The 72,089-nt window shown below is 37.4% G+C and overlaps 1 protein-coding gene across 1 annotated transcript; it reads left to right on the top strand.

Moving 5' to 3' along the window:
* The first annotated feature begins 19,558 nt into the window (after window positions 1-19,558).
* On the top strand, window positions 19,559-50,439 carry HDAC2 (histone deacetylase 2). Its single transcript, XM_008007281.3, has 14 exons — window positions 19,559-19,893; window positions 31,009-31,121; window positions 32,443-32,560; window positions 34,540-34,614; window positions 35,082-35,220; window positions 37,831-37,972; window positions 41,669-41,761; window positions 41,839-41,947; window positions 45,017-45,157; window positions 45,699-45,807; window positions 46,758-46,888; window positions 47,655-47,810; window positions 49,398-49,455; window positions 50,068-50,439. Exons 1-14 carry the CDS (start codon window positions 19,842-19,844, stop codon window positions 50,096-50,098), a joined length of 1,467 nt encoding a protein of 488 aa, XP_008005472.2. The 5' UTR covers window positions 19,559-19,841; the 3' UTR covers window positions 50,099-50,439.
* Window positions 50,440-72,089: the final 21,650 nt, after the last annotated feature.

The raw sequence follows: 72,089 nt of genomic DNA, 5'->3' as shown, positions 1-72,089 counted from the left end.
ATAGTTTCTTCTGCTGTGCAGAAGTTCTTTAGTTTAATTAGATCCCATTTGTCAATTTTGGCTTTTGTTGCCATTGCTTTTGGTGTTTTAGTCATGAAGTATTTGCCCATGCCTATGTCCTGAATGGTATTGCCTAGATTTTTTTCTTGGGTTTTTATGGTTTTAAGTTTTATGTTTAAGTCTTTAATCCATCTTGAGTTAATTTTTGTGTAAGGTGTAAGGAAGGGGTCCAGTTTGTTCTCTGCATATGGCTAGCCAGTTTTCTCAGCACCATTTATTAAATAGGGAATCCTTTCCCCATTGCTTGTTTTTGTCAGGTTTGTCAAAGATCAGATGGTTGTAGGTGTGTGGTGTTATTTCTGAGGCCTTTGTTCTGTTCCATTGGTCTACACATCTCTTTGGGTACCAATACCATGCTGTTTTGGTTACTATAACCTTGCAGTATAGTTTGAAGTCAGGTAGTGTGATGCCTCCAGCTTTATTCTTTTTGCTTAGGATTGTGTTGGCTATATGGCTCTTTTTTGGTTTCATATGAAATTTAAAGTAGTTTTTTCTAATTCTGTGAAGAAAGTCAATGGTAGCTTGATGGGAATAGCATTGAATCTATAAATTACTTTGGGCAGTATGGCCATTTTCACAATATTGATTCTTATCCGTTAGCATGGAATTTTTGTCCATTTGTTTGTACTATTCTTGTAATAGGGAAAAAGTCTCATGAGATCTGATGGTTTTATAAAGGGCAGTTCTCCTGCACATACTCTCTTGCCTGCCACCATATAAGACATGGCTTTGCTCCTCCGTCGCCTTCCACCATGATTGTGAGACCTTTCCAGCCATGTGGAACTGTAAGTCCATTAAAACTCTTTTTCTTTATAAATTATCCAGTCTTGGGTATATCTTTATTAGCAACATGAGAACAAACTAATACACTACTGAATCATAAATACTGATCCAACAATCAATTTTCAGCACCTATGATATGTGATCACTCTGCTGCAGCTGACACCAGCTACATCTCCAGCCCCTCTTGGCTTCTGTGCCTCCGTTGACACCATGCTTCCCCGTGGCCTCCTCCTACTCCAATGCTCCCACAGTTTCCTCTCCAACAGGCACTTCTTCACCTCCTCTTATAAACACTGCTGTTCCTTGCAGTTCTGTTCTGGGCCTCTTATCTTCCCACTTCACACATTCTTCCCCAGTGGTCTCATCTACGTACTTTTGATTGGTTTTCTACTATTTGCTACTGACTTCCAGATCTTATATCCAGTTAATTACTCACAACTCAAAACCCTTCAAAGTTCTCTTGGAACCTTGAGAGTAATTTGCTTTGGAACCCAGTTATGCTTTTAATCTTCAGCCTGCCACCTCCATGTTTTTCCTGAACTAGACCTCTGGCTCAAAAATGACCATTGCTATGGTTTGAAGTTTCTCCCCTAACCCTCCTTATTCATATGTTGAAATCCTAACCCCTAAGGTATCAGGAGGTGGGGCCATTGGGAGGTGATGAGGTTATGAGAATAAAGCCCCCATTAATGGGATCAGTGCTCTTATAAAGGGTGTTCCAGTGAACCCCCTCTCCATTTTGACCATGTGAGGACACAGAGAGAAGATGGCTGTCTATGAACCAGAAACAGGCCCTCACCAGACACTGAATCTGCTAGTGCCTTCATCTTGGACTGCTCAGCCTTCAAAACTGTGAGAAAAACTTTCTGTTATTTATAAGCTATTCAGTTTATGGCATTTTGTTATAGCAGCCCAAACAGACTAAAACAACCATTGAGCATCTAAGTCATCACCACAATCGCTGTAATCAATCCTATTATATTGCCAGGGTTTTTAAAATTGTTTATCATGACCCATTACTAGTTCTAGAATTAATTTCGTGGGTCACAATTGACTTTTTAAAGAATAGAACAAAGAATAGAATGGAATGGAACAGAAATAGCAGAATGCTTGCCTCCCTAGTAAGTATCGTTTTAAGATTTTTTAGTGTGTGTGCATTATGTTATAATAAACATTTTATTTTTTTATTGTGGCTCATAGACAAAAGTTTAGTACCCACTGGATTAGACCACTGTGTCTTCCAAAGCATCCTGAATCAAATTATAAGAAACACAATTTGGAAACTAAATTTTCTGGGTTCAGTCACAGGTTCTGGTGCTTACTAGCTGTGTTTTCTTGGGAAAATTACTTAACCTCTCTATTTCTCAATTTTCTCATCTGCAAAATGGATTTAAAAATTGTATATCCTCATGGACCTATAGTGAAGATTAAATGAATTAATATAGTTCTTGCCTGACATGGATGAATGCTTTCTAAGTATTGTCTACTCTTAAACAATAAAATATCTAAATACTCTATTAAGTTATCAAAATCATGAAAGTACATGAGAGATACTGAAACATAAGCATATTGTGTATAATACGAAAATGGAAAAATTCATTAGATTGCTTTACCTAAAACAATCACACTTTGAAAGACTTTACATTTATTCAGTGCCCTTTCTTGGTTTGGCACTCTTCTTCACCATTTTAAGGATTTTTCAATCAATTCTTTTGAGGACATTTTGACTTAATTTTTATAAGTCTAATAAATGATTATCAGATTTGGATTTTATTTATATCATGTGGGCATGGAAGTTTTCTATGCATTATCCATGCTTCCTTCTTCCTTCTTACCCTGATATCAGTAAGAGATATACTTCTGTTCTACACATCCCCATACTTCTGGAAAGGGACTGTATCCATCACCTAAGCCAATGCTTCCAGCTTTTCTTTTGTGTATGTGTGATGTGACAAAAAAAATAGTGCTTGTATAGCACTGTAGGATAAAAGGAAGAGGCCGCTCTGCTTGGAGATGACTGGTCAGATGTGACAGTGGCTTTGGGGCAAGAACAAATGGCAGCCCTAAGGCCTGAAGGGATCCATATCTCTACATGTGTAACTCATTCTCAGCATAAGATGGAAACCTCTGGACTCTAAACCAAGAAGTGCATGTCTTTCCCATTGCCACAATTACCAGTTCAGCATGGGCCGGTGATCAAGTCTGGCCAAGGAAACTGACAAGAAGAACTTAGACCCCATCATATCTTCCTCTGTCTTACTAGATGAGAAGAAGGACGACCACTGCCCTAATTGATGCCAACTTTAGGATGACACTAACTCTGTGGATGGTAGAAAATGTCATCTAAGGAACCTGGCTCTGACAAAACTGCAGAGCTGCTGCATCATCCAACCCTGAAGTCTACCCTATTCTAGATTCCCTGTTAAGAAGATAATAAATGTCTTTATTGTTTAAGCCATTTTGAATTACGATTTCAGTTACATTCAGCCCAAAGCATCTTAGCTGATTCAATGGCTTGTTCTGTTTTATAGACTTTTCAAAACTGCAATTCACAGAATTATATTGTACTATGAAATATAAAGTATTACATACAACTTTGATAATTGGTGTTATGGACCATAGACCACAAATAATCATAAGTGTTTAAATTTGGGGTTTTAGTCTCTTCTCAGACCCCCATTAACCCTTCCTTGGCAAAGCTTACTGCTAACTAGAGGTTTTTTGCCCCATCTATACCTCATTTAGATTCTTTAGCTTTTTGGTGGAATCAAAAAGCACTTCCCTAAGTCTGGGTAATTTCAACATGTAAGCTGCTGGAAGCCAAAATGACACCTACCTGCGTAACTGCTTTTTTTGGTAGTCCATAGGGAACTCTGGCACAGGAATTTTATATTTACTATAAAAAGATTTAAATTCATAAAACAAGTAACTGTGGACATGTGTATTAATCCATTTTCATACTGCTATAAAGAACTGCTCGAGACTGGGTAATGTATAAATGAGAGAGGTTTAGTTGACCCCACAGTTCAGCATGACTGGGGAGGTCTCAGGAAACTTACGACCATGGTAGAAGACAGAGGGGAAGCAAGGCACCTTCTTCACAAGGCAGCAGGAAGGAAAAGTGCTGAGCAAAGTGGGGAAGAGCCCCTTATAAAACCATCAGATCTCGTGAGAACTCACTCTATCACGAGAACAGCATGGGGGAACCACCCCCATGATTCAATTACCTCCACCTGGCCTCTCCCTTGACAAGTGGGGACTATGGGGATTATAATTCAAGATGAGGTTTGGGTGGGTACACAAAGCTTAATCATATCAACATGTGAGCCCCAGTGCCCTCAAAATGGCCCACAATTGATTGTGCTAGCTTTCATAGTATGGCCATCTTGAATGTGTCAAAACTCTACAACTGCCACAACTAGGAAAAGGCCAGGGCAAGCACCATAGGAGTTTTTTTGTATGTTGGCCATTGTTCTCCCAGCTCTTCTTCAGGCTGCTACCTGGCATCATCCTCCAAATGTATTGGCATCCATGGAGCAGAAGGCCTGGAAACTCACAAAAACCCCTGTGTGGCCAGCATTTCAAAGCCCCTCCTAACTGACAGAGGATGGACAATGGGTTCCAGCTCCTGCTTGTGTCTCAGCAGGCGAGTGTATGCCAAAGGAGAGGAGTGGACTTAGTTTACACAGCCCTAAACAGTGGTTGGGACAGTAACAAAGCAGTTCTGAAGATCCCAACCACATAGCTGCCCCTACATTTTTAGGCAGCTTTGAATGACAAATGGTAGCAAACTCACATCTTTGGCCTTGCAATCACTGTAGAAGAACTCCCTCCTCCTTCTCTGCCACTGGAATTCATCTAGAAGCAGCACATCTAGCTATGAGTAGGGGTCATCAGATTGGCTAGCCTATTCTTACAAACTCCCAGACTGCTTTTTGTTTGTGTGTCTAATATTAGAAATATCAAGGAGCTGAAGAACCTTGGCTGCTCTGACCCCTGGACTTCCCTTATGCATTAAGAACTTCCACTCCTAACTCAGCTGTTTGAATTTAGCATCTACAGAGCAACTTCCCTTGGGGAAGGATGACTGAGATGGCACAGGTTCTGGGGGTCCCTTCATGAGAACCTCTGCATTTCCATCATTTGAAGATACAGGGAGGCCAATCCTCTACCTATCCCAAGGCCAGTTCCAAGTTCTTGTCCCCAGGGTGTCTGACGCTTCTTTGAGGAAAACTTAACATACGTATTTGTTTCAACCAGGGTATGCCCTGCCCTTTTGCACAGTTAATGGCAGTTTCACTCCCTAGAGAGGAAGACAGCATTTGGACTTGACGCCCTTCATTTGTAAAAAATGTTATGAAATTATTTATAAAAATAAAGCAAGTAACCATCCATTGTTCTCAGAGATTAGTCTGAGGTCACTGAAATCTATGACAGATGCTAAAGCCTAGGATTTTAAGGATTATGGAGAACAATAAACATTGACTAAATGTAGATTTAGATCCTTCCCTGAAAAAAAGAGAGAGAGAGAAACAGAAAAGATTTTCAATAGAAGAAAACTTAGGTGGTGGACCTCTTATGAAATTATTTATTATTGAAGATCTAGATTTTGAGAATTATACTATGACTTACAGCACTGCTTTTCTAGGCCATAATGTCCTTGGTTATTTATATGGAGCACATAATCTGTGTGCAGTTAAAAGAAATAGACTATGTATATTCTTGGATGTAAATTGAGAAGACAGCACTTGTTCTGGGCAGAGCATGTGGCTGATGCCAGGGCCTCTCCTTACCTGGCACCTTGAAGACTCCTTGATGGGAATAGCAATAGCAGCAGCAAATGGGCTGCTTCAGCAGACCATTAGATTTCCTCATAATGTAACTATGGCCCTTTTAGACAAATCACCTCAGTATTCTTAAATGTATCACAATGGAGATCCTGAAGAGATCAAAGAATAGATGGAATGGGAGTCTCTTAAAAAGAAATATGACTTGGCCGGGTGCGGTGGCTCACACCTGTAATCCCAGCACTTTGGGAGGCTGAGGCAGGTGGATCACGAGGTCAGGAGTTCAAGACCAGCCTGGCCAAGATAGTGAAACCCCATCCCTACCAAAAATACAAAAATTAGCCGGGCGTGGTTGCAGGTGCCTGTAATCCCAGCTACTCGAGAGGCTGAAGCAGGAGAATCGCTTGAACCTGGGAGGCAGAGGTTGCAGTGATGGCGCCTCTGTACTCCAGCCTGGGCGACAGAGCGAGACTCTGTCTCAAAATAAATAAATAAATAAGTAAATAAACAAATAAATAAATAAAATAAAATAAAGAAATATGACTTTACTTTTATCCTCCAGCCTGTGAATTGAAATATTCATATTATAAGCATGTGCAATGGATATATACTTAGTACTCTTTTTGTTTAATTGATGTATAATTTCTGTACAACATGCTGCACTGCACATATTTTAAAAATACAATTTGATGTTTTGACCTGCATATACACTTATGAAATCATCCACACAATCACAATAATGAATATATCCATAAATTCCAAAAGTTTCCCCTTGCCTCTTTGTAATCCTTCCCTTTCTGCTCCTCCCACTGATCCTCCCATCTCCAAGCAACCACTGAAGTGCTATCACTAAGTGCATTTTCTAGAATTTAATATAAATGAAATTATACAGTATGTATTTATTTTTGTCTAACTTCTTTTACTCAGCACAACTGAGACTCATCTATGTTGCTTCATATATCAATAGTTCGTTTTTTAATGCAGAATGGTATCACACTGCATGGCTATATCACAATTTGTTTAGCCATTCACCTGTTAATGGACAGATTGTTGGGTTTTTCAAGTCTTTTGCTATTATAAATTAAGCCCTTGTGAACATTCATGTACAAATCTTTGTATGTTTATATCCTCTTATTTCTCTTAAATAAATACTTACATGTGGAATAGCTGGATCACAAGATAGACCTATGTTTAACTTAAAAAAAAAAAATTAGAGACAGGGACTTGCTAAATTGCCCTGGCTGGCCTCAAACTCCTTGGCTCAAGCGATCCTCCCACCTAAGGCTCCCGAAAAGCTGAGACTATAGGCACATGACACTGTGCTTTTTTTTTTTTTTTTTTTTTTGAGGAAGAGTTTAGCTTTTGTCGCCCAGGTTGAAGTGCAGTGGTACCATCCGATCTCACTACAACCTCTGTCTCCTGGGTTCAAGCGATTCTCCTTCCTCAGCCTCCCAAGTAATTGGGATTACAGGTGCCCACCACCATGCCTGGCTAATTTTTTTGTATTTTTAGTAGAGATGGGGTTTCACCATGTTGGCCAGGCTGGTCTTGAACTCCTGACCTCTGGTGATCCACCCACCTCGGCCTCCCAAAGTGCTGGGATTACAGGTGTGAGCCACTGCGCCCCGTCGAATGTTTAACTTTTATAAGAAACTGTCAAATTGTTTTCCATATTGGTTGTGCCATTTTACATTCTCAACAATGATGTATAAGAGCTCAAATTGCCCCACATCTTTGTTAACACTTGAGGTGATCAGTCTTTCTAACTCTGGTCATTTTAACAGGTGTATAGTGGCATCTCATTGTGGTTTTGATGTGCATTTCCCTAGTGACTGAGGTTGAGCACCTTTTAAAAAACCTGACATCTGCCAATCTTCTTTGAAGTGTCTTTTCAAAATCTTTTGAAAAGTTCAAAAGAATTCAAGTTCTCTTGCCAATTTGTAGTGTACATATATATATAATATTCTTTCATAAAAACATATATTTTTGGCTACCTCATTCTAGATCAATATGATGAGGCAGATTACTACCTAAGAGGTCACCAACCTCTTATCCCCACAGCTACTAAACACACTTTACAAGTAGAAAATTTGTAAAGCTTCAGCCCATTCAAGGAGTAGAACATAGAGTTCTATTCTATGTTTGGAACATGGAGTTCCAAAAGTTTCCACTGTCTCAGGAATCATATAAATAGTTTGGAATTTAGATGGCCTTGGGGCAGAGTGTGGGAAAAGTCAACTATGAGTTATGCATAGATCCTAGGACTAGTGTGTACAAGTGGCATCCAAAGATAACTGAAAATAAAGGAGGTTAGAAAGTCAACTGCTGGGCCGGGTGTGGTGGCTCACGCCTGTAATCTCAGCACTTTGGGAGGCCAAGGCGGGTGAATCACGAGGTCAGGAGTTCGAGACCAGCCTGGCCAACATGGTGAAACCTCATCTCTACTAAAAATACAAAAAATTAGCTGAGCATGGTGGTGGATGCCTGTGATCCCAGTTGCTCGGGAGGCTGAAGCTGGAGAATCACTTGAACCCAGGAAGCGGAGCTTGCAATGAGCCGAGATCGCACCACTTGCACTCCAGCTGGGGTAACAGTACGAGACTCCATCTCGAAAAAAAAGAAGAAAAAAAAAGTCAACTGTTGTTTCTAAGTGGCTCTGGGATAAACGGCAACATTAGGGTCTTTTTTATTTGCCTTTATTCTCTTTGCTAACATGACTCACAGGAGGGTGCCACCCCTCATTATCTGCTGCACTGCACGGTGGCAGCAAGAGGCACATGAGACAACTGGGCCCCAACAAATTCACTGGATGTTAATCCCCGGGCTCTCTTGTGAATGCCAATCTTAAGAAGGTTCACAGAGGCCTAAAATTAACCAGACTGGACCCAGAGTGGGAGGGGTGTTATTGCTGGGAGTAAGTGGCTATGATTCAGTAGGCATGGTACTGCCCAGTGTGGCCAACAGAGCATTTCAAAGATGGCTCCAATAATCCTTTCAATCTGTAATGTTTTTCTGAAATGTTGCCTTGACATTGGAGTAGTGGGCTCTATGTCCCCCCACCTTAAATTTGGGTGCACCTTTGTGACTGCTTCATCCAAGAAGGGCTGTAGAGGTAAAGTTATGCGACTTCTGAGGCAAGATCATAAAAATGCCATCTTCTTCAACTCTGTTGGTACATCCGTTCTTAGAAGCCATCTAACCATTCTTTGAGGAACACTAAGGTACCACATGGGGAGTCTTAAAGTCTATTACCACAAATAATTTATTTACAAAGCGGTAAATGAAAACTACGCAGTGGAGAAACCTGGTAGACACCACCTTGACCTAGCTATCTAAGTTAACAAGACCGATAGACAAGGAAAATAGATTAATGCATCTCCTGTCATGGTCACTGAGGACACAACATCACTCCTGTGGTATTTCTGCAGACATCACAGCTAAGTGTAATATATGATCCTGGATTGGATCTAAAATTAGCAGAAAAATTAGCTGTAAAAAAATACTGGGATAGTTTGCAGGAATTTTAATACAAACCCTGAATTAGATAAGTTTTATATAGATTTCCTAATTTTGATGACTTTATCTGATTATGTAAGGGAATGTCTTAGTTCTTAGGAAATACACACTGAAATGTTTCCAACCTACATTTAGGAAAAACAAAAACAAAACGTGTGTATGAATAATTGGCGAATATGGGGAAATGGTATACAGAAGTTTCTCATACTATTGTTGCAATTATTCTGAAAGTTAAAAATTATATAAAAATTGAAAGCTCTCCCCAACCCTCTAAAAGAAGGTAAGGACTTAAGCATTCATGGGATAGGGCTGGTTTGGACATTGGCAATACTTACTCCTACATGTTTCCCTGGATCTAGCAACGTTCACAGGCTGGCTGTGTTTTAGAAAATAACAGATGATCCTCAGGGAATGGGTATGAACTACAGAGGGATGTTACTGATACTTAGACAGGGGTTTGGACCAGCAAGGGTCTCCCTACAGCAGAGGGTGGCCAGTCTGTGCAAGCTCTTCCTTCTGTGACACCTTGTGGCAATGAAGAGCTACTGCGGACCTCAGTGCCATCTGTTCACCAGGACTGACCTGCTTTTAATTCTGTCATCTCCTAGAGTTCTTCGACAATTTGAGAGGAAAGATGTTTAGGAAGGGATACGATACAATCCTTCCAGTTAATATGGCATGTGAAACTTCAAACTAGAAATCAGAAAAATAAGAGACGTAACAGTGCTTGTGCCCTTAGTTTATAAAGTAATGCCAATCATATTTCTGTAGCTTTATTGTACAACAATTGTGTCAAAAACTATGCAAGTACTAAGATATAACGACAAAAGTATGATTGAACAGTTCTCTCCAATGGGAAAAGTGTAACTGCAAAGCAAAGTTGTGTAATAGTGTCTTTGCACATTAATGTGTTCTTGAAAAGCTGAGTAAACTGAACGTTCATAACTGCAACCATATTTTCACTGCACCTTGAGAATTTAGAATAATATTATAGGACGAAATTTTGAAATGTGAAGTCATAGAAACTTTTTATTTATCTAAATATTCAGTCTCTGAAAAAAATTATGTTTTGCTAAAGTACAGTATTCCTACAAAGTTAGATGTTTACATAGTTAGAAGCGAGTGATAAATTATGTAAGCTTAAGAGCTTACAGGTTTAAAATTGTGGACCACATAATAGGCAATTAGTTTGTATAACTGTTAATTTACTGATAAGCGTGAATTTTTGTATTTTATTTTGAATTTGCATTATGTAATAATAAAAGCTGTTTGGGTTATAAATAAGAGAGATCCATATCAACTAGTTCAAGCAAAAAATGAGAATTTATTGGCCCATATAACTGGGGAGTTTAGAGGCAGTGCTAGCTTTCAGGCATGGCTTAATCCAGGGGCTCAAATGTTTTCTTTCTAGCTAGCTAACTAGCTAGCTCTCCCTCTGTCTATCATCTATATCTCTTTACTTCCCTCTATATTTTTCTCAGTTCCTCTTTGTACGAACAGGCTTCTCCTTAAGGTCAAGGAAGACAGCCAAAAGCAAATAGAATAAGTTTCTCCAGTTTGCTCTGTCAGCAATGTCTGGGGGAAATATTCTGGCCCAATTTGGATTACAAGCACATGCCTGGAATGGGAGGATGGAGGCTATGTGCTTTACAACCCTACCAGGATCCTGGCCCAGGATGGGTGGTCAAACAGGATGTTAGGAGTTATAGTTCACCCAAAGAATCAGAAGATGAAAAAAAAAAAAGAAAAAAAGGTAGTAAACAGACAAAAACTATAGTTACCACTGTCCCCTATGCTTCAATAATGTACACTTTTATAATTCTAATGGACGTAGAGATAACTATGCATCAAAAGCTTTTTAAGCTAAATACTGGATTAATGCATGAAGACGTATTTTAATAGATTTAAAGAAAGCACTATTTGTAACAGCCAAAAGTTTTTTAATCTAACAGCGTTTAGTTAAATCTTAATTTATTCACGAAATGTTTTTGCATGTATTTATACAGAAATGTATTATTGAGAGGGGAAAGGCAAATTTAATACATTATGTATTTATAAGACAGCATATAAACAGTAAGTCCCAATTTTTGTTTTACAACATATATCGTCACCTGCTTACATAGACTTACGTGTATTTCTTTTTTATTGTTTTTTTTTGAGATGGAGTTTCACTCTTGTTACCCAGGCTGTAGTGCAATGGTGCGATCTCGGCTCACTGCAACCTCCGTCTCCCGGGTTCAAGTGATTGTCCTGCCCCAGTCTCCCAAGTAGCTGGGATTACAGGCAGGCGCCACCATGCCTGGCTAATTTTTGTATTTTTAGCACAGATGGGGTTTCACTATGTTGGTGAGGCTTGTCTTGAACTCCTGACCTCAGGTGATCTGCCCGCCTCAGCCTCTCAAAGTGCTGGGATTACAGGCGTGAGCCACTGCGCCTGGCCAACTTATATGTATTTCATAAGTAAGGAAGCATGTGCAACAAAATGATATTAAGGGCTGGGAAGAGAGATGCATGATAAAATTTATTTCCTTTCTGTCTGTATTTTCTTATTTTCTATTAAATGACATATAAACAATACTCAAATTCCATACAACTCAAAGTTTTATGCATTCTACCCTAGCTACAAATATAATCCGTTCCTGGCCAAGTGTGGTGGCTCGCGCCTGTAATCCCAGCACTCTGGGAGGCCGAGGTGGGCAGATCACCTGAGGTCAAGAGTTCAGGACCAGCCTGGGCAACATGGTAAAACCCTGACTCTACTAAAAATCCAAAAATTATCTGGGCATGGTGGTGAATGCCTGTAGTCCCAGCTACTCAGGAGGCTGAGGCAAGAGAATTGTTTGAACCCGGGAGGCAGACGTTGCAGTGAGCTGAGACCATGCCACTGCACTCCAACCTGGGTAACAGAGCAAGACTCCATCTCAAAAAGTAATTAAAAAAAATAATAAAAATAAACAAATACTAATCCATTCCAAACTATCATGGTGCCTAGTGGCAAAAGGCAGAAGTCAGGTCCCACTAACTTACCCAGTTAACATGAGCTAAATGATTCAATTTATATGAAAATTTAAGCTAAAAATCTAAGTGGGCTACACTGATGTGCAGAAAATGTTTGGATACCAAGCATTAGATACCATGCATTAGTCAATGAGTGGATCTCAGCTCATCTATATCAGAATTACTTTGAGAAGTTTGCTAAAATGCAGACTCCCCACATCTCAGTCCCGAACTTCCAATTCAGAAATATAGAAGGTAGGCCAAGGAACTGGCATAATAAATCAATTCCCAGGGGGTTTTTATATACACCGAAGCATGAAAACTCCTGTTTCAGAAATGATAAGGTAGAAACAGTATAAAAGGGAAGTGATCAGTCTGCCAAGAGAGACTTCCCTACATCATTTATGTTACGATCATTATTAATAGCACAGTTGCTTTGTATAATATTTTGACTATGAACATTAATCAGAAAATTATAAAGTTGTCATTAAACATTTGAAAAATAGAGTAATTTTATTACATGTAGGGCTCAACATTTTTTTTCCCAGTAAAATACGCTCCAAATTTTTAGGGATTAAAATTCATAAAATTCACAAAATTCTTACTACAGAAACCATCCTAGGATCTCATCTATGTTGTTAACAAAACAGTCTTGAAAATATGATTGTTCTTGAAAAAAAAAAAAAAAAGAAACGGCATGTAAGGAGGGAGGGAGGAAAGAAAGAAAGAAAAACTCATCAGAACTTTGCTGGACACCGAAAGAGAACTTAGGGAAAGCACTTTTAAAGTCATAAAATTCCATCAAGGGTAGTCTCTAAATGATTTAAAATATAATTTTAATAAACCAAATTTCAATTTACAAATTAACTTATGGGGAATCTACAATTTTAGGGAATACCTATTATCCTAAAATTTTAAGATAATAAAATGAAGAAATAAAATGATCCAATTAAACTTGCTTCAACCCTCTACCTAGCTAATGTGCATTTGCAAGTATATTGTAATGGAAAGCAGTGAGTAATAAAGGAAACAATTAAACGGAAAATTTTTGTTTAGTAGAGTAAAATGTGTTAAGCTAAATTCTGGTAAATCTTTATTATAAAGACACTGAATAATTTTCTATTGGGAAGAGCAAAAGTCTTCATTGCTTGCTATAAGTATTTTTAAAGTACTTGGAAATATATTGTAAAGGAAAACAGCAAAATACAAAAATTAAGTGACCTTTTCAGTTATTTCCTTTAGTGTCTATAGTGTCACAAGAGTTGAAAGAAAATTTTTAAGATGGGAGAGCTGCAGTGTACCAGACTGCAGTTATGTAGCTCTCAGTTTATTCTTAAGTGACATAGTATTGATCCTTTTACTACGGTTGCATTAGAAAGGGTTCTCCAGAGAAACAGGACCACTATCAATCCGATGGAGTTTTCTAGTTAAACCTATCCAAAACTTATGTAAAATTTCCTAAGAATTTTCGGTTTTCTACCTATGATCAGAAAGAATCTAGGAGTCATCCTAATTTTGATATTTTATTCATTCAAATTAGGATGACAGCTAGATTCTGTGAGTTTATAGTATAAAAAAATTCTCATTGCTTACAATGCTTTGGCATTACAGTTGACCCTTGAACAAAACAGTTTTGAACCATGTGGGATTGCATTTCAACCAAATGCAGCATTCCCTGGATGTAAAACCCATGCATATGGAGAGCCAGCTTTTTTTATACTGTGGTTCCGTATGATCAACAGTGGGACTTGAGTATGCATGGATTTTGACATATGCAGCAGGTTCGAAAACCAATCCTTCACGTTTACTGAGGGAGGGATGACTACATTTTGTCATGAACTGTAAAGCATTTAAGATTTTACCCTTCTTGCAAGCTAATAAATTAATCTGCTGGTTTCATGGATGCTGGCAGAAGTCACAAAAATTCTAGTTAGGAGACAAAGTACTTTATTGCTTACAGCACAGAAAGCAGCATGAGCATCAGCATATTTGTCAGTTCCTCTTGCCCCCAACTCCCACAGGGAATATATAATGGACCCAAATGCCCCCTGTACACTTAGTGGGTTGCACTGCAAAAGAGAAACTCAGATCCAAGGGTCCAAACTTCTTGAACAAGCAGCAAACAGGCCAATCTCCCTTACCCTGATACTGAGCAGTTACACAAGAGTCATTGTACAGTTACCCTGACCCACTTAATTGTCTATGTGTCTAGCTGCAAAAATGCTCAGTCTCAGGAGACAGGTAAGACTTGCAATCTGGCATACTTAGCAAGATTATGCAGGGACACTCAGGACCAAGACAGATCTTCCTCTTCTAACCATCCACCCTTACACGTTCTTGGCAGAACTCAAAATTTCATATGAATATGTGACTCTATTGACCACTGTGATTAACCTGATGTATAGAGGCTTAATTCCACTTGTCTCATATAGCACTTAAATAAGGGACTATCAACAATACCCAAGCAGCAGGACAAACTATTGACCTTAATCATGACACCCAGAGTTCTGAATACCATAAACCAACAGGGTCTACCTTGGAAAGTCAGTCGCTTTCTCCTTAAGACTCTCATTTGACCCTTCTACTTGGTTTGTGGCATTAATCCAGGCATAGCTGGATATTTTAGGGATGGTTCAGAATCTGACATCTGTTGCAATTCTATCATCTATAACAATTCTGCTCAGTGAGTTGAGTTGGAGCTGACTGCCTTCTAACGTACAGGTGATATCATTAATCACTTCAGCTGAACTCAGTGACAAACTCACTCTGTCGCCAGGCTGGAGTGCAGTGCTGTGATCATGGCTCACTGCAACCTCCGCCTCCCAGGTTCAAGCAATCCCCCACCTCAGCCTCCTGAGTAGCTGGGACTACAGGCGTGCGGGACTACACCTGGCTAATTTTTTGTATTTTAGTAGCGACGGGGTTTCGCTATGTTGGCCAGGATGGTCTCAATTTCCTGACCTCATGATCCGTCCACCTTAGCCTCCCAAAGTGCTGGGATTACAGGCGTGAGCCACCCGCGCCCAGCCTCAGGGACAAATTTCTTACCACTTTTCTAATTATCTGACTCCCATTGTTGGGACAACCAACCACAAAGTGCACACAAATGAGTCTGCTTTCCCGCTGGAAAGTTCCTCCAAGTAACTAGGGTGGCCCTATTTCAGAGAGCTGCCCACAGTCATCTGAGGTCTATGCAGTCTATTCCAGGTTCCTTAAACAATCTGAAATTTTACCCTATTTGCAAGCTAACAAGCTAGCCAGCCAGTTTCATCATGCTAGTATTAGACTCAAGACTCCTGTGATAAGGGATAATTTATTACTCATGGCAATAGTAATGACCAGAGCAACAGTATTAATTTTTGTGCTGCTGTTCTGAACCCCAATTCCCATATGCCAACATGAAGATGCCACATAATGCTTGTACTGGCAATGGACTGCAGTATAGTATAGTACAGTATAGTATAGTATAGTATAGTATAGTATAGTATAGTATAGTATAGTATAGTAATTAGTATGGTCCAGTCCAGTCCAGTCCAGTCTAGTACTTAGAGAACCTGATTCTTTTATAATGGATAGTAATCATGCTTGTTCTTCTCTCCAGAGGGAGTCATTTTCTCTGTCTTGGAATGCTGTTCACTACACAAATATCACTGAAAAGATAGTTTCAGACAAAGCCAGCACCTCTGTTCTCAAGATATTCAGAAACTCAGAAAATTGTCTCCCAAGGGAAGCCTGTAGTTGGGAGAAATTACGAGAAATCACTAACTTCTAATTCAGATTTTGCATGAGTTAGGATTATATTCAGCTACATATAACAAAATCTCAACTACAGTGGTTTACCTAAATGTGTTTTTTCATTTGTTTCATTTTTTTTTTTTTTCCTGCATGTCACCACAGTCCAGGAAGTACACAGTCCAGGTCTGGAACGGCTACATATGAGGTCATCAAGGACCCAGGTCCCTATCCTTCTGCTCCACTATTCTTGTCATGTGGCTTTCCACCCCATGGTCACAACATGCATACGCCACCTCCATCTGTACAGTTCTGGTGGTAGGTGGAGAAGAATAATGACTAGATTTTAAGGAAGGTTAAAAACATTAGGATAGGAGGCCAGGTGCGGAGGCTCCTGTAATTCCAGCACTTTGGGAGGCTGAGGCAGGTGATCACCAGGTCAGTAGTTAGAGACTAGCCTGGTCAACATGATGAAACCCCATCTCTACTAAAAATACAAAAATTAGCCTGGGGTGGTGGAGGGCGCCTGTAATCCTAGCTACTCCGAAGGCTAAGGCAGGAGAATCTCTTGAACCCGGGAGGAGGAGGTTGCAGTGAGCCGAGATCATGCCATTGGGCTCCACCCTGGGCAACAAGAGTGAAACTCCGTCTTAAAGAAAAAAAAAACAAAAACAAAAAACCAAAACACTAAGATAGGAAAGAGGAAGAATTAAGAAAATTAAGATACACATGTAGGGTGATCAGGAGACACTAACAAGTTAATTTTCTCAGATGCAGTGTGAGTATAAAAATTAGAAAATTTGAGCAAGTGGGTGGATTAGATCAAAGTGATAGTTTCGAAGGTCATCTGCAAAGCATTAGTTAACAGTGTAACATGAATGCCTTGAAAGGTTTAATGTAATAGTAATTTAGTAGATAAGTTATAGTTCAAAAATATATTTTTAATGTAAATGGGTAATTTGAAATTTTGTTACACAAATGCACAGTTCAAAAGTACTATAATCTCTCGCTGTTAGATGTTGCTATTCAGGTTTATGAATTACAGGTTGTAGTACTGTGTAAAGATAGGCACCACGCTTACAAGATCAGAATTCAGCTTGAGGCTGTTTGAGTTTACGACAACACTCTAGTGTGCCACTGTACTTCTCTACCTTCTGTATCACCGTATGGAATTGCTACACAAAATTAGCACTGAGAAACCTAAATTTCCTTAGAGTAGAAATAAGCTTATATGAATAATTCTCTTACAGGAATTAAAAATTAAACTATCTGCTGCAGTTGGCAGCAGGGTTTAATTTTTAGCATAAGCTGAGGCCATCAGTTTCTTAACAGTCCTATTCTTAAATAATCATTTATGTTTAAGAGATCATTTTACTGAACAATTTCAACGCACTAAATATCTTCAAGATTGAAAAAATAAGCACCTAGAGATGGAGCAGAAACTAAAGAAAAACAATTTAAGGAAAAAGACAGTCCTTAACTATGCATGCATCCTATGAATTATCCATGCTTTCAGTTGGTTTCCTTTTACTGCATGCTGTCTAAAACTCCATATTTAAAAGGGTTTGATACAGAAGAGTTAGAATGTGGTCAATGAAATTTGGAGCTTATCAATGGGTTTCAATAACTGATGCCACTTTTAGCTCTGCTAACATAGTAGAGATTATAGACAGAATTCTCTTGGCCGACTCCTATCATTGGATAAAACTCCTTCTCCCACACCAGTTTCTAAAGGTAATACAACTTGCTTCTATTGGTTTAAATTATTAAATAACAAATAAGTTTCTCAGCCAGTCAAAAGATATGTCCAGGCTCTTACAAGTTCAATGTTAGGTGCTGTGGATGCAAAGAGTAATTAGTAATTGTCACTGTTATTATAGTAATCCTAATAATCCCTTATTCATATAGTTCTTCATTTTTAAAAAGTATTCCATATTAATTTTCTTATTTGAGATTCTCAATACTACTCTCTATTACTACTCTCTAATACTACTCTCAATACTACTCCATTTTACAGATAAGGCAATTCAAAAAAAGTTTTAGTGACTTGCCCTAAGTCACAGACACTAGAGAAACTATTATATGCAAGATAAACCTAGTCCCTTCACTTATGACACTCTATTCATAGTGGGACATTCAGACAAGTTGTGGGCAACTGCAACACGGTTAAGTGTTGAGCTACAGCATACAAGGTACACGGAATGGAGAAGAGTCTTGGCTGGAGAGGGGTCAGGGAAGTCTTCCCAAAGGACACAAAGTGTCATTTCAGACTTCATTGTGTTTGCCCTGGGGAAGAACATTCACTTCTACTAAATTCACTTATTCTGTTCTCAGAATCTTCCAAGTTGATTTTGTACTTGATAGAGCACAACTTAGAAGGTCAATTAACTTACCTCTAGGCCAGTGTTTCACTCACCGTAATTTCTCTAGCAACTTCATTAGTCACCTGGGGTCTTGTTAAAAATACAGAGGAGGGGGCAGAGGGAGGGCAGGGGCCACCCTGGACTTTTTCTAAATCTCTTCGGGGTAAGGTTGGGAAAAGTTGCTGCTTTAAGCATGAACACTTTAGGGATTTTGAAGTAAAACAGCAAATTAAAAAGGGTATTTTTGGTAGTGGCTCTAAAATTCCAGCATCAATACAGCCCGTTTTTTGTTTTGTTTTGTTTTGTTTGGTTTTTTTTAACAGGGGTGTATGGGGGGGAGGGGGAATCTTAAATTATATAATCGGGATGGGTGCTATGAAACAGGCTGTTAGCCTCTAGCCCTCACATGCAAGGTGGCTGGCTTAAGGTAGGTGCTTGATAAATGTGTATTTACTGAACACAGGAACACATATATTCATAACTTCCAAGAGTTTCGAAAGTCTTTCTGCTCCAATCTTCCAGTGTCTAGGCAGCAGCATCGCTTGAGTGGAACAGCAAATGTGCGTGGAGTTTGCAGAATGAGTTCAAACCTCCAGACATACCAGTTAGCAGTAAGAACAAGTTCCTTAATCTGTCTCCATCTATAATGAAGGAGTACAATTACCACTTACTTCCTAGAGTTGTTGGGAGCCTTAAGTGAGATTATTATAAATAGATTATCAATGAAATATAAATGCAAGTGCTTAGAACTGTATCTTATAAATGAGCTCCACGAGTGCTTATTAAAACCCAAGCGGTACCCTCTCCCTTTAACAGTCCCTTTATACCTCATACCCATTACGGGCCAAAACAATAATAATAATAATAAATAAATGAACAAACGACAAACGAGAAAACTAGGCTACCAGGCACTGGGGCGATGGACCGCAGCCCGGCGCGGTCGTGGGCCGGGAAGGGGCGCAGGAGTGGGCTCTCCCCGCCGGGCTCCCGGCACGTGGTCGGCTCGGGCGGGAGCTTCGCGGCAGTGGGGGAGGGGAGCAGCGTGGGACGCCGACAAGGGGTCCAGACCGCCAAGGCTACGAGGCGCCGACTGCGCAGGCTCGGGGACAGGCGCAACCACTGCGCGCAGACCTGAGGGGGGCGAACGTTCACCCGGCTGCACGCTCCCTAGATCTACTTGCGCAGCGAAAGCTTGTCTACTTCCTCATTTTAAGACTGTGTATGGCGCCGCCTTGCGCAGGTTGTTCACCCTCAGAGGGCCTCTAATCTCGAGCCCGAAGCGGCCTCCTTCTCCAGCCGTGCCCCTTCCTCCCCCGCGGAGGCCGCAGTGGGCGCGCCCACCTCCCTGCGGCCTCCGGAGGTGGTTTGGTGGCCCCCTCCCCTCTCCAGTGTCGCTAGTTGGTGCCGCTGCCACCCCCGGTTCCGATCTTTCGGCACCTCAGCCTTCCCGGCGCCCCCTCCTCTCCTCCCACCGACCTGCCCTTCCCCGCGGGACTACCGCCCCCACGTTTCCCTTAGCCCTTTTCTGTCCCGGCCGAGCCGCGGCGGCAGCAGCAGCAGCAGCAGGAGGAGGAGCCCGGAGGCGGCGGTGGCCGGGGAGTCCATGGCGTACAGTCAAGGAGGCGGCAAAAAAAAAGTCTGCTACTACTACGACGGTGAGCTGCGGGGCCGGTGTCCGGGTGGGCGCGCGGGCCGGGCGCTGGGTTCCGCGGCCGCCGTCGCGAGTGGGCGCCGGAGCTGAGGGGTGGGAAGGAGGAGGGACCGACATTTGGCCGCATCTTAACCCGTTCCCGGCCCGGCGCGGTTAGAACGAGACCGTCTTCCTCGCGCAGCACCCGCGGCTCCTGCGGGCGGGAATCGGGGGGCCGCCCCGCTTGTCTCCTGCCTTTCCCCCTTCGTCCGTGCCGTCCGGAGCCTCGAAGGTGGCTGCTGCTGGGGACGGCGCCGGCCTACCCCGCCTTGGTGGTGGCGGGGAAGGGGGCGGCCCATTCTCTTCTCTCTCCCGCCCACCATTCGTGGCAGCGCAGGTTTGGGGTGCCCCGCGTAGGCTTTCTGTCCCCTCGACCCATCCCCCGCGAGGCAAAATTTCTACCCCGGCCTTGACTCTACACAAAGCCCCGCGGACGCGAGAGCTCCGCCCCTCCCGTCCCCTTCCCCCCTCCTCGCCTGCTCGCCTCCCCTCCCCTGCGTTGGGTCTGGCCGGAGCGTCTTTTCCTTCCTCGGCTTCCAGTCTTTCCCCGGACCCCTCCTCCCGGGTGGGCGCTGGAGAGTAGTTACTGAGGGTGGGGGCTCAAGTCCGGCGTGTGGCTTTATCACACCCATGTTTTGCGTGGGCTCCAACCCTCTCCTTTGTTCGCTGGATTCTTTGAGCGCCTCTTTCTCAGGATTCAAATGGAAGGGCTCCACTTCCTCAATAATAGTTCGGATTTTCCAGTTTCAGGCAGAAAGCCTTCCCAGGAAGTAAGAGGTGGTAGGGAGATGTGGAACTGCTACTGCTTGCGTTGTAGATCACACTCGATGGGTCCTGGCTCGCCTCTGAGAGAGGTGGTTACCACCCACTTCTTTGTTGCTCTTTGTTCGATCGGGAAATCGACCCTGCTTTGGGGATTTAGCGAGCACTGGTATCTTGCAAAGGCTGTTCCTAGGTGGTGGCATCCTGGTGTGGGAAAACTTTGAGAAGTGGGAGAAGTGCGAAGTACTAAATATTCTAATAAGGCAAATTTGGGCTCACCGTGTAGTGAATTACAAAAGTCAGATAATTTTAAGCATTCTATAATTTGGAGTATGAGCAGTAATATTAAATCTTCGAATCCTGTTTCCTTGCTGAATGGAGTAGTAACCTGTTTTACAGATTTCACAAAAGCTTGGTAAATAGTTTCTAGTAGGTTACTCTTGAGAAAAGGGATTCCAAAATTTAACAGAGAACCTATCCTAGGCTCCTTGATCTGAAAGTCCTGATTTGTATGAAGCAATACAAATTTTGGAAGCTGTTTCCTACATTTGGTGTATTATAAATCACAGTATCTTAGAGAGGTAAGACCCTAGAGCACCAGCTTAGAATAAATCTGCCTTTAACTTGTAAATGGCCGTACTATCTCTTTTTAGTTAGAAAGGATTAATCTTTTAATGACTCTTACATATAAAATAACCACCTGTGTCATTTGGAGAAAATCTGAAATCTTACAGAATAAGTCTGAATTGTCTGATCTGCGATAGCTAGGACAGAATAATAACAGCCCTACTTTTAAAAGATGATTTTTCAGAGGACCAGATATGTGTTATATAAATTGATTTGAAATTATGCCATCATGGAGGGGTGGAGATGGAAGTACATTTTAATTTCAACATGATTTACATTGCATATTTTGGGTTATTCTTACCCTGCATTCCCTGATCAAATTGGAAAGGAAGTAACCCTGTGCTTAAGTTAATTTGTAGAATTACCTTGTTTATGAAGTTTAGAGATTTATCCTTGTCAAGGGTTGGAGTAAAGAGGAAAGGTTTTGGGTAGGGAAAGTGGTACTGAGGTTCTTCTGGAAGCTGTCAGTTGCTGTTGGTAGTGATGGGCTCTGATGAAGGAAGCTGCTTGTAATTTCTTGTCACCACAGTGGAACCCTAGAACCAGGAGGGTACACTTGAGTAGCAGTTTCTGAACAGCTCTCTTGTCCTGGGTCCATTTGTGATAATCTTTGTTGTGTGAATGGGAGCAGGCACTGGTCCCCGGGGAAGGATGCAAGCTTGATAAGTAGAGTGGAAATATTTGTCTTGTGATTGTGACTTAATATAATACTTTATTGTAGCCTATCCACCTGCTTTACCTGATGGCCAGCAACCAAGTGAATAGCTGATAGTTTGGAAATCTCTGGTGGGTTATTTTGTCTTTTGTCTGTGACTCACTTTTTTTTTTTAAAGTGGAGTTCTTAGTTGCTTATATTTCACATAATCTGAATTTTTGTGGGAGGGAGTTAAAATATTTTGCAGAGATTATTAAATTTTGTAGGTATTATGCTAATTATTAATATGTGATAGTGTGCTGACCTCATCCAAAAACTTACATTTTTATTATCAGAGAACACTGTTTTGTCAGCTTATAAAAGCGGCAATACTAATTCTTTTTTTATTGTGAGAAAAGAATGCAAGGAAAGGAGCTTCTGTACCTATGTGACTTTAAGGTATATAACATGAATTGGATTGGGAATGGGTTATATCTGTAGTAGTAGGGTCTGAATTATCTGCTAGCCTAGGTTAGATGATTTTAACTTCTTGGTAAAGGAAGTAGAAGGAAGAAAGTGAGTGAAAAAGAAAAGGAGGGAAGTAGCAAATTCTATAACCATAGGAATCCTACCTTTAGGCTTCCTGGGGCTGTTAGGCACACTGAGCCTCTTGGCCACACAGAATGTCTGCCACTGAGGCTGTTTGCATCTTAATGAAAGAACTTTTAAAGATATACATATTGTTCTCTGCACACATTATGTAATCTTCAGGTAACCGTTTAGGTCGCTGAAATGTTGGTCCCAAGGGAACCTTCAGACATTGATGGATTAGGTATCCTTAAACCTTTGAAGAAAAGTAAGAGAAGTTATTACTTCTCTGACTGTAGCTATTGACCCATGCCTCCAGATTCCGAAAAACATACTTCTAAATCATGTTCATTCTTTATACACTAGATCATCATCAACAATCTGTAAAATGATACAGCTAATTAGATAGTCACTAAGATCCTTTCTGGGCCTTAAAACGATGTAATTTTTCTCTACTTAAATATAATTAGCAGCCAAGCTGTGTTAGGCTCTAGTTAAAGTACTCACATTTTTAATACTTTATCTAGACATGTTTAACTATACTTTGTTTTGAATTAATCTTGAGGCCAAATATATTTAGTGCCTGTTTTTATGGTGTATGCAGTATAATAGGGTTTATATACCTAATTTATGTAACTATACACAAATTGCTCTGTGCTTTAGTTTTTACTACTCTGAGAGGGATGCATAATCAGATTTGGAGACAAGTAGTCCAGAAAAAAACACTCAAAGACTGTATACAGATAAAACTATATAAACATAAAAGTTGTCAAGATTAGGCCAGGTCTGGTGGCTCAAGCCTATAATCTCAGCACTTTGGGAGGCCAAGGCAGGCAAATCATCCGAGGTCAGGAGTTGGAGAAGAGCATGGCCAACATGGCAAAACCCCGTCTCTACTAAAAATACAAAAATTAGCCGGGTGTGGTAGCAGGCACCAGTAATTCCAGCTACTCGGGAGGCTGAGGCAGGAGAATGGCTTGAACCCAGGAAGTAGAGGTTACAGTGAGCCGAGATAGTGCCGTTGCACTCCGGCCTGGGCAACAAGAGCGAAACTCGGTCTCAAAAAAAAAAAAAAATTACCAAGATGATACCTCCCAATGTACTCCTTCTTTAGCAAATTATAGAAATTCTACTTGGCAGTCAACGGTTGTCAGATTTTCTTAGACTTGTATTCAGGAGTGGTACCAAAGTCTTTTGCCGAATAACCTTTAATACAACTGCATAGATTCTTAGCTGTAGTATAAATCTTTATTATCCGTGAAATAGGTAATCATTTCTTTGGAGGCAAATAAGTGCTAAATTAATTACAGCAGCAGTTCATAAATACCAATAATACTAATTGCACAATAAAATGTGACTAAATAAGACTGAAATTTTCCTGTACTTGTCTTTCCCCCAGAAATCTTTTGCCTCTCTTTTCTTTCAAATTTTACCTTATCAGAGATGCTTTCTCCTATTACCTAAGTCCCTGTTACTGCCTTATTTTTCTTCCTTTCGGTTATACCATATAACTTTTGTCTCTCTCCTCACTGTAACATAAGCTTCATTAGGACAGTCTGTCTGTTTTGCTTGTATCTGTATCTTTGCCAACTACATTTAAAAACGTAGCTTTTTTTTTTTTTTGAATTAGTGATGAATAAATGATTAATTCCTTATACTTTTTTTTTTTTTTTTTTTTTTGAGATGGAATTTTGCTCTTGTTGCCCAGGCTGGAGTGCAGTGGCGTGATCCCGGCTCACTGCGACCTCCACCCCACTCCCAGGTTCAAGCAAATCTCCTGCCTCAGCCTCCCCAGTAGCTGAGATTATTACAGGCACATGCCGCCACGCCTGGCTAATTTTTGTATTTTTTAGTAAATACGAGGTTGTACCATGTTGGCCAGGCTGGTCTCGGACTCCTGACCTAGGTTGATCCACCCTCCTCAGCCTCCCGAAGTGTTGGGATTACAGGCGTGAGCCACTGCGCCCAGCCAATTCCTCATTAGAACACTTTCATATAACGTTCCCTCTAATTCTTGGAACTCCTCTGGACTACATTTAGGTAGGATGGGTGGCATTTTGGCATTTTTTGTATTGTTTAGATGAAAACAGATTCACATTTCTGTTTGGTGCAGTCTACGACTTTTCCTTTTCCACATTGACTCTGGTTTTAATGTCCAAGGAGAGATCAACATCTGGAATCTTTATTTTTCTTTTCTCCTTTTCAAAGAGTTTCCTCTGCTACCAAACAAACAAAAATCCTTAACAAAAACTTTAAACGCTTCTGTTGACAAGTCCTTAAAGGAAAACACTTGGGATTGGAGAAGGCATCTCTTAGGGAATGTTAATAAATTTAAACTTGGAAGAATTCAGATAAGTCTAAGAATTTTTTTGTACTGGTAAGCCTTATTCCTCTGTATTTCAGTAGCAGTCTGCTTATAGTTACTTGTTCATTAAGCCAGCTTTGGGTTCACACATATTAAATAGGCTTAAAGTTCCTACTGTGTGCCAAATAGACAAAAGATTGCTCAAGTCCTAAGAAGGAAATAAAAGACTGCAGGTATAAAGTAAGAGAGGGGGCCGGGTGCAGTGGCTCACACCTGTAATCCCAGCAGTTTGGGAGGCCGAGGCGGCAGATCATGAGGTCAGGAGTTTGAGACCAGCCTGGCCAACATGGTGAAACCATGTCTCTACTAAAAATACAAAAAAAGGTTAGCCGGGCATGGTGACGGGTGCCTGTAATCCCAGCTACTTGGGAGGCTGAGGCAGGAGAATTGCTTGAACCTGGGAGGTGGAGAGGTTGCCATGAGCCGAGATCATGCCATTGCACAACAGCCTAGGTGGCAAGAGCAAGACTCTGTCTCAAAAAAAAAAAAAAAAAAAAAAAAAAGTAAAAGAGAGGGGACCTTTGATAGGGTAATCAGAAAAGGGAAGGCCTGAGGGAAGAGAATGGGCCAGCCTTAAAAAGAGTTACTACATAAGGTATTACAAATAGTAAAGCCAGATAGTTATTAATAGAACTTGGTGCACTTAATGGGAAGGAAGATGAGGAAAATGTGGAGTCCCATGTTAGGCAGTAAAAGAAATTTGACTTTACCCAGAGGTGGAAAGCCATTGAAAGTTTTTCAAGTACAATGCAATTATTTCTCTTCAAATAATTGGTAAGGAGTTGTGGACTATAGGCTGGAAGCAAGAATTGAACGCGTATTAGTCCATATAAAATGTAATGGTTGCATTTTAGATAGAAATAGACACATTTAAGAGAGATTTGAGCCTCAAACCAATAGAACTTTTTGATGGATTAGAAATGGAGTTGGAGCTGGGGGATGGTGGTAGAGAATAAAGCTAAGTTTCTGGATTGAGCAGTTAGGTGGTATGTGGTACTTACTAAGGTTGGGAATACTAATAAAGAGCTGTTTTGAACATCTTGTATTTGGGATCCTTATTGAATTCAAGTGAAAAGACTGAGAAGAGAGTTTACCTCTGTGAGTTTATAATCCAGAGAGGAGAGTCTAGACATAGAAATTTGGGATTTCTCAGTTTATATCAGGTGAAGTATTGAGACTGAGAAAGATACAGCATAGACAGACAACTGGTCCCAGGACTTAACTCCCAAGAGAAGAGAATTTAGGGCAGAACTATTATTCACTGATGAACCCAAACACTTAGAACAATACCTGCTTGGCACATGGTAGGCTCTTGATTTATTAAATTGAATGGATGAACTGAAAACCCTTGATCTTTAAAGGTTGATGGTGGAGTGGCCTTGGGCTAGGAGTAAAATCCAAGAAAATGGTATTATGGACGCCAAGGCTCTAAATGTCTCAAGGAGAAGTGACTTCCTTGAAATATGTATTAAAGATGTGTTAATATGTATAAAAAATGGGTAGTGGGCTACGTAGTCTGGAAGACGAAAATAATACACTTTTTTCTTTTTTCTTGTTTTTTTCTGAGTCTTTTTTTTACACTCAACTTATCTTTGGGTCTAAAGGTACATTTCACAGTTCTGAAATCCAAAATGACCTGAAAATTGAAAAAAATTTTGGTAACTCATTTGGAATCAAAATCTTAACCTGAATCAATGTGAGGCTATTTATGATCTTTATTCCACTGTGAATACTGTAAATATTCACACTTTTTTGCTGCAGAAATATTTATGTTTGATTATGTCATGCCCCCCAAACTCTAGGCTATTACGTAATATATGGCAGGTGTACCATATCTCTACAAAATCTGAAAAAGTGTAAAATTGGAAACATACCTAATTTCAAGGAATATGGATAAGAGATTGTGGACCTTAGTAGACACTTCTATTCTGTTAGCTTCTTGAAGAGTGAGCAATTTGTAAAAGTTTGCAGATAAATAATTCTTTACAGTAATTTCTTTGCATTGATAATTAAAGTTTGTTGTGTTCAAGGAACCACCTTGAGCTGGTTTTTCTGGATATTTATTTTATTGGTAAAGTATTTTTATGTAAAGGTTGAGTATCCTTTATCTGAATTCTTGGGACCAGAAGTATTTCAGATTTGGTGACGTTTTACAATATTTGTAATTATTTACCAGTTAGCATCCCTAATTCGAAAATAAAAAATTTGACATGCTCCAGTTAACATTTGCTTGACCATTAAGTTGGTGCTCAAAAAAATTCAGATTTTGGAACATTTTGGATTTCAGATTGTCAGATTAGGGATAATCAAGCTGTATTTTGATGAAAATCAGTAACGTTTAAAATGCCCAAATTATTAATACATTACTGACCATGTAAACGATGAATAAAAATTGTAGGGTCTTAAAACTTCTTAGCTTTTTTGTGCTTTATGCAAAAGTGGGCCGGGCACAGTGGCTCATGTCTGTAATTCCAGCACTTTGGGAGGCCGAGGCGGGCAGATCACCTGAGGTCAAGAGTTCGAGACAAGCCTGGCAAATATGGAGAAACCCTGTCTCTACTAAAAATACAAAAATTAGCCAGATGTGGTCGGGGGCCCTTGTAATCCCAGTTACTTGGGAGGCTGAGGCAGAGAATCGCTTGAACCCCAGAAGCGGAGGTGGCAGTGAGCCAAGATCGTGTCACTGCACTCCAGCCTGGGCAACAAGAGCGAAACTCCATCTCAAAAAGAAAAAAAAAATGGATGCCTGCTAAGTAGCCATCTAGAGAATTGTGAGATACAGAATTAGTGGGAAAAAGTTGGAGATGGATATTTTATAACCCCTTTGTATTTTAGAAGATTTTTTTTTTTTTTTTTTTTTTTTTTTTTTTTTTTTTTTGATACAGAGTCTCTCTGCCACCCAGGCTGGAGTGCAGTGGCACAATCTCAGCTCCAGGGTTCAAGTGATTCTCCTGCCTCAGCCTCCTGAGTAGCTGAGACTACAGGCACACGCCACCACACCCGGCTAATTTTTTGTATTTTTAGTAGAGACGGGGTTTCACAGTGTTGGTCAGCATGGTCTTGGTCTCTTGACCTCGTGATCTGCCCGCCTCAGCCTCCCAAAGTGCTGGGATTACAGGCGTGAACCACCGCTCCCAGCCAGAAGAATTCTTGGTTAACCAAATAATTATCTGTAGCTTGGCTGCCCTGTATACATGTATCATTTAGGTTCTTTGTGTATTCTTTGTGGGAGTGGGGTCCCTAAATTTCAACAGAGAAACTTGTTGAAAGCTATGCATATTCGTATACAATTTGAGGACCCTATTAGTAAAAAGTAAATGGTGGCTCAAGCCTGTAATCCCAGCACTTTGGGAGGCCGAGACGGGCGGATCACGAGGTCAGGAGATCAAGACCATCCTGGCTAACCCGGTGAAACCCCGTCTCTACTAAAAAATACAAAAATCTAGCCGGGCGAGGTGGCGGGCGCCTGTAGTCCCAGCTACTCGGGAGGCTGAGGCAGGAGAATGGCGTGAACCCGGGAGGCGGAGCTTGCAGTGAGCTGAGATTCGGCCACTGCACTCCAGCCTGGGCGACAGAGCGAAACTCCGCCTCAAAAAAAAAAAAAAAAAAAAGTAAATTACTCTGATATATTAGGTACATAGTTTCTTGTGTTGGTTTTCTTTAACCAAGATCCGAAGCCTTTATTTAAAATATTTATATTTCATGTTATGTCTTGTTTTTTTTCAGCCTTCACCCTGCCATTTCTAGTGAATCTATAAGTGCCCTTGGCATTCCGTGTTACTACTTAAGAACATTAGCTGTGAGCTGCCTTGCCAGAGTTTGAATCTAGCTCCTTCACTTGCTAGCTATGTGACAGCAGTATTACCTGACTTGTCTGTTTCTCATCCTTCTTTACAATTATACAATAGGAATAATGTAATAATACCCACATCATAAGTTTATTGATAAGATTAAAAGATATGTGAAGTACTTAGAATAGTACCTTCTCGTAAACTCAACAAGTGTTAATTACTGTTTTTTTTTTTTTTTTCCCCCCAAATACACTTGCTCAGAAATTGCTACTGTAGTCTCCAATTACTGGGGCCTGGGGCTTTTCACTGGATTTTCAGTGTGCGCATAACTAGAGTATTTGATGTTATGACGTAGTAGATGTTAGTGACATTTGATTTGGGTAATTCTTACGCAGAGGCAGATAGATGGAAGTTAGTGTTTAGTTTGTGTCTTTTCTATTTTAGGTGATATTGGAAATTATTATGGACAGGGTCATCCCATGAAACCTCATAGAATCTGCATTTCTAGTGAAAACTAGAATTTATTTATTTTTACTTAAATGATTTCTAAGTAGCGATAACTAAGAAATGCTTTCCCTTGTATTAACTTAATTACATGATGCTTTATAACACTAGTGGGTTTTCCATATCTAAGGCTGCTTTCAAGGAATTGTATATGCCTTATATTGTCACCATGTAAGGTAGAGCTTTGTGGTAGATTCTTTCTTAATAGGTAGTTTATTTTCTGCATTCATTGCCTCTTAATTATAACCGCAGAGGAATGTTGCAAAGGGCCATGGCTCTGCTTTGCTAAAGTCTATATTGTTTCTTAGCCTTGTTGGCACCTGCATTTGAAAAGGTGGCTTTCCCTTTAAAAGACCTTGTGTATATGAATTGTTTTGAGAAGAGAGCTGTGTTGAAAATGAAGTTAGGTAAAATTAGAGGTATGATACCAACAAAAGCAAATATTTGTGTTGTTAGAAGCATGGATTTTGTAAAAGCTGATTGCTTATCCTGGGCTGTTATCAAATATGTAGAAGAGAGGACAAAAAAGTTTTGGGGTTGTTCCATTAAACAAACAAAAGGTGTATTTAGGGAGGACTTTGAAAGATTTAGTGGATAAATCGCATTCTTTATCCTAGCTTTTATTGTAATATATAAATCTATGTTGAAATGATAGACTTCAAACCATTAAAATAGCTTGACTCTCCTGACCCTGTGGGGTATTAGTTCCAAGACCTCCACAGAGAGCAAAATTCATGGGTGTTTAAGTTCCTTAAATGAACTGGTATAGTATTTGCATATAACCTATGCATATCCCCCCTTATACTTTAAATCATCTCTAGATTACTCATAATACCTAATACAATGAAAATGCAGTGTAAATAGTTGTTACACTGTATTTAGGGGAAGATGATAAGGAAAAAAAGTCTATACATGTTGCACACCACCATCGATTTTTTAAAAATATTTTCAGTCCTCGGTTGAAACCACAGATACAGAGGGTTGACTTTATATATTTAAGAGACTTCTTGTTATTTACTATTATAAGAAACACTGGAGCTTTACCTAGATGTATTTTATTGAAATTTAGTTGATGAAAATCTGTGATTTTGGTGTTATTTTCTCTTTTTTAAATCTTATGCATAAGTTTAAAGACATTGTGATATAAGATGCCATTTAACAAGGAATTATATATTTAACAAGGAATTATAACTTTTTAGTCATGAAGAATGAGACAGTATTTTTATCACCTTGCAAAATGTCATGCTGTGTCTTAGCAGAGCAAAACCTCATTTAGGACCTAAATTTCAGTTACCAAAACTTCCCTGATGGGCCTTAATATGGACACAGTATGTTTTAACATTTAAAATGCCTTTGGCGTTTTAACATGCAAAACACCAATGATGAGATTTCTGAAATGCCAGCAATTCATCCAAGAAGCAGTTATTTGCTGAAAACATTTTAAATCATACCAGTAAAACTCAGATAACTTACCATAAGCATCTGAATTTGCCAGAGAATACTGAAAGCAGGCATCACTTCAAGGAACAGAAATTTTAAAAACTGGGGGTAACTAAAAATCAGAAAAGCTTGCTTTCCTTAATCTACAGATAAATGTAGTGTGTAATAATGGAGTCTTCAACTGGTAAAAGTGTGCATAGCATCTTGGTCGTCTGATACAGTTTGAAAGTTGCAAAATCTAAGTCACTAAGGTTTTAAATACATTTTGTTAAGTAGTAAATGCCTTCTAATGATAGATATACATAAATTCAAATAATTCATGGAGAGTCTCTTGTCTGTATTGTTTAGTTTGTGTCTTTTCTATTTTAGGTGATATTGGAAATTATTATTATGGACAGGGTCATCCCATGAAGCCTCATAGAATCCGCATGACCCATAACTTGTTGTTAAATTATGGCTTATACAGAAAAATGGAAATATATGTGAGTATTCCTTTTGATACATATTCAGCACTGATTTTTTTTTTTTTTTTTTTTTTTTTTAGCTACTGTGAAACTTTGTCTATTATTCCCCTTTTGAGGGCATTTAGCAGATGAAAAGATCTGGAAGAAAACAAACTTCTTTTTTTGTTTTATTCTTAGGAGATGAATAAGAATGAGCGCTATAGCCTCTTTTTTCCTTTTCCTTTAACCATTTAAAAAAGTTCTCCCTACCCTAGGCTTTCATGTTTCTAGAGAACAACTCCGTATAGCATATTAACTATTTTTATTACAATCATTGGTAACCTGCCTGTGCTGCTGAAAGAACTCTTTTTGTTTTATTCTTAAGAGATGTATAAGAATGGGAACTATAGCTTTTTTTTTTTCCATCTTCCTTTAAGCATTTAAAAAAGTTACCCTACCCTAGACTTTCATATTTCTGGAGAACAACTCAGTATAGCAACAACTCAGTGTGGCATATTAACTATTTTTTTTTTTACAATAATTGTTAATCTGACTGTGCTGCTGAAAAGAGTTGACCTGCGGTTGTTACAAAGTAATTACACATAAAATTAATCCCACATATATTTACAGGGCATATAATACATGTAGAATACTGTTAGTGGCCAAGCATAGTACAAATAACACAAGTACAACAGCTGCCTTAATGTTTTTGTAGATAAAGATGAGGGTATGTGTAAACAAATACAGACACAACAATTAGCTATTTGGGGAGAAAATAAATATTTAAAGCAATTAATGTTAGGCAGTATGTGTGAATATGTGAATTTTCAGTTACATGTAGACATTTAGAGAAGAGAGGAAGTTAGAATAAGATTCAGTCTGGAAGTCTTGTGGAAGAATTGTGTCATACGTGAAATTGAGCTCTTCAGAACAGAGAAGATTAGGATAGAAGAAAGGACGAGAGGTCATGAACAAAGATTTAGAATTGACACTCTCGTTTAGTGAGTGATTTCATTGATGAAATCACTGTATGTTTTATCATGGAAAAGGAGAGAAAGTAGAGTTTATGAACATAGGGATTTGACTTTTTACTCAACCTATTTCCACTAAAATAAGGAGTGATTAAATCATAGTTGATATGCCTGTGTAATGCTTTTAAAGGAGTTTGAATTAGTTTTGAAATTGATTACTGTTTTCTAAAACACATGTATAAGTTTGGGTTGGTTTTGGAATTTATATATTTTGTTCCGGTAGACTTAGTTCTTTTGAGGGGACTATTAGGAGAATTTGTATATTTGTTTGATAATACTGATATAACCGGTTGTAATTCCACAGTTCTGACATTTATTTCTCTTCACAGAGGCCCCATAAAGCCACTGCTGAAGAAATGACAAAATATCACAGTGATGAGTATATCAAATTTCTGCGGTCAATAAGACCAGATAACATGTCTGAGTATAGTAAGCAGATGCAGAGATGTACGTTTCTAAGTAAAAAGTATTTTCACATTGATAAATGTAAATTAGTATTTTTAGGAGCTTCGAATGATCCAAATCTGAATATTTTTCCTGTTCGTCTAATATATTACAATTATTTACTAATTTGAAAAGTCATTGTAACGCTACTAAGGCTACTTAAGAAAAAAAACAAACCTATGTGAAGCTTACTGGTTCATGAAACTGCTGTTTGGATATTGTTCTACTCCTAGTTTGCTCCCCTGATAACTTTGGGTAAATGCATATTGGTAGGGAGACCTCACTCCCTTGCTCCCTTGCTTCAAAAAACAAAAACAAGATTACACTTTGATTAGCCTTAGCTTGACATATACCTCTTGTCTTCTCTTTGTGTACTTCAGTTAACCTGGACTATAATACACATCTCTTTTTCTTTGTTGAGATGTTAGTGAAGCTTTTGATTCTACATAATGTTCTCTTGTACAGGTTAAAAGTATTTTATTTTGAGAGATCGGTAACAAATTGGCTTGAAGATAGAATGCAAAAGTCAGCTTAAAATTATTGGAACAGTATCTTAAAGCTTGATGTTGAAGATCATTCTCATTAGTGTTTGTATCGATTGACTTCAGTGATGATTATAATACTAAATTAGTGTAGGTGCTAGACATCTCATATTTACAACCTCATATACATTTCTACCGTATCTTGTTTGATTTGTTATAATGCTACAATATAATTAGAACAGATAGTATTTAATTATTATTTTGTTTCAATGAAGTTTCCAACTTAAGACGCAAAAGAGGCATGGGTAGCCCTTGGGCAAACAACATAACAGGATTGATTTAAAACCTGCATAATAATGAGTTATATTAAGCTTATGATCCTGGCTGGGTGTGGTGGCTCACGCCTGTAATCCCAGCACTTTGGGAGGCCGAGGTGAGTGGATTACCTGAGGTCAGGAGTTCGAAACCAGGCTGGCTAACATGGCGAAACCCTGTCTCTACTAAAAAAAATACAAAAAAATTAGCTGGGTGTGGTGGCGTGCACCTGTAATCTTGCTACTCAGGAGGCTGAGACAGGAGAATTGCTTGAACCCCGGAGGTGGGGGTTGCAGTGAGCCGAGCTCACGCTATTGCAGCCTGGGCAACAGAGTGAGACTCTGTATCCAAAAAAAAAAAAAAAAAAAAAAAAAAGATTATGATCTATCTGAGCAGTAAGAAACTCAAATGTATTTCTTACAGTGCTTGTGACTTAAGGATGTACAAAGATATTAATATATAAAACAAGGACCCTTATTCTTGAAGAGGTTACAATTCAAGGGCATAGGGAAAGACTAAGAAAGGGTTATATATGTCTTCCATATCCCCTTCATTCTGTCAATACTGAGGAACTAAATGTGTGATGTTGTGTCATTTATTTGTGTATGTTTTTTCCTTGTTGTCTTTAGTATCCTTCTGTATTTTGGCTCCCATGAACCTAGTTAATTCTTACCAGCTTTCAAGATGAAGATTAGCCATGGGAATAGGCAACCAGCTGTTACATCTTTTTGGTTTAGTAACTTCCTGACATGCATTTCAAAGTTACAGATATTAATACGTATTTAAGGAGTTTTAAAGAAAGTAAATCATAAAGCAATTGAAGTTACTTTTAGAATATTAACTTATTGTAATATTAAGGGGAAAGGCCTAGAAAATTTAAGCCTGTGTTTTAATTAAATGAGAACTGTTGTGCATAGACAACTATTGAGTTCTTGTTAATAGACCAGAAATATTCCACAGATACTCCTGATAAGATTTGATGATGATCTTTCACAGATAACTCTGTAATTACCTTGGATAAAACAATAAATATATTTTAAAGTTGTAAACTTTATATTACACTGTGAAGTGTATGTTGATGATTGCATCAAGCAAAAAAAGTATTTGTAGGAAATAGTTTTTGTAAGAAAAGGCTTTCATTAATTTGCAGAGTGTGTTGAAATTAATGAAATCCATCTTCCACAGTTAATGTTGGAGAAGATTGTCCAGTGTTTGATGGACTCTTTGAGTTTTGTCAACTCTCAACTGGTGGTTCAGTTGGTAAGTGCTAATACAATCAGATTTAAAAGTTGTTCTAAATTTGGTGTGTATCTTCCAGGTTATTTGTGTAAAGCAGGAGTTTTAATGATTGTGAATTTTGATAACAAAAGGAAATCAGTATGTTTATAGTACAGTACAATTTGCTTTCAGACCTCTGTTTTGTTATTGTGACTTAAATACTTTTGTAACTTACATTTTTCACTTACAGACTTCTTTCATCCCCCTTGTCTTCTAGCTATCATTGTTAGTACCACTATCTACATAAACCATTATTTAATCTCAGGGCGCAGCTCTGGGAGAATGTTTTTCTAAGGAGAAACTCCTATTTGTGTCATAGATGATTTCTGTTAAGTTTTATGATTTTAAGCTCTTTCTTATGCATGGCATACACTTGTAGGGTTTTTGTCTCGTTGTACTAATTTTTTATGTTAAATGTTTAAAAAGTCTACCTTGTTTCTACTTCTTAGCTGGAGCCGTGAAGTTAAACCGACAACAGACTGATATGGCTGTTAATTGGGCTGGAGGATTACATCATGCTAAGAAATCAGAAGCATCAGGATTCTGTTATGTTAATGATATTGTGCTTGCCATCCTTGAATTACTAAAGTATGTTTATTTATGTTGGTACTTTTTTCAGTGATAAAATGTTTTCATTAAAACACAATAAAAGTCTGTGGCTTAAAAAAAATCAGGTAAACCATAGGTTGAAATAGTTAATGGTGAATTTTCTGGGAATTCATTACAAAACAATGAAGAAATGCAGGAAGTTTGCCCAAATCTTCAATTATTAAGAGTTAGTGTGTGGCCAGGCACTATGGCCGAGGCCTGTAATCCCTCCACTTTGGGAGGCTGAGGTGGGTGGATCTCTTGAGCCCAGGAGTTCGAGACCAGGCTGGGCAACATGGCAAAACCCCATCTCTGCCAAGAAAAAAATTAGCCAGATGTGGTGGCATGCATCTGTAGTCCCAACTACCCAGGAGGTTGAGGTGGGAGTATCTGAGCCCAGGAAGTAGAGTCTGCAGGAAGCCATGTTCCTGCCACTACACTCTAGCCTGGGCAACAGTGTGAGATCCTACCTTAAAAAAAGAATTAGAAGTGTATAAAAGGCCGGGTGCCGTGGCTCACGCCTGTAATCCCAACACTTTGGGAGGCCGAGGTGGGTGGATCATGAGGTCAGGAGTTCAAGACCAGCCTGACCAGCATGGTGAAACCCCATCCTACTCAAAACACAAAAATTAGCTGGGCATGGTGGCACGTGCCTGTAATCCCAGCTACTCAGGAGGCTGACGCAGGAGAGTTGCTTGAACCTGGGAGGCAGAGGTTGCAGTGAGCCAAGATCGTATCAGTGTACTCCAGCGTGGGCTACAGAGCTAGACTCTGTCTCAAAAAAAAAAAAAAAAAAAAAAAAAAGAATTAGAAGTGTATGTAAATGTCAAAACTCCCATTAAATACCCTTTTTTAAAAGTAGTTTGGCAGTTTTCATTTTAGTTAGTTTCAACTAATAAAAAATGACAATGACCTTGGAAGTTTATGTTCTAGTATTTTGTAAATTTTAAATTGAAGACAAAAATTTGAAACCAGTATCTAAGGAAATTTGTTTACCTGTTGAGTTAGTCTAACTGCCTAACTTCCATATGTGAATGAGGCTTTGTTCTCTACTGATGGATATAAAATTATATCTGAGTTGCTGCAGGAGTTATTTTTCCTTAGCTGTGGCTGCAGTTTGAGAGAGAGAGATCTGTAGAGGTACTTATGAATGTGGACATTTGCAATGTTATTTTTTGCCATCAGTTATGACACATCTTAGCAGATTCTACTTTATATTGTACTGAGCTGTTTTTTGCTTGTAGTTATTCCATGCATGCTATCCATAGAGGCTGATTTTTCAGTCACTGAAAATTGATACTGACTCCTGAAATAAACAGTAATTGAGCAGGATCAGTGTAACATCTTGTCAGCTCATCAGGAGCAAAGGAAAATCATTTGCAATCATTTGCCTTGTGTTTTAATTGACTGTTGATGTTGGTTCCAGTGTCTTCAACTCTTTGAGCAAGTTCTTGCCCACTCAGCTAATAGTTTTAAACAACTTTAATTTCTCTGGACACAATTTTTTTGGATGGTGTAATCAAACATGATTTAATAAATTGACTTGGTGCACAGCTTTCCTTGCTTATCTAACACATGAGCCACTCAGAAAGTTTACCTTGATCACAGCCTCATTTCTGTTTTTTAAATTTTGTGAAGAAATTTTGCTATACTATTATACGCTCTTTATATTCTTATGAGAATAGTCTTATGAGTGCTTAGTCTGGAAATACCAATTTACATGGTATTGTTTTATTTAGCACAGCTATGGTACCATTACATAATAAATACAATGCTTTGCCATCTAATAACAAAATCTCACTTCATTGTACTTCAGAAGGATGACATGAGAAGTCCATTTTCCCTTTATTTTGACATGAGTATACACTGGTAACAAAATGTCATGATATGGTGATTCATGTGGCTCCTAAACTGTGTTTGAGTTACAACTGTGTCATTGTTATCTGTGGTGTTCCAAGCACCAGTTTGAAGTGATGAGAGTACCACATGTAGCCTCTGTCACAGCTAACCAATTCTGAAGTTCAAATGGAGCCATGGGTAATAAACAATTGAGCATGTCCATCTTTCAGTAAAACTTTTTCTGTGGACACTGAAATATGAATTTTTTAATTGTCAAATGTCAGAAAATACTCTTGTTTCGGTTTTGTTTTTAAACCATTTAAAAAATATAAAAACTATTCTTAGTTCAAAGCTGAAAAAAGAGGCAATTGGCCAAATTTGGGCCATGGGCTATAGTTAGCCAATCCCTATTTTATAATATTGAAGATTTACTACAGAGGTGTTTTAATTAAAGTAACAATCTTGAGTATGGTATAATCTTCAGTTTTTCATATATTAGAAATATGTGCTATGTTTTTGAAGCATGTAGAATGGAACAAATTTCACAAAGAGTAAATATGTATTTTTTAACCTACGTAGGGCCATAAGTGGGTATTTAAAGGCCTAAGGCTCAAACCTCAGATATTTGAATAGCCTTTTAGGCCGAATTTAAAAGGTGATTAAACATCCTGGAATGCTAGAGCTCAAAAATAGGTTTCCTGAATTTGTGGTGCTTCTTTCCATCTTACAACCTTTAAAGAAAAAAACAAAAACTTATGGATTTGCTTTCAGGTATCATCAGAGAGTCTTATATATTGACATAGATATTCATCATGGTGATGGTGTTGAAGAAGCTTTTTATACAACAGATCGTGTAATGACGGTATCATTCCATAAATATGGGGAATACTTTCCTGGCACAGGAGACTTGAGGGTAAGACTAAATTCTGTCTTAATAAATACTGTGAGACGAACCTAGGAGATCAGTAACCTTATACTTGAAGTAGAATTTTTCCTGAGTTAATAATTTGAAACTTGTATGCAGAATTGAATTACTTCATATGCAGTAACATTTGCTAAAATTCACTGTTGCTAACTAAGCAAAAATTTAGTGAGAACTTAAGGACTGTTTTTTTTTTTTTTTTTTTCTCGGCTGTTTTCTTTGGTTGAATAAATATTTTTGAATATCCACAAAGCACGAAGCCCTTCTCTTGATGTTCAGTTTGAATCTTCAAAACTACCTGATGGTAGCCTATGTTGCTATTGATTATAAGGATCGGTGGAATAAAATAGACTAGGTCTTTTTAGGTTCTTCTGCTCCTCTCTTTTGTGATTGGTCTTGACTTTTAGTAGGTCTAATTTTAATCTTTTTTTTTTTCCTTAAGCTTCTAAAATTGGTAATGTATTTATGTAGAGAAAGAATAGTGTAGCCCTGCCTGCCTGTTACATTAAGTGTATTTCTATTTTATTTCTGTTAATCTTTTTCCATTTGATGCTCTTGTCTTTTATGACTGTGAAAACCACTGGTCAAATCCTATTTCTGTAACTCATTGAAGGTTTTTTGCCTCACTACACTTTTTTTGAACCTAACTACACACATGTTGAAATTTATTCAATAATTTAAACAGCTGTTTTTAGTTCAGCCTGGATTATATGGGAGATTTGTCTTATATGGCATTGAACAAAGTTCTAAACTATTTTATTAAGGTTATTTTTCACGTCTATGGTATATCGTTACAGTTTAGCAACCAGAATTTAAAGAGTTGCCATAAAGTATTCTTAAGCTGTATGGCTTTTCTTTGTTAGACCACAATGTGATCCTTTCTCAGTAAACTCTTTGAGTAAAAGAGTTACCTTAGTAAAACTTTTCCATACTTACAAATGGGTGGGAGGTCAAATGTTTGGTTTGAGTTTAAATTATTTAGCTTTTAAAATTGCAGATTTGTAATTTCAGTTCCTTGCCAGTAAACTCCTTCAATTTATCCCTTTCCCCACCTGGTCTTACAGACTAGTAGTTCTCAAACAGTGGACCCTAAACTGAGGAGAAAGCAGACCAGCATCACCTGGGAACTTGTTAGAAATATACATTCTTAGGGCCCAGAAACTGGGTGATTCTCCACCTTAAAGTTAGCTTGCTGTAAACCGATAGAATATATTTGTCAGCAACCATTACATCCTAGTGGAAGTCATGCAAAAGTCTTCTCTGTTTTAAGCTTAAAGAATAAGACAGTATCTTCGCAGTATGATCCTAGTTTATCTCAGAAGTGGAAAATGGAAGCCTCATGCAATTTCTGACAGGTGAATGTCACTATGGTCTCTTCTCAGTTATTATTCATAATTCTTACAGTTTGAAGTTTTTCAAAATATTAGCGAATGCATGTTTTAGAAGGATTTGAGACTGGTTTTCAACATCTCTTTTTCTTAAGATTTTACAGTCGCTGTATTAAATGATGTTTTAAGGATAACATTTGAATATTTTAAGCATGTCCCCATAATTTTGTGAGAGAATTAAAATCAGTCATTACATTATACGTACAGCTGTATTTGGACTTTCTGTGTAACTCACGTGTATCTTTGGATGTTAATTTAATAAATACTCCTTTTTCTGCCTGCTAATTCATTCTAATGCTGAAAAGAAGGCTATGCTGAGCTTAGCTCATTGTTGAAACTCTGTTTGCTTTAATTCGAGTAGTCTAGTGGAAGAAAGAAAGGTGGCGTAGTAGCAGTTGCAGAACGAGAACTGGGGAAGATAAAGCTTAGTCTAACAAGGGCAGCAGCTCTGAGTTGCCAGCTAGTTAGTGGCAGTTAGGATGAGAAGTGCTGACCAACTTTTCTGCATTCTGAAATCTTAGAGTCAAAATATATTTCGTCTGTGTTTTAACTGTGCAGTAGGAGTGTAAGGATTCACTATACTTTGGCTTTTCCATGTTTGTATGGCTTATATTTAGTTACTAAATCTTAATAAACATTTAGACTGCAAGAAAAATTGGGAGAGGAGGTGTGTAATTTTGCTTGCTTTCCCCTTGTTGGATGATGGGTCTCATAACTCTAATATTGAGGGTAAATTTTGCTTTTGTGAAATTGAACTGAAGCTAAGACCATTCCATGAGAGGTTCAGGAAGAACTTGCACAAGTGCTAATAATCCTAAAAATTCATGGATCTTCAGACATTATAATTTAACACACATAAGAATTAGGCACCGCACACCCCAGCCGGGCATGGTGGCTCGTGGCTGTGATCCCAGCACTTTGGAAGGCTGAGTCAAGTGTATTACCTGAGGTCAGGAGTTCGAGACCAGCCTGACCAATATGGTGAAACCCTGTCTCTACTAAATACAAAAAAGAATTAGGTGGGCGTGGTGGCGTGCACCTGTAGTCCCAGCAACTTGGGAAGCTGAGACAGGACAATTGCTTGAACCGAGGAGGCGATCTTGGCTCACTGGAGTGCAGCGAGCCGAGATCACGCCATTGCACTCCAGCCTGGGTGACAGAGCAGGACTCCATCTCAAAAAAAAAAAAAAGTGGCACGCTCCTAATCCTTTGGTATTGCAGTTAAAATACTAGTTTGTAGTAATGTCTGTACTATACAGTATCTTCTAGGAATACATAATAACACACACAAATGCATATGCACACATACAAATGCGTAACATATACAAATAAGTATATATAATACGTGTATATATCATTTAAGAGTATATGTAGCTGGAACCTTTGTGTCTTTTGAGAGAGATTAATGCCTGGAGTGATACTCATTCAACAAGTAGAAACAAAATTTATTTGAAGTCCAATTAAAGAACAACTCTGAGGCTGGGCGCCATGGCTCACACCTGTAATCCCAGCACTTTGGGAGGCCGAGGTGGGCGGATCATCTGAGGTCCAGGAGTTTGAGACCAGCCTGACGAACATGGAGAAACCCTGTCTCTACTAAAAATACAAAAGTAGACGGGCATGGTGGTGCATGCCTGTAATCCCAGCTATTCGGGAGGCTGAGGCAGGAGAATTGCTTGAACCTGGGAGGCAGAGGTTGCAGTGAGCCGAGATCGTGCCGTTGCACCTCTAGCCTGGACAGCAAGAGCAAAACTCTGTCTCAAAAAAAAAAAAAAGAACAAATCTGGTGCTTTAGTTGGTAGCTGTTAAATCTTCGAGAAAGTCTCGGTCGTTCTTTCATCATAAGTAAACTCATACCAACAGATTGTGAACCACAAGAAGGATTCTGCAGATGATTGTCCTGCAGGGCTTTTTGGCTTCATTTATTTTCCACAGGTTTACTCATAAAGTTCCCTTGCCATCTTACATATTCTGCTTATGATGGATTTTCTGGTTTAAGGTAATAATGTAATTTCATTGCCTTTAACTGCTTGTGTTAAATTTCTTTTCTCTCAAAAATAATCACTACAGATTAATTGAAAATGGTTCTTGTGTGCTTTACAATCAGTTTATAAATATTGGAGCATATACTTATTTGTTCTTTATTATTTCCTTTCTCAATTTGATTGTTCCGGTCTCAACTTCTAAGATGAATTCAAAATTGGATCCTTAATAGTCTTTTAGTCTTTTCAAAATGTAGTAAGCAAATGTCAAACTTTTTGTTATAGAATATTCTCTAAGATCTGTTTATGTATTTTAGGATATTGGTGCTGGAAAAGGCAAATACTATGCTGTCAATTTTCCAATGAGAGATGGTATAGATGATGAGTCATATGGGCAGATATTTAAGCCTGTAAGTATTGTTTTCAAAATTGGAATGGAATTTCAGAATGTTATTCTAGATGCTAACATTTGTTATCTTGTGTGTAGATTATCTCAAAGGTGATGGAGATGTATCAACCTAGTGCTGTGGTATTACAGTGTGGTGCAGACTCATTATCTGGTGATAGACTGGGTTGTTTCAATCTAACAGTGAAAGGTAAGCAATTCAAAGGGTGGTATTCCCAGAAAAAAATGGTTTTTCTTCCACCTAAGAACTTCCCATAAAAGTTCTCATTGTAATTTCTTGCCTGCTGTTTTAACACTATACTCTGCATTTTTCCTGGGGTTTTGTCTCTTGTATATATGACTAGAGTTATTCTTGTTACATTGTGGCAGATTTATATGTACATTTATACGTGACTAGTTTTTTAGTTTATTGTAGTTTGAACCCAAGGCAGCTATTTTCGAATGTTTTTGTTGACTCAGTGTCAATAAAACATGCATACTTTATTACTTAATTGGATTATTCTCATTAAGGAAGAAGAGGGTTTAGCTCTCCTCACCACTTTGCCCACAGCATACTTGTAACCCTTCCCACATCTCTATTTTTTACAAATCAGAATTTGGTTGTGACATTTAGTGTTTACAGCAGCATCTTTAAACACTTTTCAGCTTATCCAAGTTTTCTTTGCCGCATAATTGTTCCTAAGTTTCACATTTGCTTAGTTTTCTCTCCACTTATTGCTAAACTACTGGTGTCTCAGTATCTTCATATATTCAGATCCATTGAGTATTCTGTCACTTTTACCTTCTTGAAAAACAGCCTTCTCATCTGTTCATGTTTGGATGACTATCTTTGGTAGACCTGGCGGGACATATAGCTGTTCTCTGCTTTTTTTCTGTTGTATTGGTTCTCCCTGGTGGCTCTATTCTCTGTCGTTAATTTTTTTCTCATGTTTTGGTGGAGCGCCTTCTCAAGTAGCTTCCTGATAAAAAGTGTGTGGGAGATTAGGAGTGCTGCAGTACATACTAAATTTTGATCACGTGTTGAAGTCAGCATATGATAGAAGTCCAGGCCAAAGCAAAATACCACCATTCTGGAATGAACTTCTAGGGTGTAAGAATAAATCTGAAATTTAATAAGATCTTAAAATTTATTCGTTGGTTAGAAATGATTTTTATCATGAGTGTTTGTGTATGATTTTAGAGGTTTTTTTCCATGTGAACTTTTAGGTAGCAAGTTGATACTCTACTTTGTATTCTCTAAGATGTAGAGAATTCTCAGATAGAACTTTCTCCAGAACAACTGCTGGTCTTAATGGAATTGGATAACTAAATACAGATATTAAAAGCTTCTTTACTTAATGTTACGATTGCTACTATACCAGCTGTATTAGAGTTATGGTATAGTCTGTTGTTCTACATTAAGTTAAATGATATTAAATTGTCCGTTTATAGGTCAACAGTGGTTGAACAGCATGTAACTTAATGTGTTAATAACCATCTTTTGCCTCAAAATGTTTATAAACTTTCTTTTCTTTTCTTTTTTTTTTTTTTTTTAATGAGACGGAGTCTCGCTCTGCCGCCCAGGCTGGAGTGCAGTGGCTGGATCTCAGCTCACTGCAAGCTCCGCCTCCCGGGTTCACGCCATTCTCCTGCCTCAGCCTCCCGAGTAGCTGGGACTACAGGCGCCCACCACCTCGCCCGGCTAGTTTTTTGTATTTTTCAGTAGAGACGGGGTTTCCCCGTGTTAGCCAGGATGGTCTCGATCTCCTGACCTCATGATCCGCCCGTCTCGGCCTCCCAAAGTGCTGGGAGTACAGGCTTGAGCCACTGCGCCCAGCCTATAAACTTTCTAAAATGATCTGCCTAATGTACTCTTAAGAGTGTGTATTAGCTATCAATTTTCCTGTTAGACATGAAAGTCCTTAATGTTTTTGTACTTAATAGTTTTTATAATCATTTCACTCTTAGAGAAAAATTAATGTTGTATTTCAGCTAATAGAGTTTCAGTTGTATAAAGCATGTAAGGATATTTGTAATTCCCAAGTCTTAAGCTTCATTCTGAGTTTCTCTACTGCCAGCTTTGATTCAGCTTTTCAGATCTGCTGAAGTTAGTTATCTCTTGTCTGTCTCCTTGCTCCCATCATATGTTCTTGCTCTTGTATTCTCTCCCATTCTTCATTTTTATGAATTTTGGCCTTTAAAAAAATCCCTTTCCAGTCATTTTTGTCAAGTTTTGGAATGAAGGAAAAGTAAACATCTCTTTGTTTAGCCAGCTATCTTTACTTGGAAGCCTGTAAGTTAACTTTTTGTATGTTTGTTTTGTCTTTAAAAATATCCAAATGGTTTTTATCTGTTATAATAAACTTTTCTAGTAGCAGTAATAAAAATTGGGTGCTAGAATTATGTAAATCACATAGTGCAACTATTGAAGAATGCTTAATGAAAATTCCCACAGTATACAGTTACATGAAGAGAACAGATAAACTTTGTAAAATTAACTCTGAATTGGAAAGAAATATAGAAAAACGATTTTCTTCTTTAAAGATTGAGTTATGTGCCTAACTGATAATATTCCTCAAGGAGAACTTACTGGTAACTTATAAATGATTATTGAATTAAGACATTTATCCACAGAAAATATTTACTTTTATGTTAGGTTTACTATTAATATTATATTTAAATTTTTACACATAGAAGTTGAAGTTTTTGAAAATAGTAATAGATATTTTTAACTCTTAAGTTATGAAAATTACTCAGTACCACTACCTAAAGTTAACTCAGGGTTAAACTGTGTTGTTTAGCTTTCCGTATTTATTTTACACATGTCCATAAAGAAAGAAGTGGTAATAAAAATTAATTTAGATTATACATAATGTTTTATTGTAACCTGATTAATTTCACCATGTAACCCTACATGAACATCTTTCTGTGTTAATAAAATAAGTGTGTGTTCATATTATAGTCTTAATATAATTGTGTACTTGACTTCCATCAGGGACACTTTTAAAAAGTGTTTAAATAAAAATGTTTTAAAAAGTGTAAAATAGTGTTTAAAAACTTTTAAATAGCTAGTTAATCTTAATTTTTTAATGTATTATTGTGTGAAATGTGTTTGGAAAGGAGTTTTAGACTCGAACTTTTTTACATTTTTATTTGTTTTTTAAATATTTGGAAAACCATTTTGGTTGAATAACATTTGCACTTACTATCTTTTTAAAATTTATTTTTCAAACTGTTGCAGTATGCAGATTTCGTTGTTACCCAAATCTTCTTGTCTTAGGTCATGCTAAATGTGTAGAAGTTGTAAAAACTTTTAACTTACCATTACTGATGCTTGGTGGAGGTGGATACACAATCCGTAATGTTGCTCGATGTTGGACATATGAGACTGCAGTTGCCCTTGATTGTGAGATTCCCAATGGTAAGTGTTCTTATGATATCTTTATTGTATGAACTGTCAGTACAGATGCTCCTCCACTTATGTTGCCATTAGGTCCTGATAAACCCATCATAAGTTGAAAGTATGGTAAGTAGAAGATTGATACAATACACCTAACCTACCAAACATGACTTAGCCCAGCCTACTTTGAACATGCTCAGAACAGTTAGGTTAGGCTACAGTTGGACAAAATAATCTAATACTGAGCCTGTTTTGTAAAAATAAAATGTTGAATATCTCATGTAATTTATTGAATACAAGACATTGAAGTTGTGACAAAAAAGCCAGAAAACTGTAAGTCAAGCCGTTGAAAGTCAGAGACTGTATATCAAAATGGATGGATGGATGATTAGAGTAAGCGCCTAATAGGAGAACATATTTATAAATAGGAGAACATTCACTTTATGTTCACTTTTAAACGTTTTCTTTGGAACTATTTCACCACCTAAATCTGGATTCTGTGCATGGATTTTTGTGAAAACTCAGCTTGTAATGTGTAACTGTATTTTATTGTTTTCAATAGAGTTGCCGTATAATGATTACTTTGAGTATTTTGGACCAGACTTCAAACTGCATATTAGTCCTTCAAACATGACAAACCAGAACACTCCAGAATATATGGAAAAGATAAAGTAAGAAATCATTGAATTGTTTTGATAAACATTTTATCTTGACAAAGATTTAGGATGCTTTAGAGGGCCAAGTATGATGGGTCCTTTTAACTTTATTAGACATTTCTCTTGTTTCTTTCTAAAGGATTTGAAACATTAAGTTACTGATTATTCTTTTTTTTTTTTTTTTTAATTTTAAATTTTTTTGTCAGGATGGGTGTCTCGAATTCCTGGCTTCAAGTGATCCTGTCACCTCTGCCTCTCAAAAGTGCTGAGCTTACAGGCATGAGCCACCATGTTCAGCCATTTAATTTCTTCAGTTAATGGAAATAATATTTTTTTATTAGTTGAAAAGTATTTGAAAATTGCAAGGCGCACTATAAGTTATTTTCATTGTCTGAAACATTTTGTTAAGGCTTTGTCTCCACAAGCAAAGTAGAGACATTATAGTACATAGCATGGGTTTGAGTCACCTCTGTACCACAAACACGCTGTATGATGTTTGATAAGTTCACCTGCCTTTGTGCTTATGTTTTCCCCTCATTGAAATGGGGAACTAAAATAATGCCTCCTTGGCCAGTCAAGGTGGCTCATGCTTATAAACCTTAATGCTTTGGAAGTCAAAGATGGAAGGATAGCTTTAGACCAGGAGTTTGTGACCAGCCTGGGCAGTATAGTGAGACCTTGTCTGCAAAAAAGTTAAAAATTTGCCAGGTATGGTGGCGTACAGTTGTTGTCCTAATGCAGAGGCTGAGGCAGGAGGATTGCCAGGAGTTTGAAGCTGCAGTGAGGAGTTTGAGGCTGCAGTGAGCTATGATCTTGCCACTGCACTCTAGTCTAGACGGGCAACACTTTTAATTTATAGGTTTAGCTAGACCAAAGATGAAATTTTTTGCTAAATATTTTCTCTTGCATGTAAGAACTGCAAAGAAATTGAATTTTGTCTAATAAACTTTGCGTGTGTAATTTAGACAGCGTTTATTTGAAAATTTGCGCATGTTACCTCATGCACCTGGTGTCCAGATGCAAGCTATTCCAGAAGATGCTGTTCATGAAGACAGTGGAGATGAAGATGGAGAAGATCCAGACAAGAGAATTTCTAGTAAGATAATGCCTTTATTTTTCCAGTTTGTCAAAATGATACTTCAAATTGAAGGTTTTAGTGGCCTAAGAACTTCACTGTTAAGTCATGTTCACGAGCACACTATTATTACTGTCATTTTTGCCACTTTCAGAGATTTACCTTCCTGATCTCAAAACCTGATTTGGGTGTCAGCAGTTTCAGTTTGTATGGCTGGATATACATATATGTTTGAAAGTTATCAAAAGCTAGCCACTTCAGTATATTTGGCAATTAATAAGACATCTCATTTATCTGAAGTAGGGTGAACCAAATAACTAAACATCTGTTTGATTTTGCAACTTCTCATTACACTTAATATGATGGTTAGATTGTAGCATAAAGGTACATGTAGTGGTATAGACTGTCTAACATATTTGGTATTGGTACTTTTTTTGGTCTACTTCACCTCTCAGCTCTGAAATAAAATGCTACTTTTTAAGTAATGATATTATTTCTATCCCCATTAGAAAAACACACTTTTTTCCTTCAGAGTTTCAGCATTTTTAAAAGAAAAAGAAATTCCCCCAATTTTTATTATGTGTTTTTGAGCCATTTCTTCATACATGAAAGCAAAGTTTTCAATATTAAGTAAACCATTCATTCCATTCAAATTTTAAAATCATTAGGCATCTGTTATCCTTTACCTTTAAATGTGGTAACTGCTGGTGCGTTTGTATGAGTATGCTATAATGATTATAAAACCTATGACTGTTTTTGTCAAAATTTATTAAAATCTTTTGTGCAGTTCGAGCGTCAGACAAGCGGATAGCTTGTGATGAAGAATTCTCAGATTCTGAGGATGAAGGAGAAGGAGGTCGAAGAAATGTGGCTGATCATAAAAAAGGAGCAAAGAAAGCTAGAATTGAAGAAGATAAGAAAGAAACAGAGGACAAAAAAGCAGGTCAGATTTGTTTCTTGGTAGTTGTTTTAATTGTAAATTTTAAAAATTGAGCTACATTGTAATGTTTATGGGATCCTAAAGTCAGTTTCACAAGTATCAAAGGAGGAAGTATGCTAGGTAGATGATTCTCTTTTTTCTTACATATAAGTGGTGCTTAGCTCTTAAAGCTTTTATATAAATGTTATTGTTCCTGTTTGCTTTAATAATATAGGAAACTTTATCTTCTTGATAACGTAGGTTTAAAATAGTAAACATTGTACTGTGATAGAGATTGGGTAAGAAAGAGGACAAAGTAATTGTGAATCTATTTGTAATGCATGATCAGAACTGAACTTCTGAGGTAATTTTTAGCTACCTAAAGCTTATTTAATGGGAGAAAACACAAAGAAGAGTTACATACCCTTAGACCAGTTTTGCCATTTTGAAAAAGGTCAAATAATGGATTTTGTTCAGAAATTGAAGAAAACATTAAAAGCTCTGAGGAAAGCTAGGAGGGGATTTGGGATGTGGGTTAGGGAGGAGTTAATACGTTGATACATTGCCTTACCTTAAAACGCTGTGTTAGCTTTAGGCAATTGAATTTGCTACCTGAATCTGTTACCTTTCATCTGACTTCCCAGAACACTTACACATGCCTCTGCCATTTTATTTAACACATATTATAGCACCTCACAGGATTTTGTCTCCCTGCTAGATTGAGTTGCTCATGGCTAGGGAACACAATATCTTAAATATTTGTATTCTCAGCGCTTGATGCATTTCCTAATGCAGGTAATGGTGATGAGCACACGTTTTAGTTAACCTGTTAATTTTGATCCTGTAGCATGTGAAAAACTGATTTAGAGGTACTGATCCAATTTTTCCTATATCTATCAAATTGAAGTTATGTGAATAAGCTGGCTCTTTTTTTTTTTTTTTTAACTAGAGAGTTCGTAATTTGTAACATCTGACACATCTAGTTCTATTCTTTTCCTTGTGAATTCACTCCTCAATAGGCTACATACAGTTCTCTATCTACCATTTTATAATTTTAACTTCGCAGTGTATTATAATGATGGCTTCAGTCTATATTTGTATACTGATTGACATCCAAAAAATCAAGCCATGACTGAGGTAAGGACTTAACTTTAGCTGTAGGATTTTTCTAACTTTTTTTCTTTTCTTTCATTTTCACTATGTCGTCTTCTTGTGTATTTTTGGTGTTCTCATTTTTAAAAGCTTTATCTTTTCTGTGCTTAAAAAATAAACCCTCTATTTGGTGATGGGGCTCTTCTGATAGGGCCTTGCAGTTGTTAAACTTCTTCAGCCTACAGAAAAATGAAATACTCTTTTTAAATCTATAGGTCAAAACCTAGAGTTAGGGCCACCTTTTCTCTTCCTCCCCACCCCAATCCAGTGACTGTTCATAGCTTGTACTGCCATTGTTTAGGAAACACCCAACACAAAGCTTATTTAGACCCTAATTCATTAATAATAAGATTGCATGATACTTTTTTATATTTTAAAAATAAAGTATATTTTGAAATAATATATATACATTTTATATTTCAAAATAGGTTTTAATCTTTTCCCAATCTTTATTTTTAGACGTTAAGGAAGAAGATAAATCCAAGGACAACAGTGGTGAAAAAACAGATACCAAAGGGTAAATGTTGTTCCTTATTGAGTACTTTTTACATACTATAAAAATGCTCAACATGTTTATTGGTGTGTGTGTGTACACACTTCAGAAATACTAGACTGAACCTTAGAACATCATTATGAGGTGCTCTGAATTTTAGTTTGTATTGGTACGTAAGACAACATATGCCATCTTACCTATTGGTTTATCAATATAAATTAAGTCAGTTTGTATTTTTGTACATCATTTATCTGAGATCCTTTTTTGCTATTGTCTTTTATATGTGCACTTAATGGTTTTCATGGTGTTCTTATTTCTGTGTACATGATTTTTTTAGTGTTGTGAGATAGGTACGTTTAAGAAACAATTTTAAGTAAAAACAGTTGAGGATTTTATTGTCAGAAAGCATGTAAAAGTTTGAGCATACATAATTTTGTGCCAGCCTTTACAGGATAACTTGGAATGATTATAAAATCACTAGAAAGATTAAGGCATTAATTATCCAGAAGCACTTAAGACATTATCAATTAATGTGTTTGTTAGCATGAGCCTACAGGACCTGATCAATAGAGTAGGTCAGTGCATTGAAATCAAGATTGTGCCATTGTTAATATTTCACATTGCCTCTTTTAACAGAACCAAATCAGAACAGCTCAGCAACCCCTGAATTTGACAGTCTCACCAATTTCAGAAAATCATTAAAAAGAAAATATTGAAAGGAAAATGTTTTCTTTTTGAAGACTTCTGGCTTCATTTTATACTACTTTGGCATGGACTGTATTTATTTTCAAATGGCTTTTTCGTTTTTGTTTTTCTTGGCAAGTTTTATTGTGAGTTTTTCTAATTATGAAGCAAAATTTCTTTTCTCCACCATGCTTTATGTGATAGTATTTAAAATTGATGTGAGTTATTATGTCAAAAAAACTGATCTATTAAAGAAGTAATTGGCCTTTCTGAGCTCATTTTTCCATCTTTTGTAATTATCTTTATTAAAAAATTGTACTTGGATTGTCTTTTGTCTGTTTATTACTACAATATGAAATCTTGTTTCAATGGCTAATGACATCATTTCTTTAGACTTACAGTACACTCTAGATGAAAGATAATAATTACAGCTCGAAAGATATCTTATTTGCTGTTTCTTTGGGAAGAGTATTTATAGTAATTATTATTTATTTTTGCAATAGAAATTCTACCACCTTGCCCTCTATAACTTAGCCAGTTAGTATCAGTGAAGATTAACATCCCATTACAATTTATGAAATAATAATACAGACTCTACAATTGAGATGTAGGAGTTCTTTGAGCTGACCCAAAGATCCTCAAAAATTGAAATGGAAATTCTGAATTGAAAGAAGAAATGGACTAGAACTTGTGTTGACCAGACTTGCCTGTTTAGTATATTGCTGGGTTAAAATGGAACCTGCTATTCAGACAAAACCTGTTTATTTTACTGCATTTACATGGCATCCAGGTTCCATTATTAGTTATATGACATCCAGGTTTCTAAGTCAAGGAAGTAAACACAAATGATTTATCATTCAACAACTACTTACTGTGTGTCTGCCCATTTTAAGACTGTGGGAGTGTAACTGAATATAATGGAAAAATGCTTTCACTCAGAGCTTACATTCTAGTGCCAGGAAGCAGACAAGTGAGAGTAATTCCTGCTACTAAGATGTGCAAAGAAGACAAAACATTTTAGGAACTTGTCAAAATCAGTAAAATCTCCTTTTTTGTCAGGCCCAAATTGATTCTTTTGAGATAAAATATTAAGAGAGAAAATATTTCTCTACAGCTCTGTTAAATATTTCAGACATTCACAATAGCACGTAGACTTTTGTAATGAACGGCTGTGCACCCACCCAGATTTAACAAATATTTTACTTTTGCTATATTTGCTTGTGTTTTTTTCTTAAAATACACCTAAATTGAAGCTCTCTTCGTGTACTTTTGTCATTTGTAATCCCAGCCTTAAGAAGTAATCACTATTGTGATTATGTTATCCATGTTTTTGTGCATGTTTTACCCATGTTTTTGTACTTTAGCTACATATTTGTTATCAACCTGTAAACCTTTATGACATTAGGAACTAAGGAACTTAGTCCCTTGGTTAGGAGGATAGTTAAATGTACTTAGTGTTGGTGAAACAGATGGTATTACATTTAGACAATTCTGTAACTTTCCTTTTTTTCTTTTTATTATTTTTCCATAGCTTATTGGGGTACAGATGGTGTTTGGTTACATGAGTAAGTTCTTTAGTGGTGATTTGTGGGATTTTGATGCACCCATCACCCGAGCACTGCACCCTATTTGTAGTCTTTTATCCCTCGCCCTCCTCGCACCGTGCCTTCTGTCCACCATGATGATCCTCAGTTTCAAATAAGAAAATACCATTTCCCAGGCTCCGGATGTTCCGGCATCCTCCCTATGGATCTCCCAGTACCTGCAGCTCACAGGACAGTGGGGGCTGTGGTAGAGTCACCTAGGAGATCCCGGAGGAGATGGACAGTAAAGATGGGAACTGAGCTCAGTACTCAGGTGCTGGGAGACAAAGGCCCTTTGCTTTTTTTCATCCAATATTCTGATCTACCCCTGTTGAGACGTGTTAAGTATAGTTCATTTTGACTGCTATGTATTCCATTGTGTGAACATACTGAAATTGTACACTTCAATACTATACTGAATCTCCTTGGGTGTATTTAAGAGTTTTTGTTTTTCTAAGTAGTTTGTTATATACAACTAACACCTCAAGAGAATTAAAGCAATTTCAGCAAGGTGATTTGGTACAGCATTAATATCCAGAAATCAGTAACAGTGACCAAATCTGTTAGAAGAACAAAGACCCCCATTTGTAATAACAAAAATTTCTAGAAATAATTTGTAAAGACGCTATGGTTCTGGTGTCTAGTAAGGTCAGTGTAACATAGTAGGATGTCAAAATACCCTAATACTTTAAAAAATTCATGTAGGATAAAAATGATATTTGAAATTGGCAAGGACAGACATTATTTTGTAAGTGGAATTAGGATAACAACTGATAACCAAATGGAAAAAAAAACCAGGAGTTTTCTGCCCTCCACTAGAAGATTTAAATAGGAAAAGATAAAACTACCAAAAACCTAAACTCTTAAAGCAAATGGATTGGAGAAGGCCTAAGTGTGACACCAAACTCAACTATAAAAGAAATGATATATTTGCTAACAAAAATTAATTCAGTGGACCAACAAAAACTTAGAAGCCAAGTCAAGAAAAATGACGAGACAGTGGGAGGCAGATTTGTAACATCCCAGGTCAAAAGGCTCATATGTAAAGATAGTAGAGGAACACAATGTATACGGATGTGAACTGGGAAACAATTTGCAAATATGAAAAGATCTTTAACCTCAGTAAATAAAAAGCTATAGAGAGACTTACTTTTTAACCTTGTTTTTTAAACATGTTTTGTTTGTTTATTTATTTTGAGACAGTCTCACACTGTCACCCAGGCTGGTGTGCAGTGGCGCAGTCTCGGCTCACTGCAACCTCCACCTCCTGGGTTGAAACCATTCTCCTGCCTCAGCCTCCTGAGTAGCTGGGATTACAGGCGCCTGCCACCATGCCTGGCTAATTTTTTTGTGTCTTTAGTACAGGATTTCACTGTGTTGGCCAGGCTGGTCTCGAACTCCTGACCTCGTGATCTACCCGCCTTGGCCTCGCAAAGTGCTGGGATTACGGGCGTGAGCTGCCACGCCTGGCTATTTATTTTTTTTAGAGAAAGGATCTCGGTCACCCAGGATGGAGTGTGGTAGCATGATCGTATCTCACTACATCTTAGAACTTCTGGGCTCAGGGTATTCTCCCACCTCAGCCTCCCAAGTAGCTGGGACTACAAGTGTGCACCATCACACCTAGCTGATTTTTAAATTTTGTTTTGGAGAGACGGTGTTTCCCTGTGTTGTCCAGGCTGGTCACAAACTCCTAGGCTCAAGCGATTCTCCTGACTCAGGCATAAGCCACTGTACCTGACCTAAACCTATCATGTTACAGACTTAGAAAGCAACTATTGGCAAGTGTTTGAGGAAACTCATGTCAGGTTTGGTAAACTAAGACATTTAACTCAAAAGTTATTTAATTCATTGAATGAAGGTGCCACGTTGTCTCAGTTGTCTATGGCATGGGTGGACACTGTTCTAAGTCAGCATTGGTACTCTAAGCTAGTTACATCATATCTAAGCTTTGCCCTTCTACCAGAGCTACTAGCATTCTGTCAATGGGTGATTATTTGAAGTGTTTACATTGAAGTTAGTCACCTGCATCTTCTGTTTTTTTATGGTTTGGATATAGCAATACTGCTGAAGTTTTTTTGATAACTGGGATTGGTAATATTTGTTATTCACATTGTGATATAAATGATAGGGGCTTTTGAAAACAAGTAGTAATCATTTCAATAACTTAGGGTCTCTTCACTATAATCTTAGGAAAATTACTAACTTCTGTGCCTCAGTTGCTTTGTAACTTAAAATGAGGAAAATAATAGTCCCTACTTCATAGGTTTGTTGTGAGGATTGAGTTAATAACATAGTTAATGCCCAGTAAGGGTTAGCTGCTTTTTTTTTTTTTTTTTTTTTCTTAAACAGAGCTCACTGTGTTGCCCAGGTTGGAGTGCAGTGGCATGATCTCAGCTCACTGCAACCTCTGCTTCCTAGGTTCAGGTGATTCTCATGCCTTAGCCTCCCAAGCAGCTGGGATTACAAGCGTGCACCATCATACGTGGCTAATTTTTGTATGTTTAGTAGAGACGGGTTCCCACCATATTGGCCAGGCTGGTCTTGAAGTCCGTACCTCAAATGATCCACCCGCCTCGGCCCCACAAAGTGCTGGGATTACAGGCATGAGGCACCGCGCCTGGCTTGCTGTTGTTATGAGGTAAAGGTAGGTAGTTGGGTAAGAGTGGTGCCAGGGGAAGTTCTAAATTTTCGAGTGTTCCTTTAGATGCCAGATGGGTTGTATCTGAGCCTTTTGTTGCAGTTTGAGGCCTGCTAGCGTCAGACTGCTAGATCGTGGTGGATAGAGAAGCAATCTTTTTGAGACCTGATTTTAGCAAGGATACGAATAATATTTGACAACTTTGGGGGGATTTAATGCCTCTGTAATGTACTCAAGGATAATCTCAAGAAAAATGGTATTAAATAGATTACAGAAAAATAGAACTATCATTATTATTGGCTATTTACATGAGCAATGTGGGGAAATGTTCAGGATCACAGCATTTAGCAATTTCTCAGTTGCTGCATTTCCTCACTCTACCACAAGATGGCAGATACTGCATTTAAAAATTTTTCTGTGTGTTTTACAGTCACTTGGTGGCCCATGTAACAAGCAGAGCAACATGTATTAACAGGTTCTTTTTGAATGCAATATTGGATTAAAAACTATTTGAATTAAACTACAGTTAAGTATACTGTTTAAGGTTTTTCTATAAGAATTATAACACTAATTTCTAAGTTTTACATCTGCAAAACACAGTAGAGTATATCTGGTAGTCATTGACTAATTGTGACTTTGCTGATCAGACAAAATGGAACTAATATTAGAGCCAGAATAATTTCTGTTTTGACTGGTGGTAAGAATCGGTTAGTATACAGAATGGGAAAAAATTGAAATTTATTTCTAGGAATTATAGCTTAAAACAGTGAATATTCAGGGGCATTGGGTGCTTGTTCCACGACTACTGTTTACTAAACTAAGTACCTAACTCCTTTGGTCTTTGAACACCGCAGAGTTATGATTAGGATTATTATGAAAAATTCTTTTTTAGTAGAATAAACAGCCGGTTAAGGACAGAAGACACCTTGATTAGATTCTGTTATTTGCTCTTTTTATTAAGGTTGTTTTACTGTAAAGGTTAAAGAAATGTATAATATTTCTAAAGTAAAATGAGTAGCAGGATTCTGAATAGGAAATTTTTTTGGCCAGACCCATTTTGCAACCAGTGGTTTATACTTAGGAGTGAGTTGAACAAAGAAGCTCTAATCTGTTTTTGTGTTGTGGATTTTTGATTCTATTGATAAATCAGTAGCTTCCAGCTTCTCTTGTGTCCTCTACTAGTCATCTTTTTGGTTTCTTCAGAAGTAAACATCCAGGGTCACTTCCATGCACTTGCCACATACTTAATAGGATGGTGTACAGGTTAAACTTTTAAAGGAAAGTACAGACAGGCAATTCCTAAAGTAAAAGAGAACACAGTATCAAAACTGGTTGTACTTAACAAATACCAACAAAAAGTCATTACACTTCTGGCAACAAATAATGTTTGATTTAAAAGGCCAAGAATTTCCCCTTTTGCTTTTATTTTTTTAGTATGGTATGTCCTTAAGTGAGAAATGCACTTCAAAAATTTTCTTATTCTGAAGTCTAGCCAGAACGTTTGAAGTTGTGTTGCCTTTGACTAGACTAGGTGAAATTAAGGTGCTCAAGAGGTCACTGTTGTGCCCTGTTGTGCCCGTGGTAGATAATAGCCCTCCAAGTGTAAGGATGAGAGATCTGTTCACCAGTATTTCCAAAGTCATATTCTTAAAAAGGCTAGATTTCTAATTTTCATAGAATCTAGGTATGTTCTTTTCAACTCAGCATCTGATAAGAAAGTTTGGGCAAGTAGGTGTGAAAAATTTACTCTAAATACCATTTTCCAGGAAAGAATATAATTCAAAGTCCAAATTATTACTAGCTGTCATCTTCCCCAACAATCACATAAGCATTGTTATTGTCACACACATTTATTTGTATAATTCAGTGTTCATATGTAATAGGCTTAGGCATAATTCCTGTGCTATTCCCTTTTGATGCCAAACACCTTTTTGTAATCTGTTTTGTCTGAAATCCAAATTAATATGTCTTAAAGTAAATGACAAAGCACTGGGCTTTCTTAACGTAATGACTCTTCTGCCATCCTATTTCTAGAGTTAGGCAGAAAATTCTGTAAATCTATCTTATTTCCAGTCTGTTTGCGACTTTGGTGGGCAATAAATCTGATTTCCCAGAAAAACACATCTGGACCCCAATAGGTAAGTAAGGTAAACAAACCTCGTCTTAAATTGTTTGTGCTTCTGACCTGACCTCAAAACACCATCGTCATCTAGAGCAGCAACATGTAAAGAACAATGCACTGGAAGTCGCATATACGGGTCTAGCACCAGCCTTTACATTATACAACTTTGCTTTGGGCAAGTCATTTAAATTTCTGTGCTTCAGTTTACTAAATCTATGAAACTGACTAGGTAACAGCTGACATGCTTTTCCACCACTCCCTGTTTTTTACTTGTGTCTGATGTCACAAATTGATCATTCCTTTCTGGCCTTGAGATCCATATCAACCCAGATAGCCATTAACCCAGATAGTAAGAGTTGGCATTAAAGATAAAATGTTTTTGCCTTTCCTGTCCTGCAAGCTCTTTAAAGTCCAAAATATATATGCCTTTATGTCTTTATGTATAATAGGTGTGCAATATATTTATTGGTTGTTGAATAGGATAGGCTTATTAGACATTCCTTTTAATGTCAACTTTTTTTCTCATATTTAAACATTTGCCCATAGAAATTCATTTTTAAAAAGTTTTAAATCAGTTGATTATACCAAGCATTACTATTAAAAAAAATCAAAGTCAGAGACCATGTAAAGTTAAATATAATCCTTAATAATAACAGGATTGGAATAAGGGATAAAAGAGAACTCTCTCTATATATATGTACACACACACACACATATATACACACACATATATATGTGTGTGTGTGTACACATTCTAGAGAATCCACACTCATGGGTCACTGGATGGCAGAGAAGTCCTCAGAGCATTGCATGGGTATAACTTGTTGAAAATTCACTCTCAAACGTTTGCTGGATATCTGCCCTCTAGAGTGTTAGGGAAAGCTGTTCATGGAAAGTTGTCTCACAGGAGGAACTCTTACCATGAAACTCCCTGAGCTGGTGCAAGGGAAGCTATCTAGTGCTGCCGATCATTATACACAGCAGCGGTCAGATCCTAGAGAACTGGCTGGAGATGTAGGAGTAAGGAGCTAAAGAAGCCATGTGTGTTTCAGGGACCTGATGAGAAGAGCACACCTGAAAGTGAGAAAAGAAGCTTCTTCCTCCACTAGCAAAGCAGCTTGACATCACGCCAAGTGGCAAAACAGAAATATTTAAAGGGTTCAACTCCAATACTGCAGTGCAAATAGAGGAGATACTTGAAGTTGAGAGGCAATAAAGTGTTAACTAGCCTATTCCCCTTTCCAAAGGACTTTGGTGTTACCTTTTGTGTGCAATGAAATAGTGTGTCAGCTATTATCTCTGGCCTGGGCTTAGCTAGACCTGAGTCTCTTGCTTTGCCCTCCATTCCCTAAAAGTGAATCCATTCTTCCTTCCTGCACGACTATCAACATCTTTCCGAGCCATTATCACCACTATTCTAAGGGTGAATTTGTTGACTTTTACCATAAAGAACAGAGGGAACTCTAAAACAAAATGTGATTTTGAACAGTGAAGTCAGATGATATTCAGGCAAATTGTGTGTACTTATTCTCAGGGAGGCTATATAGGGCAATATAAAGACCATTGAAACTAGGCTCCATCACTTATTTGTGACCTTGGACAAGTTTCCTACACCTCGGTTTCCTCATCTATAAAATGGTGAAAATATCAACTTCAGATAGCTATGAAGTTAAAAGAGATATGAGTTTATCTCTGATCTTTCCCAAAGCTTCACTAGTATATTAAAAGGAGGTAAAAATCCAGAAGGAAAATGGAAAAGGAAACCACAGCAGAGAAGGGAAATAACCATTTAGGAAAGTTAACCAGCAAGTGGTTACTAAAACCACCTGCAAAGGGAAAAGCTAGGGAGCAATCGGTTCCCAGGCCAGAACTCCAGAAAGGTCTAGAAATGTGAGACATCATAGAAAACCAGTGCAGACTGGAGTTGAAAATAGGAAGACTGACTCATGTCATTAAGAGGAGTATTTAGACCCCCAGATACTCTCCCCTACACTGAGAAGCCTAATGAGCACCCTCCTCCACACTAATAAAAAAGGCGTACCCTCTGCTGAAGTTGAATCAGATTGGCTCTAGACTCAGAGACACAGGAAATGAGGCATCACACTGAGAAAAATAATAAGTCTTCATGTTGAACTGTGACACCCCATTGAATCTCAATATGGATCTCTTTGTGTTTATCCTTGGATTTTGTTGCTCCTTAGATTTGTAGATTCACGTATTTCATCAAATTTGAGAAGTTCTTAGAAAAGATCAACAAAATTGACAAACCACTAGGCTAAGAAAAAGATTATGTAAATAACTAAAATCAAATGGAAATGGAGATATTACTGCCAACATTACTGAAATAAAGATTGTGAGTACTATGAAGAATTGTATACCAACAATTCAATAGCCTAGATGAAATGGAGAAATTCCTAGAAACACAGAAATTACCAAAACTGGCTCAACAGCAGATGGAAAATTTCTATGGACCTGTAACAAATAATGGGATTAAATCAGTAACCACAAACCTCCCAATGAAGAAAAGTCTGGGACCAAATTCACTGATGATTTCTACCAAACATTTAAAGAATTAACACCAATCCTTTTAAAACTTCTGAAAAATAGAAAGGAATATTCTTAACTATGAAGCTTTCCCGAGACCAAAGGCAGTCAGAAGCACCACAAGAAACAAAAACAAAAGCAAAACCCCAAACACCCCTACCAAAAAAAAAAAACCTACAGACCAACATCTCTTATGAATATAGATGTAAACCCCCAACAAAATACTAGCAAACTGAGCCCAATGGCATGTTAAAAGGATTATAAATCACAACTAAGTTTATCTCAGGAATACAGGATAAGTTAAATATAAGATAATCAATCAATGTAATACCCAGCATTACTAGACCAAAGAAAAAAAAAACACACACACACACGACCATTTGAAGTGACACAGAAAGGACATTTAATAAAATCCAGCACCCTTTCATGATATATTTTTAAATGCGCAGAAAACTAACAATAAAAGGGAACTTCTTCAACATTATAAGGAACATTTATGAAAAACCCATAATTAACATCCTCAATGGTGAAAAACTGAAGTTTCCCTTAGATCAAGAAAAGAGAAGGATGTTAGCTTTCATCATCACTATCCAACATTGTATTAGAATTATAGCAGAGCAATTAGACAAGAAAAAGAAATAAAAGTCAATTAAATTGGGAAGAAACAAGTGAAACTATCTTGATTTGCAGATTACACAATCTTGTATGTAGAAAATCTCAATCCAAAAGAAAACTACCAAAGTTAATTAATTCAGTAAAGTTGCAGGGTGCAAGATCAGCACATGAAAATCAGTTGGTTACTATATACCTAACAATCTGAAAAGGAAATTAAGAAAACAATTTTGTGTACAATAGTGCTCAAAAGAATAAGATAACTAGAAATAAATCTAACCAAGAGGTGAAAGACTTAATACACTGAAAATTACAAAGCACTACTGAAAAAAATTAAAGATCTAAAAAAATGGTAAAACCTAAATAATACTAGGCTGATAAAATAGAAGATTTATAATTAAAATGGCAATACTACCCAAAGCAACCTACAGATTCAGTGCAATGCCTGTCAAAATTCCAGTATCAGAAATGGATTAAGATTATAAAGAATACTGTAATATTTGCAGTCTTTCCTAGATAAACCAAAACTGAGCAAATTCATCACCACCAGACCTATCTTACAAGAAATACTAAAGGGAGCTCTTCAATCTGAAAGGGGGGGAAAAAACCACTAACACACAAATAAAACAATTGAAGATTTAAAAAAAAAAAAAAACCCACTGATGGAAATTCAGTATATTGACAAACCCAGAATACTTTAATACTGTAACTATGGTGTGTAATCCACTCATAACTCTAGTATGAAGCCCAAAGGACAAATCTTTCAAAAATAAAAATAGTTACAGCAACTTAGAAAGAGATATGCAATATAAACATATGTAAATTGAGACAAAGTCAACATTTGGTGGGGGATGAAGTTTACATTTAGAGTTTAAATTTTTTTCTTTATTTTTATTTTACTTGTGATCTATGATAAGTTGTCATCTTTAAAAAGTAACTGTATATCTATACATTGTTTCTTATAAGTATCATGTAACCACAATATAATATAATCACTAAAAATGAAACCAACAAATTAAAACATACTACCAGAGAAAAATCACTTAACCACAAAGGAAAATAGTGGGAAAAAAAAAGGAAAGGAAAAGAGGAGATACAAAACAAACAGAAAACAACCAACTAAATGGCAGAAGTAAGTTCTTATTTATCAATAATAACACTAAATGTAAATAGACTCAGTTCTCCAAATAAAAGGCACAGAGCGACTCAATGGATAAAGAAACAAGACCTAACTATATGCTGACCACAAGAAGCTCACCTTACCTATAAAGACACAGACTACAAGTAAATGGGTGGAAAAAGATATTCCATGCAGCTGGAAACCAAGAAAGAAGAGGAGTAGCTACATGTATATAAGACAAAATAGACCACCAATGAAAGACTGCAAAAAGAGACAAAGAAATTCACTATATAATGATACAGGGATAAATTCAGCAAAAGGATATAACAATTATAAGAATCTATGTGCCCAACACCAGAACTCCCAAGTATTTATAAGCAAGCAATAGATCTAAAGCGAGAGATAGACTGCAATACAATAATAGTAGGGAACCGGCTGGGTGCGGTGACTTAAGCCTGTAATCCCAGCACTTTCGGAGGCCGAGACGGGCGGATCACGAGGTCAGGAGATCGAGACCATCCTGGCTAACTCGGTGAAACCCCGTCTCTACTAAAAAATACAAAAAACTAGCCGGGTGTGGTGGTGGGCGCCTGTAGTCCCAGCTACTCGGGAGGCTGAGGCAGGAGAATGGTGTGAACTCGGGAGGCGGAGCTTGCCGTGAGCCGAGATTGCGCCACTGTACTCCAGCCTGGGCGAAAGAGCGAGAATCCCTCTCAAAAAAAAAAAAAAAAAAAAAAAAAAAAAAAAAAAAAAAAAAATTGTGTGTATATATATATATAGTAGGGAACTTTCAAAATCCTCCTCTCAGTAATGGACAGATCATCCAGACAGAAAATCAACAAAGAAACACTATAGTTAAATACACGCTAAAATGAATAGACCTAACTGACATTTACAGAACATTTCTTCCAACTGCTGCAGAATACACATTTGTTTTATCAGCAGGTGGAATATTGTGCAGAATAAACCGTATCTTAGGCCACAGTACACTTCTCAAAAAATTCAAAAAAGTAGAAATCATATCAATATTTTTTCTGACCGCAGTGGGATAAAACTAGAAATCAGTAACCAGAGAAACCTTGGAAAATACACAAACAAATGAAAATTAAATTATATACTCTTGTATAACCAAAGGGTGAATAAAGATATTAAGGAAAAAAATTAAAAATTTCTTGAAACAAATGAAAATTGAAATGCAACATACCCAAATCTATGGGATACAGCAAAAACAGTACTAAGAAGGAAGTTTACAATACTTCCCAAAGCAATTTACAAATTCAATGCAATTCCTAGTAAAATACCAATGATACTCCTCACAGAAATAAACAAATCTGAAACTTATATGGAACCATAAAAGATCCCAAATAGCCAAAGCAATCCTTAGCAAAAAGAACAAAGCTGGAAGCATCACATTACCTGACATCAAAATATACTACAAAACTAAAGTAACCAAATCAGCATGGTACTGGCATGAAAACAAACACAGACCAATAGAACAGAACTGCCAAATAATTTTCAACAAAATTGCCAAGAACATACTACGGGGAAAGGACAGCCTCTTTAATAAACTGTGCTGGGAAAACGAAATAACCATATGCAGAAGAATGAAACTAGACTCCTATCTCTAATGATTTACAAAAACCAAATCAATATAGATTAAAAAATTAAATCAAACTGGGCGCAGTGGCTCACGCCTGTAATTCCAGCACTTTGGGAGGCTGAGGTGGGTGGATCACCTGAGGTCAGGAGTTCGAGACCAGTCTGTCTAACATAGTGGAACCCCATCTCTACTAAAAATTAGCTGGGCGTGGTGGTGGCTGCCTATAATCCTAGCTATCAGGGAGGCTGAGGCAGAAGAATCGCTTGAACCCCAGAGGCAGAGGTCGCAGTGAGTCGAGATCACACCATTGCACTCCAGCCTGGGCAATAAGAGTGAAACTCCATCTCAAAAAAAATGAACCTCTCTTCATTCCCTCTTCCCTTCTGATTTGATCTTGACAAATTATATAAATGTATTAAATTATCACATGTACCATGAAATATGTATATTATGTATCAATTTGTAAAACATTAAAAATATCTTTAAGAAGGTATAGTTTATTAATTATTTTAAATACTTATTATTCCATAAAAGTTATAATGTATATCTATATTCTTGACATGGAAATATATTTATATATATATTAATTAGTGAGGGAAAGTAGATTATATAACAAACATATAATGTGACTACATTGTTGTTCAGGTGATAACAAAAAAACAAATACATACACCGAAAATAAATTTGACAACATTTAATCTATTAATAATACTTCCCCAAATTCTTTGAGCATAGAATTCTTTCTTGTTTTCGCAACTGCTAATAAAATTGGGACCTAGTATCTGCAGAGCAGATTATGAAAGATTTGAGCTTAAATGGTGATCCAGACTCTATATATGTGTATCAACATAAATAGAGTCTAGAGGGTTAACAATCAAAATATTAACAGTGATTTTTTTTCTGTATGATGTGATTAATATGTTTTTAAATTTCTTCTACTTATTTCTCAATTTATCTTCAATGAAAACATAAATTACTTTGATAGTTTCTTAAAACAACTCATTGGCTGCAAAATGTGATTAACTTTCTACCACTGAAATATTGTTAACATTTTCTAATTTCCAGATAAGAGGAAAGTTGGAGATGAACAATTTACACAAAGAAGCAAACTTTGGGATTCTCTGTATTTTTGTCTTTTCTTAATCCAACTAGAATATTGAAGAGATCAAAAAATATAACTATAAAGTACTTGCTGACAGTGTACAACCTGCCTGATGGAGACCTACCACAGAAAAACGGGAAATATTAGATTACAGACCTGTCTCTTGGAGAGATTCCAAGGGAGTCTAGGGACTGCACGTACTAGCTGGTCAAACTGAATTTCACTCAAGAAAAGCTGAAAAGTCCGTAACAAAGCACTGGATCACCATTTAAGTTCATGTCTCTCATAATCTGCTTTGCAGATACTAGTTGCATGGTATATTAGCAGTTGATAAAACAAGAAAATAGCTCAATGCTCAAAGATTTTGGGGAAGTATTAGATTAAATGTTAACAAGTTCATTTTCAGAAACACCTTCACAGATACTTGAATGTGCAGGAGTGACTGGTGATCTCTTAAAGTGAGGTATCACGTTCACAGTTCTCTAACCTATTGACCACACAACACTTTTTCTCCACGGAGCACCTCAAAGGACAACACTAGTGACTTCAACTAATGCTAACTAAAGAGCTAGGTAGGTCCAATCAATGAGGTAACCTGCAGAAAGACATCCTAAGGCTGAGCAAATGGCCTGCAAGTGGCAGAAAGGATTCAATGTGGACCAACAGATAATATAAGAATATAAAGTCACAATACCAACTTCAGTAGTATTCGTTCTTTTCTAAAAATACTTTGTTTTTGAAGTGATACATGATTATTGTAAAAAAAAAAAAAAAAAAAAAAAAAAAAAAGTAGTGTAGAAATGTACAAAGAAAAAGTAAAACTCGCCTTGGATGCCATCATAGGTAATTGTTAGTAGAACTCAGAAAACAATTTTAAGGACTTTCTATACCTACTCCATATGTATTTATGTATTCATTTTTACAGGATTACATTCTACACATGGTGTTCTTTAACCTATGGTTTTTTAATGCGTTTGTTTTAAAATATTTTCCATGTCAATAAATACAGATCTACCATTCTCTAAAGGTTGCATAGTTTTCCTTTATGTGGATGTGCTATAATTTGCTGAGCATTTAAATCCCCCTTGATGGGCATTTATGGTCTTTCCAATGTATTGACAATGTAATAGTGTCAATTATCCATTCATTGAGACTTTTCCATTGGTTTCCATGGATGAAGGCTTACCTAGATCTCCTCCTAAGTTTTTAAAAATTGATCTTCTAACTTCTTTTGTTTTTCTCTAAATTATGGATGTTCTCCAAGGTTCTGCTATTAGCCTCTAGTGAGTTTGTCTGTTCTCATGGACTCACATATTATTTCTCAGTACATGATTTTAAAATTCGTTTCTTTAATCCCAATATGTAGCCCCCCTGTAACCTCTCACATGTGTTCCAGTACTGTATTTCCAACTACATTCTGCACATATTTACTCGGATAGCCTGCCATCGCTTCAAGCTCAATGTGTTCAATACTAACTTCATGAGCTTTTACTCTAAACTGACTCACTTTCCCACTACGATATGTGTGTCAATAACCTAGTTACCTTCCCATCTTTGAGTATCTTTCTCCTTGGTTTCCTGTATTCAGTCCATTATTTATTTGTTTTTTCTTTTATAATATCTCTCAAATATGTCCATTTAAAATCATTGAACATCTATTATATACTAGGTGTTATAAACTGAACGTTTTTGTCCCCTCTCATAAAATTCATAAGTTGAAATTTTAATCTCCAATGTGATAGTATTAGGAGGAGACTTTGGGAGATAATTATGTCATGAGGGTGGAGCCCTCATGAATGAGATTAGTGCCTGTATGAAAGGAACTGCAGATTGCTCTCTTGCCCTTTTTCTGTTAGGTGAAGATACAGTGAGAAGATGACCATGTATAAACCAAGTAGTGGGCACACATCTAACACCAAATCTCTTCATGCTTTTATCTTAGACTTCCTAGCCTTCAGAACTATGAAAAATAATGTTTGTTATTTAACACAGTCTATGGTGTTCTGTTGTAGCAATTTAAACTGATTAAAACACTAAGCATTTAAAAACTTTTATAATTCAGTCTTTAGAACAATTACATATGCTGATTTCATGCCCATTTTATAAGTAGAGAAAGTGAGGTTTAAGGAAGTTGGGTACCTTGCTTGAGGTCACAGAGTTTATGAGTTGTTGGGCTGGGATTCAACCCCAATTTTTCTGATTTTTGAAGTCCATGCTTTTCCCAGTAGCACATCGTTTTTTTTTTCCACTGAATTTTACTGCAGTGATCTTCCTCATTTCGCCTATGCATGATGGCCAGAGCCTCTGAGTTTGTCCTCCCCGCTTCCAATCTCTTACTGCTTCAATCAACCCTTCTCAATGTATCTCTCCTGCCAGGTTAATTTAGCTTAAACACGTATATCCCAAAGATATAAGTCCACAAAAGTTTTTTGTTGAAACTGGCAGGAGAGAGAGTGGTGAGTTTCCAGTGGCTTCACAGAACTTCAATTTTTCTGCTCCCAGTAACATTTTCAAAAACAACAAAAAAAGAAAGTTATAAATAATTAGAAAAGGACAAAACAGTTAAAATTTCAAGAGTACTTGAATGAGACCTCAAGTCAGGTGAAATCTAGAGAGGAATAAGATGTGGAGAAGGGACAGGCCTATGGTCCAGATGTTGCCTCCTTTCCCCTCTGCTCCTTCCTATGCACCAAGAGGAGGAGGGTCCCTCTGCACAGCACAAGAGACCAGGTCTGGGAAACCTACCAGCAATCCACAATGGAAACTGGAAAAGGAAATTGATGTTTTGATTAAGTGAATATTTGAAATTATTTCATTCCAAAGAAAAATATCCCAATGAAAGTGCCAAGCATTCAATATTCACAAACAGAAAACAGATGCAACATGTGTTCAGTTTGAAACTGACTTGGGAATAACTCTCATGAAGCTTGAGTGAGTACATATTTAAACAATATAATTCATAATAGCTTCGGAGAGGTTTCATAGAGGAGACAGAGGGGTACTACACACACATTTAGCTATCCCTAGAGTATGTGCATGAACCAAATGTAATAAATATATGTCTGCTGCTTAGCTTTGCAATTTCCACATGCTTTTTAAATGATGGAATCACTTACCATATAAAACACTAAAATATTTTTTAGCAATATATATACTGGTAATGTTTTTAGAACCAAATTATCAAAATAATTAACCAGTGGAAAATATTTTTTTTCTACTTCCCTAGTTCAATCCTTTCCTGAAAAAATTTTCTACTTCCTGATTTGGAAAATGAATTTGGAGCCAAGATTTACTTTCTCTTAGAAGGAAACCTTCAACAAAGCTTTTTCATCCTTTGATCCCCTTAGAAAAATGAGGCTTACCACTCTTCAGAAAACAAAATTCTTTGATAATTCATTTTTCAGTAACTTAAAAGTGTGTTTGGAGTGCAAAAATAAAATCATAGCTTTAAAGTGGTAACAGAATGGCTAAATTTTAGCTAATCTTTCATCCAAGTGGATCAAAATGTTTTAACAGGCCTGTAAAATGCTTCCACGTGTTTCTAAGCAGAAAGCTGAGGATGGATACTAAATTGTGACATTTTACAGTTTATACTGTCATCAGTATTTTGTATGTATTTTTTACTGTTGCTGTTGTTCTTTGTTTCAACAAATGAGGTTTTTCACATTTTGAATCTGTTGTTTTAGCAACCATTCCCACATTCAAAACAAATTCACATAGAATATATTCAACAAACATGATTGAGTGCTTGCTATGTACAAAACACTATACTATGCTGTTAGGAAATTTTCTATGTGAATTAAACTTTCATATTGGTTTATTTATGCATTAATTTTATTGACTAATTTTTTGCAACAAATTTTCAGTGTGATTTTCTTTATTCTAGTTCCTCACTATCCCACTGTGCAATTGACCATGTACCTCTGAAGTCTCAATTAATATATACATTAAGCATTCAATAAAATAAAAAATATGAATTCTGTTAAAAATGTGATGTAAGATTAAATATTAAGTGAAATTGGAAATACATAGTTACAGTATGTGGTCTAAGACTGCTGCAATATAAACAGATATGTGAACACTAAGGTATCATGGTAGATTATATCATTGGCCCTGATTCCTCTGCCCCACTGTCCCTCCCCCACATCTATACTCTTTACCACGCCACTTCGCAATGCTTTCCCATGGTAGGCACAGCATAATTCTCTACCTTAGGCTTACTCATGTGAATTGCTTAAACCAATAGAATGAGACAGAAGTGACAGTGTGCTAGCTCCAAGATTAGGCCTCAAGAAATTTTGCATGTTTCCACTTTCTCTCTTGTGTTCTTACCATCCATGAGAAGGATATGCCAAGCTTGAAGTTCACAGGTGCTTGAAGAGAAAATTTAGACATTTGGAGATGAGTTGCCCCAGCAAGAGTACCCTAGACAAATCTAGCCTAGAGCAGATCTCTCAGTCAACCTACAATTTGAGTCCAGTTGATAGCAGCTTGTGAGTTTGCTAGGGCTGCCATAACAAAGTATCAGAGACTATGTAAGTTAAAACAGACATTTATTTCCTAACAGTTCTGCAGGCTGGAGATCTAAGATCAAGGCATCAGCAGGTCTGGTTTCTTCTGAGACCTCTCTCTGTGGTTTCTAGATGGTTGTCTTCATGTTCACATGGTGTTTTCTATATGCTCAGGTTTGTGTCCAAATCTCCTCTTTTTATAAGGATACCAATCTTATTGGATTAGGACCCACCCTTATGACTTCACTTTATCTTAATTACCTCTTTAAAGACCCCATCTCTGAATACAATCACATTCTGAGATACTGGGGATTTGGATTTCAACATATGAATTTTGAGGGCCATAATTCAGTCTATAATATCAGCGAAGCTCAACCTAAGTCAGTCAATACTTAGTCCTCAGGTGTCACACAGATTCATGGGCCATAATAATAAATTAGTACTTTAAGGCTTTGTTATAAAACATTAGCTAACTTATACAGATAGTATGAAAAGGTATTTAAATAATTATTGGATGATGAGATTTTTAGTAATTAAGAATTTTTTAAGATTGTTGCTACATATTGTTTTAAGCTAGTTAAATTTATTTCAGAATGTAAACTAATACTTTTTCATTACTATAAATACAGAAAATATAGTAATATATAAAATATAGAAACAAATATCACTTATCATCTGCCTCCCATCTCATCCATGGAAACTTGTGTTGGATATCTTCCAATTATTTCCTATTTACAAACACACACACACCCATACACATTTTTACACATATACCCATACATGTTTTTTTTTTTTTATTTTTACAAAAGGCATTATATCAAACATATTTTAAACTGCTTCTATTTTTTAAATAAGTTTTTTGCCCAAGGATAACATTCTATGTAAATAAATATAGAGCAACATTGTCTCTGTAATGACTGCATAGTATGCCATTTTACCATAATTTACCAACTTTTTAATGATTATTATTTAGATTGTACTAATTTTTCAGAATTTTCTTTTCTATTTTTTTAATAATATATTTGGCTTTGGTACAAAGTTCAGTGAATTGAAATGAGGATGACGATAACAGCAGAACTGGTGATCTCATTTTATTAAACATTAATTCAATCAACATCTATGAGTTACCTACAATATATTTGAGTTACCTACAAAGCATATGACACTGTCTTACCAGTGACAGAAATGAAGTAGACACATGTGGTTTCAAATATCCTCCTGCCTAGCAGGGGGAGCAGAGAGAGATGTTCCTGGGTGATCCTAAGGACTCTCCACCTTCAATCCACAAGGTTGCATATGAGATTATGAAAGAAGCTCAATGTAAATGGTCAGAAGAAACATTTGCTTTTCAAGGTTTTCTAATTTTATAATGGATAACATTAAAATACCTTTTCTTAAGAGCACTAATTTTCTTTTTGTTTTTTCTTTTTGAATAAGAGAAAGATAAAATTCGTTTTCCTAGTAACAGGATACGTTTAACAACTCTGAATATCTTTCCAAGAGCCTCCTAGGCAAGTATTTTCTGAGAAGTCTTTGGTGTAGTCTCTGTCCCTTCAACTTGGACCAGTCACCTATCAATTGCAGCTCTGGTTTCTTTCCTGCTTTCTGCCATCTCATCTCTGTCCATGTGGCCACAACAGGAAGTCAGTGCTGATCACACGAGGACAACCTCTACTTCTACAGCCCACTCGAACCAAGGCTGGCTGCGTGGCTGCTGCCATTTGTTCTATAGTTTTGAGACCCCACCTTGGTTGCGATTTTGTGCCAGAGAATCTTTACCTCTGGATAATGCAGTGAAGACATTCTTGTGTCATTTCAATTCCAGAATGCAAGGCCACCCATTGTGTTAAGTAATGAACTAAACAGAGGTATTCTTCTCTGCAAAATTGGAAACCTCATGGAAGGAAACAATATTTTTATCTGAGCACACACTGTCTGAATTCAGATCAGTGTGATCCATAAATTGTGCAAACTCCATGCCAACCTACTTTCTTCACTTCCATCAGTAAATTTAGAAAGCACAGATTAGTGCAGCTATATTGAGTCTTTATTTCATTTAATGCTTTTAGCAATGCTAAGTGTTTTCAATATTAGGTTTCTAGGAAACCAATACTCATGCTGACAGATAATGTAAATGACAAGCATACTTACCACATACTTACCTCTGGATATACACTCAGTTGATCTGAGGTGCAGAAGGGTGAGACTGGGAACCAGCAGGTAAACATATTTTCAATCAAAATGACAAAGGTCTGAGTCACGGAGTAGGATCAGATTTTATATTGAAATGTTTGTTAACAGATGAAATATAGAAAGTTGTAGATAATGTTAGTGTCATAATAACAATAATAGCAACAACAGTAATCATAACCCAACCACAACGAATTATTGTATGCTTCCTGTTGCCTGATACTATGTTAAATACTTTATCTATATTAACTTGTTTCTTCTCCACAACAATATAATGAAGGCAAACACTATTACTGTTATTATTATCAGTATTATTTCCACTTTTTAGAAGATTGAGGCACAAAGCTATTACATGATTTATGTTATTAAGTGACAGAGTTGAGATTTTTACCAGGCTTTTAATTACTGCATTATACTATTTACATGCATTTATCTTTCACTGTGCTTTGCTGTACTGTCAAGCTATTATCACTTTTATAATAAAATAATGATTATAAACATTTATTTAACAGGAAGGGTGGATTTTTGGCTCAAGACTCCTTATTTGAAGAGGATCACCATTGGAGGGAGCTAAGACCCAGCACTGCCAGCGGGGGCTTTTAATATCCATTACAGCTCTTGCCACATTTCCATTTTTGATTCCTTCTAAACTAATAATGAAACAGAATTTCTAAGGAGTTGCTTTAAGACTTTTACACAGAGCTTTCTGTTGACAAAATGCATTGCATGCACAGAGTGCACCCTCTATAATGTAGGCCCTGGGTTGTCCGGTATGGTGTGCTCACCACAGGTAAGAAGAGATCCAACTTCACCATCCATACCTTCTGCATAAGTAACCCCTGACCTTTTTCCTAGGCCCATGCCTAAGGTTCCCTTTCCTCCTTCCCTCATCTTCTCTTGGCTCATTCTAGGGGTGTTACTGGTACTAGCTGTGCATACACCTCTGCATTCACCCTCCTCGAGAGTGGTGTCACTTTCAATCCATAGATAACAAATGCAGCAATGCAGGCAGCCAGGGAACTGGAGGCAGAGGACAAAAGACACATTGCTACTCTCTTACCTGATCTATCAGGTCAGCAGAAAATACCTTCTTGGGAGCAAAGCAAGATCACCAACCAGTCAGGAGGGAGGGTGCAGTTTCTGTGGCAGCTGAAGAAACTTCAGAGTGATGAACAAACTTGACATTTCCTACTGAAGCCATGTCCACACTCATCTGTATCCACATTTGCTTTTCCAAGTTGTGAATTGAAGAGTTTGGTGTAAACATTGCATGTCCCAGTAATTAAATCCATCTGAGCCTCCTCATTAAGGCCAGTGAAGTCTGTGATAACTGGTATTTGACTGTAGACCAGTCTTTCAAAATGCATTGTAATTTGTCCTTCTGTGAATCCGGGCAGCGATTGACTACAAGTAGAAACTCTATGTCAATAACCCCATGTTTTCAACAGTAACCAATGCCTCACCTGCTAAGGGCCAAGAGTGCACAGTAAGATGGGCTTGGCTGCCAGACACCAGAGCTACTACCCAATTCACTGAATGAAGATGCGAATTCTAAAGCCACAGGCACTGCTCCTGGCCTGGATCTGTGCACATATCTAAAGTCACATGTTGGGCCTTGGAAATATTAAAATTCCCTAAAGGAAATTCTTCACAGAAATAAACCTTTCTCTTATTCTGAGAGCCGTTTTTATTTTGCTTTTTTTTTTTTTTTGAGGCAGGGTCACATTCTATTGTCCAGGCTGGAGTGCAGTGGCACAATCTTGGCTCACTGCAGCCTCAACCTCCTGGGCTCAAGTGATCCTCCCACCTCAGCCTCCCAAGTAGCTGGGACTACAGGCACATGCCACTACACCTGGCTAATTTTTGTATTTTTGTTGAGCTGGATTTCACCATCTTGCCCAGGCTAGTCTTGAACTCCTGAGCTCAAGAGATCCAGCCAACTCGGCTTC

This window comes from Chlorocebus sabaeus, chromosome 13 (assembly GCF_047675955.1).
Source record: "Chlorocebus sabaeus isolate Y175 chromosome 13, mChlSab1.0.hap1, whole genome shotgun sequence".
NCBI classification, from domain to species: Eukaryota; Metazoa; Chordata; class Mammalia; order Primates; family Cercopithecidae; genus Chlorocebus; species Chlorocebus sabaeus.
Note: the sequence above shows the minus strand (reverse complement) of the source record. Positions and strands in the feature narration are given on the sequence as shown.

Excerpts from the sequence above, each read along its gene's own strand:
- HDAC2 (XM_008007281.3), top strand. The coding sequence starts at position 19,842 with ATGGCGTACAGTCAAGGAGGCGGCAAAAAAAAAGTCTGCTACTACTAC. Across the intron at positions 35,221-37,830 it reads GCCATCCTTGAATTACTAAA|GTATCATCAGAGAGTCTTAT; the intron begins GTATGTTTATTT and ends ATTTGCTTTCAG. Across the intron at positions 41,762-41,838 it reads ATGGGCAGATATTTAAGCCT|ATTATCTCAAAGGTGATGGA; the intron begins GTAAGTATTGTT and ends TCTTGTGTGTAG.